Source organism: Pleuronectes platessa, chromosome 2, assembly GCF_947347685.1.
Source record: "Pleuronectes platessa chromosome 2, fPlePla1.1, whole genome shotgun sequence".
NCBI classification, from domain to species: Eukaryota; Metazoa; Chordata; class Actinopteri; order Pleuronectiformes; family Pleuronectidae; genus Pleuronectes; species Pleuronectes platessa.
Genome location: NC_070627.1, coordinates 4,875,545 through 4,938,044, shown reverse-complemented (window position 1 = coordinate 4,938,044; position 62,500 = coordinate 4,875,545). Strand labels below are relative to the sequence as shown.

Genomic DNA, 62,500 nt, shown 5'->3' with positions numbered 1-62,500 from the left:
TCACTGGAAACCATTCGTCCCACCAGCAGCTCCCACATCGGACTGGTATGAGTCACCGACTGTCTCCGACCTCACTCGACTTCTGGCCCCTGTCTGACACCGACCGTTGGGGAGTGATTGGAAGTGAATTACAGCAGCGACGGTTCCTCAGAGGGAGGGAGGGAAAGATGGAAACGAAAAGGAAGGGAGGAAGGAAGGAAGGGAGGAAGGGAGGAAGGGAGGGAGGAAAGAAAGACTGAAGAGAAACAAAGAAACAAAGAAAAGCAGCAGCATCACGATCTGGAGCAAAGTGAGGTGATGCGTGTGAGACAAGAGGAGAGGGAAGAAAGAGGAGAATACAGAGCACAGTGTGTGAGGGGGAGAAAGAGGAGGGTGTCAGAGGGAGTCCCCCTCCTCTTCCTCCACCTCCTTCTCCTCATCCTCAGCTCAGTGAGACCCAGAGCTCAGTGTTTACCACGAGCAGCCAAAGGGCCGGGTGGCACAGCCCGGCCAGCCAAGCTCCTCACAGCACTGCTGGCATCTCCACCCCGGCAGAGGGGAACATCCCGATGGCTGTGTCACTGACACTGTTACAGCCAGCACAGGTGGGAACCTGGCACTGGGAACCTGGTGGATTCCAAAACCATAGCTTCTGAGATCCAATTGGTTTTTCAGGACATTTTTAATTGTATGCATTGCAGGAAAAATAGCTGCACTGATCAATACAGAGCATCAACGATAGATCAGATGTTGAAGCCATTTCATCGCAGGTTTTATGGTCATAAAACTGATTTACAGAGATTTTAACCACTTGGAGGTCTCTGTTCTGTTTTCCCAGTGTTGCACCATATCACCCTGTTAGAATCCAGTCTTGAGAAGATATTTTGTTCTGGAGTGTTCCTCCCCTTTACCATGGACTCCCAAAAAAGACCATCAGGCCTAAATTAAGGGGATTTAGGGTGAAAACCCTTCATTGCAACAGTGAAACTCATCAACACAGTTCCATGGCACAGCAGGGGGTCCTTCCTGAACGATCAAAGGGAGCTACACGCACCACAAGAACAACAGACAAAGCAATTATCTGCTATTACCTTTACAATAACATGTTATGGTCCAGACCTGAGACCAACACAAATAAGGGAAGCAGACGCCAGTGATTAACTAAAAGACTTGATTTTATATGATAATTGTATACAACTTTAAACCAACACTTTAATAAATCTTTACCTTTATTCCTCTTACAGGTAAAAGGATGAATTCACTCAACTTCAATTCAACACCAACCTGCTGTATTCAACACTGGGTTTCTGCGCATATATAGCTTATGCGAGTTTATGGTAACTTATTTCATATAATTAAAGATATTTTCAATCAAATCTGTTCACCTTTGAGTTCAAGAAGATTTTTGTGTTAAATCTGTAGAAATTCCCTCGAGATGTTGCACTCAAGAGGGGGAGAGCTCTTTGACTTTAGGATGTATTACATAAACAATGTTTTTAAATATACTTGTTTTCGTTTGGCCAATGTTCCATCTGTTAACATGGATGAGGCGGGGTTTACGACCTATCCTCCCGGCCACCGCGAGGAGGTCCAAATGTTTCGGGAGTCGTCATATCGTCAGTTTTTATTTACAGTCCCTGGAGCGGATGGACGGACAGACCGAAAACACGGTGCCTCCGGCCGTGGCTGTCGCTGGCGTGGATTCATGACCAATCCAGTTAAATTGAGTCACTGGTGTAAATGCTGAGAGCAAATCAAACCTCTGCCCTGACCTGAGATCTGAGAGACTGAAGTCTGGGAAGCTACTATAAAAAACTACTCTGCCGTTAAAACCCGTTCTGCCTCCCGCTGTTCCCCTGGCACCGACTCAGAGGGCCCCCCCCCCTCTGACCCGCCGTCTCTGCCATCAGCACCACAGGCACAAATCAGCACTCTTTAAACGGGCACTTGGTGTCCACAGCTTACACTGGCACAGGTGGGGACACTGCTGCCAACCTCCCCTGAGCCCTGAAACAGTCCACTGCCCCTCATTTAGATTACAGAGGCAGTCCAGCCGCCAAAACACACCTCTGATCCAATTGCAGAGACATCAAAAGAGCGATGGGTTGAGAAATGGAGAATACACAGAGTGCAGCCTGAGCCAAAAACGCCTGCCAAGCTGCTGTGTCCAAGGTCATGACAGATGGAGGCTGAGGGAGAATTACACCTTACCTCCTTTTTCCTCTTCTTCACTTTGGGTATTTTTCCCTCTTTCATCTTTTTGGGCTTCTTCTTCTTCTGCTGTTTGAGGGAGTCTTCGTCGGGGGTGAAGAAGGTGTCGAGGGGCGCGAGGGGAACGGCGGTGCGCTCACCTTCGTCATCCTCATCTGGACACAGAGAGACAACGAGGTATCAGCTCAGGAACATAAAGTACACAGTGCACCGACCACTCAGGATAACACATTTAGGAGATTTGGCCGATCCCCCGAGTTTGTCGGCTTTACAGCCACTTGAGTTTGTGATTAGCCTGAATGTGAACTGATGAATGCAGTTTGGCTTGTAAACTGTGAGTGTGAATATCGATTAGCAGGAAAGAGATCGACAACAATTTACACAACAAATTAATAGTTTTATTTATTGAAGAAATCGGAGTGGGTCAGTTGAGTTGGTTACAAACAAGCAAGCAATGAGAAGACTGTGATTGAATTTAAGAGACGAAATCCATCCGTCCATCCGTCCATCCATCCATCAGTCCATCCATCCATCCATCCATCCATCCATCAGTCCATCCATCCATCCATCCATCAGTCCATCCATCCATCCATCCATCCGTCAATCTGTCCATCCATCCATCCGTCCATCCATCCATCAGTCCATCCATCCATCCATCCATCCATCCGTCCATCTGTCCATCCATCCATCCATCCATCCGTCCATCCATCCATCCATCCGTCCGTCCATCCATCTGTCCATCCATTCATCCGTCCATCCATCCATTCATCCATCCATCCATCCATCCATCCATCCGTCCATCCATCTGTCCATCCATTCATCCATCCATCCATCCATCCATCCGTCCATCCATCCATCCGTCCGTCCATCCATCTGTCCATCCATTCATCCATCCATCCATCCGTCCATCCATCCATCCATCCATCCATCCATCCATCCATCCATCCATCCATCCATCCAGTCATCCATCCATCCATCCATCCATCCATCCATCCATCCATCCATCCAGTCATCCATCCATCCAGTCATCTATTCATGGAAAACCAGAAAGGGCGATTGACTCCTTTCCCATTGGCAGTGCATCATGGTACATTTGCATCGGGCTGTTTCCATCAGAGCTAAAGAAATACCTTTGTCTCTTTTAACCAACAGGAAAGTTGCTCTTCAGAGACAAACAACCATTCACACCTACACAAACACTCCAGAGTCTCTAATCAACCTAACCTCATTTGATTAGAACCGTGGGCGGAATGTAGCTGGAGAAAACCACATGAACATGGGAAGGACATGCAAACTCCACGTAAAAGGCTCCAACTGAACCAGGATTCAAACCCTAAACCCATCGGTTGGAAGAAACAATGCTACCCACTGTACCACCATGCCGCTAATAGACAAAAAAAAAGGTTTATTAAAAAAGAGATTAATCAATGATGAAATTATTCATAGCTGTCAGCCTTGTGCACAGTGAGGATAAACAAGTGGGGAGTCAGTCAGACTTTTGAAAATAAAAATGATGAATCATTGCCGAGGCCAACGGGAGCACTTGGCAAAAATAAACCTCGGGAACACACATCATTGAGTGTGGATCAACTTTACCCGTCAGACGACAAGTAGACGGAGGGCCTGCCCCCCCCCGCCGCTAAATGGAAACTCCCCAGAGGAGCGCCGAGGTATACTGAGCATATCTCCTGCCTTTAATGCTTGCTGGGACTAAAGCGACCTGCTGCTGGCTGTCAGCTGCAGCGTCTCAGAGCCGCTGTGTACAAACGTACTGACTGCTGAGCACAGCAGCCGTCACTGATGCCACAGTGGGTCACAGAGGAGTAAGTAAGGCAGAGAGAGAGAGAGAGAGAGAGAGAGTCCCAAACAATACATCCCATTAAAAGAGACGCGAGGAGAAACACTCGCACAGGATGCAACCTCCCCTCCGCGCCTCCGACTGTCTTTTCGTCTCGTTCAGTCCGTCTTTCGAACACGTCTCCCTCGCGCAGACAGGCTGGAGGCCATGGAATATGCAGCACATGTATCAGAGTCAATCAGCCAACACTAGCCCTGCAGTCGACCGCTCCCCTGGGTAGCCTGAGTGAGAGATTGGGGAGGAGGGATTCCTAGTGTAGTAGACAGACACACACTCACAAACCTCACCAGGCACTTATCCTCAATTTAGCAAAGCTAGCAGGAGGTATCCGACACACACAAACAAACACACCTACAGGATACACACGTTAATGACTTCAAAGCTTTGTTTGGTTTCTTCCGTCCAACGAATGATGTGCGTCGCCCCTTCGTTAGCACTAATTGGGGCTTCATAAACAATGTTTTTAATGAGAAAGTTGTATCCATCCATCCATCCCTCATCCAAACTCAGAAGGTCTGACAATTTGTTAGATTGTTGATTGATTATTTTATTTTTTATATGTTAAAGGATTATGCAAAAACTACCGAGCATATTTCTACGAAAGTGGATGGAAGGTTGAGACGTGATCGCAGTAACTGAGCAGCTTTCTGTTGTTTAGTTTCTGTTTACGTCTCGGATGTGTGTTAGACTCCTGCCAAGAAAGTTTTGAAGACAATACACAAGATATGAAATGGCACAAATTGGCCTTGTACACATTTCTCGTTCTAAATAATTCAAACAATGATTGAAACGTCGTGACTGCAGAGAACATACGGGAGGTGATGTAAGAGCTAGCAAACATCCGAACTATCTCAGCTTCCCTTTGTTCACTCGAAGGTTTTTTTTCCTTAAAAGCAGATCAGCCGACAACAGTCAGTCAGTCAGTCAGATGGTTGACGGCTACGTGGACGGTGAGGACGTTCATTAACGAGACACAACGATCCGATCGTCTTTGCGTTGCCTTTCACAGGAATGAGGATTTGTTTAGAGTCAGTGTAACGGCTCCAGTCATAAACATGCACCCATGGCAACACTCAAACACAGAGCAGCAACACAACGAGCCTCTCCACTCTCTGACACACACACAGATGAGGACACGGATCAGATGCAGTTGGAGACAGCTCTGAATTACAGGAATCACAGTCCATCGCTCTGCACCCTTCACATGAACCACGACTGACAGCTTGACCACACGTCACTAATGAGACACGTGTGTGTCCTGCTAAATGAATCACTCAAAGTGACAGTGATGATACCGCGTCAATGATGAAGGGTTGGAAAGTTCAATTACATGCACCTGATTCTCTGGACTCTGGAGGATGTCGGTCTGTCCACCAGTTTGGGGCAGACGTCCATTGTCCTCAGATGTTGTATCCTACTGGTCCTCTGGTTTCTACTCTACTCTTTGTAGTTTGTAGGGAAATCTCTTTCGACAACCATTAAATTACCTAGAAATTTGAGACTCATTTGTTTCACCAAACACTTTAACCAAATCCTTTTCCTACAGTTTGTGTTTTGTGCTAATTAGCTAATGGTGGCATGCTAACGAGCTAAACTATGCTCCATCCCTCCATCTAGACTGCTCAACCCTTGAGGGTCACAGAGGGGGAGCTGGATCCAATCCCATCTTACACCACACCAGCGTATCACAGGGGGAACACACAGAGACAAACAGCCGGTCATGCCCACATTCGTAACTACAGTCGGTTTAGTGTCTCCACAGTCTTTGGCCTGTGTTCCTTCAAGATCATCTTTCCCAAGTCTGGCAGCAACGAGTGCAAGGTTCCATTCTAAAAGAACTGGTACGAGTACAAGAAGAAGGTTTTATCCGACTGTGGTGGAGGACTTGGAGAAAACCCACGCAAAACACAAAGAGCACATGCAAACAAAAAGATCTGAACCAGGATTCAAACTGGGAATCTTCTGTATGTAGAGAAGACAACACTGAACCATCATGAAACCACTAATAACTATTTGTGCTCATCTTCAGAACACAGTTGAAAACACAGTTCTGACTCTTAGAGCTGCTAGCATAGAGACTCTGGTAAGAAAAAGGTTTCAGCAAACCTAGAACAAATGATCTGTCACGAACTGACTTTATTTATAAAAGGGATTAAACAACCTCATAGTGATGTGATTCATCGAAAAAGCCAAAACAACAACTATCTGTTTAAACCTGCATCACCTTATTATCCTAACCCTGTGGCAAACGGCCTGTGAGGTCCCCTGAGGGAAAGCCATCAGGGGGAAAGATAATCTTTCTGCTCGGTGGGTGAACCAGGCGGTGCCAGGTGTTGGAAGAGGGGAGGTCGCCCAGTCATGTGGCACAGAGAGGTCTGGCACCAGTTAGGACCAGGACCAAAGCTGCACTTGGCAAACAGGCCTCCTCCGAAGTGTGGACGAACGGCACAGACACAGATCTGACCTTCCTGCGAGAGCTTGGCCACCGGACTGACCCATTAGAAAGGGAGATTCACGAGCGACTCCCCAGTGAGAAAGCTTGAGATTACTGGAAAGAACATTAGCCTTTTCTCTGTTGGCCCCTGTACGCCAATGTGCACTTAATGTTGCCCAGCATTGCCTCGCCACGAAGGAGGCAGACGGAGCCAGAGGGTTTCCTTTCCTCATTGATTAAGTGCTTATTGCTCAGGCCCTCAAATGCCTTCAGACAAAGACTATTATTAGAAAATGAAATCATCAAAGTGATGGAAGGATAAATCCCAAATGGTATCATTAAAATCATATCTACGTATGCACAAGATCACAACGTGTTCGATATAAAGCAGATATAAAACGGACCAGAACGCATTACCCCTCATCTGCTAATACACATTTTAAAAAGACGGCATCCTTGGTGCTTTGCCTACGTGCACGCGCGGCAGGGAAAAATGGTGTCAACCTTCGCAGTAAAGGATCCAAAAATAGACCCTGTTCCAATTGGGGATAACATATGTAGGCAAACAAAAGCCCCTGACAATCTTATAATTTTAGGGACGACACAAAACAATTAAAGCAGGAAAATCACAACGGAGCAATCTGTGGCAGTGTGAGAACCCGGAGTGAGACAAAGGGAATTAGGACACTTTTATGTGCCACAGCAAATAAAAGCCGTGATGGGACAGCGTTTAGGGTTCTTAGGGCTCCGCGGGGACGCAGCTTCTGCATTGTTGCCTTTTAATTGCACGGGAGCGTCTCGATTCCACGGGAAAAAGGAGAAAGCAGCTGTGCTCTGGATTCCTGACCTTGTCTGTCAATTTGACGTCTGTCGATGGAGGTCGTAAACCGCTCTGGAAAAACTGCTTCCTGTAGCGGCAGTATAAAAATAATGGCTCCGTGTCTCTTTATCCCCCCCGTGATGTGACGAGTTAGAATAAAAAGACAACAGAGACCCCGGATTGTATCGTGAGAACCGCACAGAGGACATCTTCATTTATCTACATCGTTTGGTCCATTTCTTTTTGCTCTTTATTATGAGGGATGACGGCGTTAACAGAGTTCCACTGGCACATTTACAGCCTCAAAGATTCTATCAGAGCACGTATGAAGCATATGGGACTGACACATGAGACTATTGTGTTATTAACACACCGGATTACAACTCACATGTCTTCACTCACCTGCCACATTCAATCGCACCTTTCCTTCCTCATACATGTTTAACCGGGCCCTGGGTTATTGGGGACACGCTTCGGTGCCCGTGTTCTCCCTCAGGCTACGGCTGGCAGTCATAGATGATGCCTCAACTTCTCTCTCTCCTTCTCCCCTTCCCTTCCCTCCCTCCGTCTGCCTGTCCTTTTCTCTCCCTGCTGAACACATTCACAAAGAAGCCTGCAAGTATTGATCTGGCTTATCAAAGATAGAATATATATTTATATATATATATATATGTGTTTAATAATCCGCAATGCAAATTCGTTTAACAGTAAAAATGCCGTTTTTGTGTGAGAGAAATATGAGATTTAAAGGCTCAAGACCTTGAAAACAAACCAGGAAATATGAGCCCAAAAAAAAATCAATGAATTCACAATCATGTGATAAAAACCGAGGCAGTGTGGTTCTGCAAAGGCTTATTGTTGCAATACTCCAGCCTGTGTGACTAGACTGTGTGTCTTCACTTCAGGACTGTATCTAAATGTGGAGTAGAACTGGAACATTTTGGACAAAACTCTCTTATTCAGCAGCACTTAAGCCCTTTGTTTGCATTGAGGTCCTGTGCTGCCTCAGTATTCAGTTTAACCACGAAACTTTCTTCACGCAGTGTAGTGAAAGTGAAATAGAGGGCAGAGCAGCATCTCTGAAGTCCTGCCCTTGACATCAGACCATCAAATAATGTGACGCTCAGAGCGAGCTGCAAGGGGGGTGGGGGTGGGGGTTGGCAGGGGTGGGGGGGGGGCTGAACTGGACCAACAGTGCAGAGTCATAACCTGGAGTCTCTGTCCAGTTCAGGGGCATCAGTGGGAAACCTCTGCTCCCACCACAAATGATCAGGAAACCAGTTTTGATATTTAGAGAGACTGATGGGGGGGGTGATGATGATGATGTCACTGATAGTTCTGATACCCGATATATTCCTGATAATTGTATATATAATTCCGAAGATATTATCAATCCCTGGAAGAAATGTGGGGCTTGATATTTGACTCTTTTGTATAAATAACCATGTATTAAAAGAAAACAAATACATATATCTAGAGCTTGAATTAACAAAATAAACATGAATTAAGATATTTTTCTGCATTGTTTATCCTGGGAAATAAACGTTGGTATCTGTAAACATAAACAACGATAGCAATATGTCTGTGAGGGGCTCATAACTCGAGCAATAACAGTCAAGCTCTTGATTTCGGTGAAGGTGACTGATGGGAGACAAACCAGTTCTCAGAAAGTACGTGTGAGCCCAGAGTTTATCCCACTGTGGGTTTATCTAATTACAAGCAGATATTTTATATTTATATATTCGGCACAACATAAAACTAGGACTCCCAGAACTAGTCTGGTGTTGTATCAGTTTCCCCAGGTACAGTCACATTTCAGGGACCATTAAGAACCACTGGGGACCAGGTCGCACTATCAACCTAAAGAAAACCAAATGGACACAACGTTGGAAGAAACCTTCATCAATGAAAGGAATCCACATCTCCTCCTGCGTGTTGATGTTTTCAGGAAAGCAGCAGATTAGTTTTCCAGGCGAGAGGAACCCCGGCTGTTGCCCAGATTCTGGTTTGTGTGCAGCCACCATGTGAACTCGATGAGCTGCGTCTCAAGAATGTGGGTTAGAGCTGAATGGATGTGTGGCGACCCGACCGAGGTCCTCAGCTGAGCTCGGGGGGCCGGAGACGTGATGAGCTGTGTTTACTGTGGTCTGTGCACGTGGCTTCCACACCTCCGAGGCCAGAGGATGTGTTTTTGTTTTTAAGTGGGAGCAGAAGAGGAGACAGAATGAACACGGATGTTGTCACTGGAGCCTGATTCCACACGCATGCATTAATGGAGAGGGACAAACAACATCATCACTGCATTGCACTGAATAAGCTGACGTGGTTACACACAGACAACTTGAGGTTTTCTGGTGGGGGGGTTTGAGGTGAACACATTCACTTCTACACACACACATTGATTGATGGATTGATTGATTGATTGATTGAGGAGGATAAAGCACCATCACTGCATTGCACTGAATTGACTGTCATGGTTCCCCCCACAGCTGTCTGACACACAACTTGTGTGTTTGTTGGGACTTGAGGTAAACACATTCACTTGTGCACAGCATGCAGGAGCGAGAAACAGGAGAACAGCCCAGAGTAGCCTTGCAGGAGGGGGGGGGGGGGGGGGGGTTCATCTCCAGCCTCCGGATCAGGCATGTGAGGACAGCCTGGGGCTAATCCAAATGTAACAGAGAGACAGAAAAAAAAAGAGAAAAGCCTGCTCCCACCTTAGAGACACTGGGTCGTGCAGGGAAACAACGGCATGACTCTGCTGGCTGCACCCCACCCCTCCTCCACCTCCTCCTCCTCCAGCACCGCTCTCAGGAGCAGGACAAGCCCTTTTCCCCGCATTCAGGGCGAAGCGGCGCAGAAACACAGTGAAGGACACCCCGCCTCCCCCCCACCCACCCCCCCACCCTCCCTCCCTCACCTGGCAAATCGTCTTCAAAATCCATGTCGTCCTGTCCCTCGTCTTCATTACTCAGCGACCCCGGCATCTTCAGCTCATAGCCCCCCAGTCCCCCGCGGTTTTTTCGGCTGAGGAGACTGAAAGTTAACCCTGCAGCCGCCGCCGCTTCTTTCTTCACCTCCAAAAAAAAAGAAAAAAAAAAAAACTGCAGGGTAGTCGTCGATGTTTTTTTTTTTGTTGTGTGCGTTTTTTTTTTAATTCCTCTGCAGGATTAAAAAAAAATAATTAATAATAAAAAAAAATCATGCATGTATATATATATAATTTTTTTTTTTTATATTCCACTGATCTCTATCCAGGTCCTCCAGTCTGAAAAATAAGAAAGACGAAAATGGAAGAACACACATGCCCAGATTGTGACGTCTGGTCTGTTGCCATGACGATGCATCCCATAATTTCACCCACAACTAGTTAGTCACGCTCGCCTCAGTTACCAGCTCTAACCAACTAGTCGCGCGCGGAGCAAAATAGAGAGAGGGAGGGAGAGAGAGAGGGGTACACGCACCGTGCAGCGACGCATGTTTTTTTTCCCGCGCCCGTCGCGTGCCCCTGCTTCCCCGTGGAGGAAGTCCAGAGGCACGAGACACGAACTTCTGCAGCTTCACTGTTCATTCACAGCCTCTGCTGCTCTCGGTAGGAGGGTGTGTGTGTGTGTGTGTGTATGTGTGTGTATGTGTGTGTTTAGGGAGGGGACACCCCCCCCCCCCCCCCCACACACCCCATTTAATATTTTATTGACCTTTTCCCCCCATTTTTATCAAATGCCTGAAACAAGACTCAAATATTTTCATCCTTTATTTTGCCAACTTTCTTCTTCTTTCCCCCCCAACACACACACACACAGACACACAAACTGCAGCCTAATGACTTCATGCTGAGGAGTCCTGTTTGCCAGTGGTCTAACTGTTGTCAAGGTTACCACAGCTGGATGCCCCACAGAGGGCGAAGACTTCCAGCTTCACTTTCTTTATCAAGATGATGCACAAATCCAACAGCTGCGTGTGCACGTCCATTTCCTTTGTGTTCATTGTTGTCCATTTCATTTATCGTAGCTTGTTTATTACGTCTATCCAGTACAACTGTTTTATCTCTTTTTGTCAATTTGTTGGTGCCAATTTCTGCTTATGAGTAACAAAAAAAAAAAAGTTAAATTGTTTAATTTGCTGTCCCAATTCAGATAAAAGTTCCTTATTAAAAAAGTAAACCAATAGTTTAATAGTCGGCTATGTTACTGACATGTGGCCACTTCAAGTAGATTGTTTATCATGGCTCTAAATAATGTTAAACTTATAACAAGCAAAGAATATTGTAAAATTACACCTAATGTAATGTAATATCTAAAAAGATAGTCATCTGGACATGAAACATCTACAAGAATCAGTGTTTGTGTGGAAACGGTCAACTTGTGTCATAAAAAGGAAACTAGTCAGGTGATAAACAGCGTTCAGGCTAATGGAAGATGATTTTTAATATCCACTGTCTACATCAGGAGAATATTGGACGCTGCCCCTAGAGGCCAGTTCATACCCGATGGGGTCTGAGATCATTTGTGTGTGTGTGTGTGTGTGTATCAGGGAGGAAATTAAATCAATTAAAATAAAATAAAGATTCGAGGAGACACTTTTTCCACCTTATTTTGAACTTTTATTAAAAGTGGGCTCAGGTTTAATCTTCCTCTTCCTCCTCCTCTTCATCCTGGTTGATCTGGAAGTAGCGCAGCTCATAGCTCTCCTTGGTGTTGGCCACGACTCTCAACCAGTCCCTGAGGTTGTTCTTTTTCAGATACTTCTTGGTCAGATATTTCAAGTACCTGAGAGACAACAGAGGAGTATAATAATGAACAGAGGGGTATAATAATGTATAGTATACAATTACTTTTCACAATCTACTCAAATGGGAATTGGCAAATTTTAACCTGGCACTAAAGTCAGGATTTTGTTTTTAAATATTTGACACAATAATTGAAGATAAGGTTAAGAAGCCGAGTAGAGAATCAACCTAGAAACAAAAAGTCATCTCTCAATCAGTTATTAGTTTCACATTGGACCTCTTGATCGTATAGTTTTTGATTTATACTACCCACATCAACAAAACCAAATACTACAAAAAAAAAAAGAATAAAAAACATCTTATTTGTAGTTTTAATACAGTACCAATATCTGATTCCCTGAGGACACCTACAACTATGTATCCTGCCAAAACATAAAGTTTACTATATACACATTACTAATAGAATCCCTAGTACCATGGTCCCACTGGTAAATATGAAGTGGTCCATGTAAGAATACAAATGGTAGCGTCACCCTCTGGTGGTGGTGTTCCCAACTTGTGCATCTGTGCTGTGTGGATTGAGAATAAAGCCCAACACAGCTTTTTCCATTATGTAACAAACTACAAATATTTCAGAGCCATATGTGAAGTGAAGGGTTTGTGTACTCAGCTGACATTTTGGGCAGCATCACAATTATTTGTACTACAAAAATAAAGCTGTCTTTGTTCTGTGTCTTTTTATTTTTGTCTGTTACATAACTGTTGTTGATACGTCAATGATGTTAAACTAAATGGACGTTTTAAATTACTTAAAATACAGATTTTTTCAGTGAAGCTTTGCCTTCTTCTCTCTTGTATACAAATCTGCACTTGTTACACCGAAGCACGTTTGCGGCCCAGTAGTGAGAATTACACAGAGCAGTGGTTGAGAATTTCTAGAATTTAAAATGTGACTGACAGAAAAAAGGACTACGTCAACTGTACCAACATAACTGACAGCCATGAATTGCAGTTTATTTTGTACCTCTTAGAGAAGGGAACCTCAGAGTTCACAGCAATTTTGCTCTTGCTCCTCTCGATGGAAACCACTCCACCTCCGAGGCTTCCAGCTTTGCCGTTCACCTTGATGCGCTCCTGCAGGTACTGCTCCTGTAATCGCAGAGAAAACAACCAGTCACACACTGACAGAAGAAACTGCCACGTGTCAGCGTATTCAGACACCTTGAACGGAATAAGATAGTACTGAGAATAAAGGTTGCTGCACACTAGAGGATAATCAGGCTGATTATCTGTGTCATTTTTTTTTTTAGACCCGATCCCATTTCCCCCCTTAGCCCTTCCACTTAGTTTTTGTGCCTTCACATGTAGGGGTAGGTCGTCTCTATACCTGTTGGTACGGGGGGCTAAGACTAGACGTAGGGCTTTGAACACCTCCAAATGGAGATTTTTCAGACCCTCACTTCCAACTGAGGGGTACCCAGAATGCCTTGCGAATCACCAGTAAAATGGGAGAGAGACCACATCGCATCCTGATTGAAGACGGGTGCTGTGTAAAACGAGTAGTTGAAACAGCAAACGCGACCAAAGCTGAGCCCAAACATCATCTAACATTTTTTGTCCTAACCCAGCTTGACGGGCCAAAGTTGTGTTTTCAGTTTTTACAGCATTTTGCAACATTGAAGTGCAGCAGGTACCAACTGCTTGACGACACGTGCCCTGGGTTTGAAGTGAGCAAGTAGTTAAGAGGTAATGTTGGCTTGAGAACTCGGACTTTACTCTGTGACATGTAAACAGATATATGAACGGAATATTCTAAGAGCAATGCAAGTTACCATAAATCAGGGTAATGTCTTGTTCAGGATAAAGTCAGAATATTGAGATATACAGTGCCTTGCATAAGTATTCACCCCCCTTGGACTTTTTCCCATTATGTACTGTTACTAACTGGAATTCAAATAGACTTAAATAAACTTTTTCCCGTTTGATCAACAAAACATGCATACTACTTTGGAGGTGCAAAATAAATTTTATTGTGACACAAACAATAATGAGAACAAAAAAGTTGACATCTGTTGGGTGCATAAGTATTCACCCCCCTGTGTCAATACTTGGTAGAACCCCCTTTCGCTGCAATTACAGCTGCAAGTCTTTTGGGGTATGTCTCTACCAGCTTTGCACATCTAGAGATGGAAAGGTTTGTCCATTCTTCTTGGCAAAAAAGATGAAGCTCAGTCAGATTGGATGGAGACCGTCTGTGAACCGCAATCTTCAAGTCTTGCCATAGATTCTCTATTGGATTGAGGTCTGGGCTTTGACTGGGCCATTTTAAGACATTAACATTCTTTAATCCAAACCATTCCTTTGTAGCTCTGGCTGTATGTTTAGGGTCATTGTCCTGCTGGAAGATGAACCTCCGCCCCAGTCTCAAGTCTTTTGCAGACTGCATCAGATTTTCTTCAAGGATTTCCCTGTATTTGGCTCCATCCATCTTTCCCTCTATTCTGACCAGTTTCCCTGTACCTGCTGAAGAGAAGCATCCCCACAGCATGATGCTACCACCACCATGTTTCACTGTTGGGATGGTGTGCTCAGGGTGATGGGCAGTGTTGGGTTTTCGCCACACATAGCGTTTTGCATTGAGGCCAAAAAGTTCAATTTTGGTCTCATCTGACCAGAGCACCTTCTTCCACATGTTTGCTGTGTCTCCCACATGGCTTCTGGCAAACTCCAAACGGGATTTTTTATGGATCCCTTTCAACAATGGCTTTCTTCTTGCCACTCTTCCATAAAGGCCAGATTTGTGGAGTAGACGACTAATAGTTGTCCTGTGGACAGATTCTCCCACCTCAGCTGTGGATCTCTGCAACTCCTCCAGAGTAACCATGGGCCTCCTGGTTGCTTCTCTGATAAATTTTCTCCTTGTCCGACTCTTCAGTTTGGGTGGACGGCCTCCTCTTGGTAGGTTTGCGGTTGTGCCATATTCTTTCCATTTTCTTATGATGGATTTTATGGTGCTCAGAGAGATGTTCAAAGCTCTGGATATTTTTTTATAACCTAACCCTGCTTCATATTTCTCCACAACTTTATCCCTGACCTGTTTGGTGAGCTCCTTGGTCTTCATGATGCTGTTTGTTCAGTAATGATCTCCAACAAACTCTGAGTCCGTCACAGAACAGGTGTATTTATACTGAGATTAAATTGCAGACAGGTGGACCCTATTTACTAATTATGTGACTTGCAAATGTGACTTGTGAATGCAATTGGTCGCACCACATCTTTGTTAGGGGTTTCACAGTAAAGGGGGTGAATACATATGCACTCAACACTTTTCAGATTTTTATTTGTAAATAATTGTGAAATCCATGTAATATTTCCCCCCACTTCCAAATGATGCACTATTTTGTGTTGGTCCATTACATAAACTCACGATGAAATAAATTTTAATCTGTGGTTATACGATGACAAAATGTAGAAAAGTCCAAAGGGGGTGAATACTTATGCAAGGCACTGTATATACACTAATTGATATTCATATCCATTTATAGAATTTGTACAGTGATGGATTTATGTTTATAAGGGTTGTTTTAGTTGACATCTTGCTAGTTGCCATTAAACTACACTGGGTTATAGTTTGATTGTGATGAACAGACTGACCATCACCTCCAGTGACTCTGGGATAATCCCACTGATGTGACAGCATTGTTTAACACTGTGGGCTTGTGACTGACAGCTGCTGTTTACTGATCAACAAGCCGTCACTCTCTGTGGGGCCTACAAGTCGGAGACCACTACCACATTTAGGTGAATGGGACAGTGGCCTCCTGCTGTTATGTCTGAACCGGTTTACTCACAAAGTTGGCAGCGTCCATGATGCCATCTTCCACCGGGTGAGTGCAGTCCAGGGTGAACTTCAGGATCTGCTTCTTCCTCTTTCCACCCGACTTCTTGACCACCTGTTTTTTCTGGTGCGAGTGAAACATGAAAAGTGATTTAAAAATCACGGAAACGACCATCACATCACATGTGACTCATAACTGTGAATCTTTATGCATATTTTCACTAATGACACTGTACGGATTGACAGAAGGATAAAGAGATATGGATATATAAGACAGAGAGAGATAAATGGACAAAGAGGTAGATATACAGATATAGATAGAAATACATACACAAGATTAAGAGATAGATGTATAGACATAGATATACATGTTATTTGTCATATGTACAGTCCTGACATATCTACTTTGCCTTCTGCTACAAACACCGTGCTTTAAGAGTTATAGGAAAAATATAAATATGCGCAATGAAACATCAGTAATGCAGTGGATGGATAGATAGAGATATATATAGAGATAAATAGACAGCTTTCCTCTTTCCACCCTGTTTCTTGACCACCTGTCTGCTCTGGTACGACTGGTTTTTTTCACAACCTGCATGTTGGTCATTAAAACTCACTCAAACGACCATCACAATCACACGTGACCTCAAAACGATAAGTTAACTTTACTCGTATGTAAGTTTAATACTAATAAGTGAACTCGTAGGTGTGCATGTGCTCGTTTAATCCCCCATAACACTTTGCGACATGCAGCACACGGCTAACCGCTGCTAGCTAGCGTTAGCACGGGGAGTTAGCCCCAACGTGGTGCTCGTGGACAGAGTCAACAAGCCGAAACTACGCGTTCGAACCGGCACCGACACGAACAGTAGAGACGGTAGATTGAACAGAACCGACTGGATGTGGAAGAGAAGCGGAGATTCACCGTGTGAGGCGGTTTATTGGACCGTGTGTCTACTCACCAACGGGGCCATGGCTGACACGTTCGGCTAAAAGGAAGGGGGAAGGTTGCGCAGGAGGTTTAATACCGCGCCGCCAAGTCGATCGAGCGAGCGCTCCCATCGAGTTATCTGGGATCGATTAGAAAGCGGGCCCAGTGACAGGTAGGTAGCTTAGTTTGACGCGGTTTCGAGGCTACATGCGTGAATTTAGACGCAATTTTTAGATTAAAAAACTTTACTGGTGTCTCAGAAAGTTTTAATAACAGGACAACAACTTTCTAAATGTTGTATTTTCTGGCTAACTGCTGCCAAAACAGTCATTAATCAACCTGAAGCTAATTAAGCTAATTTATTTAACAATGTAAATTAGCTTCTCTTTTAAGATTCAACAGATTGTTATTGTTTCTGTACAAATACAATAAAAGAATGTGGTGACTCTAGAAGCTTAATCATAAACACCCGCAAGTGAAGGCTTTAAAGTAAAAACTAATTGTAACTAACAAATACATTAAGTTAAATAGATATAAATATGAAAATACAAAATACACATTAATGATGTAAACAACAATGTTTAGATGTATATAATCTTTAATAAATGGAAACAATAAAAATCATGTACCACACTAATATGTGCCAAGTCATCTCCATGACAAAAAGATAGATAGATAGATAGATAGATAGATAGATAGATAGATAGATAGATAGATAGATAACAGCATGATAATAATACTACAGTAGCTTTTATGTAGTGATAAAATATGTCTTTATGACTCACATCACATTGTATATTATACACACTATGTCAGGAATGTTAAATTATTAGAAAGTAATCACTTTCAGCTCTTTGCTCTTGAGTTATTATTGACAACACATCTTTTGTTTTACAGCAGTGAAATTAACGTCAATGTTTTTATGCATCTCAACCAAACGTTTAATTTATGGAGCACTTTGCCAACACACTTTACAAAGTGCTTGAACACAATCCTTTATATGACAAGTTGAAAGCATTCCTGTTAAAGAATTACAGTAAGTACACTTTTGTTATGCCCACCCCCTGCCCTCCATTCACTCTGCTCTGATGTCCAAGACTTAATAAGAGACATTAGTGGCAGGACAACTGTATTCGCAGTGATACAAAAAGTATGGGACAGCAATATTAAATGTCCCTCCTGCTCTCTGGCAACACTTGGGGGCTGGCATTAGGTGGGTACTGTCAGCTGCCTGGCAGCGGGACCCCACCGTCCTACTATTGAAGGGTTTCTGCATTGCTGTCATTCCTGCTGGGGGTAGCTGATAGCACCACTGAAAGGTAAGACAGTGGCTCTCTGCTTTGTCCACACTGACATACGGCATTTACAGTAAGTTTTGTCAGAATTTGCAGTGTGGTTAGTGTTTGTGATGTTATTGTCTTGCCATCTGTGGACTATGTGTCGTCACCGAGGGTCTTGACCACGTATCAAACATCTGAGAAGGTAAAAGAAAAAGAAAAAAGTTCCTCTAGTTGTCTTCGGTTAACATAGGACTCTCTTGATCCAAGTGTTTCATGTCGTGTCGGCTTAGCCTCTTTTTCTATTTGGACTGTAATTCGACACCATGCTGAGGATTCATTGTTTAGTGATGGGATGATGTGGCCTTTTAAAGAAACGTCAATCACTTGAAACACGCTCGCAGTCTTTAAATATTCACCCACTGTGTTTACAGATGGCCGGAGGAATCTTCACCAGTTTGGATCATCAGTATAACGTGGACTGCACGAGCGTCCACCCCCTCATGTGTCACCTGTGTCACGAGCAGTACCAGTCCCCGTGTCTGCTGGACTGCTACCACATCTTCTGTGCCCGCTGCCTGCGAGGCCGGACCAGTGACAACCGTCTCAGCTGCCCCCTCTGTGGGTAAGAAATAGCACTGGGAGGTTGATGAGGAGCCACTTAGGCTGCATGTAAATTATCAATCATGAGAGCAATGGAAAAGTCTTGAATTCCGGACAATTTAAGCCTAAAAACATTCCCTTATATGTTCAAACTATAGACTACGTAAAGATGGCCGACTTGTTTCCACTTCTTTCCACTATGCAGAATTGAAGCCAAAATATCCCAGAAACCAACGCTGCACACTCGGAGCCAGACTCTCTCTCGAGCATTAGCAGAATCCGAGGTCGTGAGGTTCTGTTGATACACGTGCTCGACCAATCACGAGTCAGTCTCAGCTGTCAACCATGACGTCTCACCCCATTTTTATCTAACATCAAATAACTCATTAGAAAACATGAGATCTTGAACATACTGTACGTTATTATGATAAGAACAACCTAAAATGACAGAAACCAGATTTTAGAAATAAACTATTTAATATGTACATTCATTAACATTGAGGAGGCAGGATCTGCCACCAGGTGCTCTGGTTTTACATTTGGGAAGCTGTCATGTTGTCTGTTTTTAATGTTCAGTCTATGATTCTTAATAGTTTAAAGAAATCATTTTTTTGTGTGAGTGTTGATATCACACCTGAAATATGGAGGTCAGAGGTCAAGGATTGGCATCTCCCACAGATTGTACTGTATCATGATGACATTGGTGGTATCAAATTGCTCTAACGTGACTCAGCAGTTTAAATTCCTGGAGTAAAATGATGTTTTTCCCACAGAGAGGGTCAAACTCTTCATGTACATGGCCATATTCTTCCCACAGGCCCCAGTCTTGGGCAGCGTGGCTCAAAGGGATTTGTTCCGCTTAAGGTGATCAGTAGATAGATTCGGTTCATGCAGTAGATTTGGGGAGAATCCAATTGGTTTTCGAGAATGAGTCGAGTCACTGTGTTTGTGCTCAGTGACCCTCTGCTGGCCCGGCCTGGGCAGGGCAGCACTGAGTGGCTCTAACAGCTGCAGGGTCATCCCATGTCTCTGATTTAGCCCTTGGCCTCGAAACCACTAAGACCACAGCAAACAAAGCGTTCTGGCATTTGCCACCGGTGCCAGCAGCTTAGTCCAATCAAAAGCAGTCACATGATACCAATGTATTTCATCCCCTATTAAGGAGGGACTCGTGATTTTACAGTCACCTTCAGGTCTCTGGTAATAACTGTCACCCATCGAAACACATAGGGATGTAAATGACCTCTAATGCACAATGTTTAACCTGAAATATGTTCTGCTGCATCAGATGCGACTTGAACTCTTTTTGGGGGTTTCCCTTGTGTGTGTGACAAGAAAGTGAAAATGTTCTGTCTCTACATTTTTCTCAGTTGTTCAAATCAAGTTTCTTGGATATGGTGATGTCCTCTGAAGAGATTATGTTTTTCGTTCCTGTCAGTTTATCTGTTATCAAGATATAAAAACTGCTGAATGGATTTCAAGGAATTTTGGTGGAAGGATGAGACATGAGCAAAGACAACACAGATTTCATTCTGCCTCAGATCTAGACTAAGGGGCTGGATCCTGTAGTTTTCTTTCTTTATCACTGTGAAATCTGGTATTTTCACAGATTACTCATTGAATAATTCATGGAGCTTGATGATAAAAATCATTCACATTTAGGGGACTGATATCTATGAGGATTGGAAATTTCCTGCTTCAAACAAAAAATCTGAATATAAAAGATTTTAATGTAGTTTCTTAGGGTTGTTATTATTATTAACCTATCATCTTTCTGCAATGGAGATTATGATTTCATGATCTGCATTGTTTTGTTGGCTTAGCTTTAAGGCTCCATTGAATTTAGGGGGACTCTTCTGAATGTGTTAGTTGACGCAGACTTGAGACTGAGAACTGCTGAAACACTCCCTGAGCTTCTGGCTTCAGATTCTGCTAAAACACAGAGTTGTCTTCTCAAAATATTGTTTTTTCGTCTGAGGATATGTTTGATTCTTTTCCCACTTCCACAGGTTTAAGTATAAGCTACATTCTTAAACCAAATCATAAATTATTCAGACAAACTACGACTGGACCTCAGGCGACCTCCCCGTCTGCCTCACAGCTACTTCATGTTCACCCGTGTTGAGGTTTTTCTATATGGAAATAATCCAGTGGGCACGGAGCCGCTGAGCTCTGTAGTCCGGGGCTCAGGCTCCTGGGGCCCGTTGCCTGGCAGCTTCTATTTCTATCAGCAGCTCCAGCCCTGCTAACAGCTGCTCTCTGAAGAGCCGTGTAATCTAGGAATTCACTACTGTGCTATTACTAGAACACAATAGATCCACGTTGCAATGAAAACTAGATAAAACACACAGTGGGGGGAGGGGGGGGGTGCTTTAGTACAGCTGAAACACAGTTAGACAAACAGCTCATTTAAATGTCTTTGGAAACTGATACCTTTGGACGTGGTTCAATCAAATAAGGCCACCCTTGAAAACTTTTATTTTGGTCCACATGTTCAATCTCCAAAATAAATGTCGTACTTATCATTATAGCAAAAGATAAATAAAGCAAAACAAACATATGTAGACCAATAAAGTTTCAGCTGAAACAAAAGTTTATTACATCATACTCAGAATTTAATTTAAAAAATATATTTTTAAACATCTTTTGAACTTGCAAAGTGAGCTAAGGGTTTTTAGCACCTGATTATATTTACAGGTCCACCTCTTCTTTTAAATATTTGACCTCACCCTTGTTTCCTTAAACTTGCCTTTTCCCCGGAGCTCATAAAGGTTCTCTAGAAAGATTCAAACAACTTCTTGGAAACCTTTGATAGTTAAAGCAGTCTGAGTTTTTATTTACACCAACACGATAACACACTTTTTCAATAAATCCACACAAACACCCAATTTTTTTTTAGAAGCATTTGGTTTTTTGAAGTCTAATCACAGAGAAATGAAAATTCCGGCTTTTCTGACTAATTATACAGATTAGAGCAGAAAATGTGTCTTTTAAACCTAAAACGCAAAACTAATCTGGCGTCTTTCAACATCTGCCAAAATCAAAGAGCACAGCTAAAGTATCAATTACGATTTCGCTTTATTTAGACAATCTCATGCTCGCAGGTGAATAAGAAGATTACTTTGGTCACACAGCGTGTGGTCCTCTGAAAGAAAGGTGAGGGCAGTGCGCCATCTTCTGGGAGGAAACGAGAATGCAAATAAACACCTTTATCAACAGCTTGGCTGTGTTATTGTACAAATTAGGTTACTGATGTGTTTTTATTATTATTTTTACATACGATGCATTCGGGGTAACTCAGAATTCCCTTAACTGCTCGATAAACACAACCTCTCGGCCCAGTCATTAAATTCAACTTAAAGTGTCTGAAAATGACAGAAAATATGGAGTAAGATAAATACACAAGGTTTCTATCAAGACGTCATTTAACGACTTGGTCAGTCCATTCAGTCAGTGCTGGCTGTTGACTCCTCTTCCTGGTACCCCTCCGTCTTCATGCCGTCCAGACCGAGATCTGAATTCTGCTCAGCCGTGCGAGTGTACCGCTCGTAAGTCATCTCGGGGTCAGGATCAGGGGCGTACACGTTCTGCATGTAGCTGTTCCCTGCCGGGTCGTCCAGGATGAGGTGGACGTCCCTTCTCACCGCGATAACGTCCTCTATCTTCTCTCCGAACTCGACCAGCTTGGACGTCCGGTCGGAGGCCACGCTGTCGCCGCAAATGAAGGGGTTCTTGGAGACGATCAGGTCCTTGATGTCTTTCAGCAGCCCCTCCAGGGTGGTGAACTTCCCGCCGAGCGCCGCCATCCCCAGCTCAAAGTCCAGCTCCGGGATGAGGACGAAGCACGTCTCCGACTTGAGCAGGTCTCGGCTCATGTCCGAGGGGTCGGTGATGTGCAGGGTGATCTTGGAGCCCTGGTCCTCCGTGGCGCCCCCCGACTTCACCTCGTTGGTCCGGTGGCCGCAGCTGTCGCAGTTGGTGGCCATGATGATGACCTCCTTGAAGTGAGGGATCTGGACCAGCTTCATGTTGGTGGAGGCGGGCGCGTTGCATTCTGGGCAGTTGGTGTTGAAGACCAGCACCTCGTTCCTCATGGTGTCCAGGTCGTTGCCTGCTGGCTCCTCTTCCAGGTCGTCGTCGGCCCTGATGCCCAGCTGCATCTCCTGCTGCATCGTCCGCTTGAACCAGGACAAGGTGAGGGCCTCGTCCTTCTGAGGGGCCTGCGGGTTCTCCACAAAGCTGTTGCCGGACGGGTCCTCGATCACCAGAGTGAACTCGCTCTCGACATCCTTCAGCTTCTTCAGCTTCCGGATGAACTCCTCGATCTTCTCGGCCACCTCGGGGTGATCGGCCCGCCTGACAGCTTGGTCCTGCTCCAGCCCTGCGACCGCCCGGTCCAGCAGCCCCTCGATGGTGGAGAGCGAGCCCTTCTGGGTGAAGGGGGGGATCTCAAAATCCAGCTCGGGGATCCTGGTGGTGGCGGAGTCCGCCTTCACCACCTCCCGGTCCAGGTCGTTCTTGGTTCGGACCTTGAGGGTGTAGCACACGCCCTGGTCCTGGATCCGGCCCGCGGACTGGATCTCGGTGTTGGACCAGTTGCAGTGCTCGCAGCGGAAGGAGCTGACGATGACCTCCTTGAAGAAGGGGATCCGGGTGAGCAGCAGGCGGGTGGAGCCGTTCTCGTAGCAGTTCATACACAGGCTCTCGATCTCGGAGGGCTGCCAGTCCTCGTCGTCGGCGCTGAGGTCTTTGAAGACGCTGCCGCCTCGCACGCTCTCCTCGGAGATCACAGACATTGTCACGCGTCGAGTTTAATCCGTTTCGCTTCGGGCGGAGGAACTGTTCACCTGCGCTGTGGGGTCGTCGCTCGCGGTGTAAACGGTTGTTCGGGAACTTTCTAGATGTCGAAGCTTCAGCAGCTGCGCACGTTTGAGTAGATCGTGTTGTGTCACAACTTCCGCGTCTTCTTCTTCGAGGACAGTGGGGCGGCCAGGAAAGTCGCTGCTGCTGCCCCCTCTGTTTTGTCATGGTACTGCATACAAAATTAACAATATTTAAAATGATTAAATGATTAAAAAAAAAAAATCATATCTGACTTATTATACGATTACACAGAGTTGTAAATGTGACAATTTATAATATCCAACATGTGGAGTTTCTCCCTCAGAAAGAGATCACACAGGGTTTTAAATTATTAAAATAATTACAGTATCTCATGTTATATGATCACAAAGGGTTTTAAATAAAAATTACATTATCTAACATATTTCCGATCACACAGGGTTTGAAATTATTAAAATAATTACAATATCTATCATGTTATACGACCACAAAGGGTTTTAAATAATAAATGTATACACTATAAACTTTTTGTTTTTGTATTTAATGTATTGTGATAGATTTTAGGACAATTATTCCTCTCACCTAGATTGAGGGTGATTAGTTGAGCTGGTCTGGATATATATAATTTAATATATAATTAATTAATTATTTGAGACGTATAAATTGTGTGCTCCTTCGACGTGCATCACAGTTAATGGCTCTGTTGATTCCTTTTTGCTTTTTTAATTTGGACAATTTTGTGGCGCTGTAGATTGGTTCTCTTCTGGGGAGCTTGCAGAATTGTGAGACAGAGACGCATTATTGCACTTGGTTTTTTTTTAAATTCCGTTTGTGAAAATGTAATATTTAGATTTCAGGAAAAATTCCCTGAGTTTATATTCAGAAGCTTTGTAGCAATGTTGGTTAGAAGTTATGGAGACATCTTCTTGAGGTCTGTCACTGCCTTTAAAAACAACTATTGCACATTATTGTCTTGTTATTGAGTTTTTTTGTATATTTTTAATGCCACAAACATCATTAGTTTCTCTTATTGTCATCTTGACACAGATATCCATCCATAGTGAAAGGGAATAATGCCCTCCCACCTGAAGACCGTCTGCTCAGGTTTCTTGTTGACAACAATGCAGACACAGAGGAGCCAGTCCCATGTGCCAACTGTGACCAGGAAAGTAACAAAAAGGTACTAATACACTGTTGTGTGTAAATGAGTGACATAACTGCATCAAAGAACAAATAGACAAGATACAAACATAAGATACAACTTATATCATATGAAAGCTTAACCAAGGATTTTTAGCAACTCCCAGTAAGAGAAAGGACATGAAGAAAACTTCAGATATCATAGTAAGAGCACATGACTGCTGCATTGTTGTATGTCTTCAGATATCAAAGACACAGGGACACATGCACTTTGGAAACCTGCCGTTGTAATCCAGGACATTAAAACCTCTTGTCTTGATGGGATTACAGAATGTCTCAAATTATTTTGGTCGCTAGAAATAAAACAAACCTGAAAACAGACCTTTTTATTTTTCTGTACAGGAAGCCGGGCTGATGTTCTTCTGTAATACCTGCAGCCAGCCACTGTGCGGCGACTGCAAGGAGCTGACTCACAAGGCCAGAATGTTTTCCCATCATGAGATTGTCACCTTGGCCAAACGCACTAAAGCCAAACACAGGAAGTGCTGTGAGTGTCCTGTGTACTTTACTCCTGAAGAGTTACAGGCCACAGAGGTTTTATTACACCAGTGATAGAATGTTTTTCAGGAGAACTGTTGTCCCACCTTGAATCTCCTGGGCTACGTGTCTGTCATATTCAACTCCAGTGTCTTAGTTTTATATACGTTCAGTTACTTAACTCCTTTGGGCTGAAGTTAAAAAGGCATCTGTGTCTCCGCAGCTCTCCACGAGGAGCCGTACATCCTCTTCTCAACAGAGAACAAGTCAATGCTTTGCATCAAGTGCTTCAGAGACATGCAAGTGTGAGTGAATCCAAGACATACACCACTAATATATTCTGTCTCCTCTCCTCTCCTCTCCTCTCCTCTCTCCTCCTCCTCCTCCTCCTCCTCGACCGTCTGACAGTGACTTGTTGTTTGTTTACCACAGGGAGAGTCGGACTCACTGCATTGATATTGAAACAGCCTACATGCAGGGCTGTGAGATGTTGGACCAGGCTGTGCTGGTGAGAGAGTCCTGTCTGTTCATCTACTACACTGACAACCTGCAATGCAGCATAAGTCTATGCAATTTAAATATAGTTTTTCAAAATAATACTTCAAACGTTTTATAATTGAATAGAGATACATGCAAATTACTTTTGGGGAGATTCTATGTGTGGGTTAGGATTAGGGGTTTGAATAAAACAAATAATTTACTCCTAACCTAATGTGTCAGCTCAAGAAAAATAAACTGAACACATAATTATAGGGCAGAAAAAAACGACCCCCCCATAAAGATATTCAAATCTGCTAGATAAAGATATGTTTTGGGTGAGCGGCATCAAATTGCAATCACCAATAAATACAAGCCCTCTTAATATGCATGGTTTAATGAATTCAAGATCCGTTCATTAGGCTTTGACAAATTAATGAAAATATTAAAAATAACATGTGTTTCGATTCTAAAAAAGTGAAAATAAAATCCTGCATCTGTTCCTTTATCTCACCAAGATGTAATAACTTCTTCTCATACTCAGGCTCCGTTCCTCCACTAAGCAAATAGGTTTTGATAGTTTTTGCATAATCCTGCTGACAAATGAAGCAACAAACAGACACGTGGTGAAAACATAATCTCCTTGTTGGATGTGATTAAAGAGAATACACGAGAGAAACGTAGAAAAAGCCAATTAGCACAACAAGAAAACATTACAACCTAATTAAAAACATCATTGATTGAGTCCTAAGATGCAGGAGAAGCTGTAATGAAGTCAGAGCAGGTAGATTTTCAGTCTGATGACATTTGAATATGAGTTTAGTTTCCCACAGTGACTGACGCCTCCCTCCCTCTCTCGCTCTGTAGGTGGTGAAGGAGCTGCAGACTTCAGCCCGGGAGGCGATCGTCCTGCTGAGATCAATGATAGGAGAAGTGTGTCTAAATGTGGAGGAAGAGGAGAACGCGATCTGCAGCCTCTTCAACAGTCTGCAGGTTGTACAACGATCCTCATCTGAGAGAAACTGAATATATGTCCCTCAAATATTCATCGACTCCAAACCACCACGTTTAGTTAAATCGACAGCTGGATTCCAGATTGAGAAACATCTATAAATACATGTATTTCACCAGAGAATCTTATACATACATCATATCCTTCTGTGAACATATGCTAATGCATCAAAAGTGTGTTTTCATTGAGACGATAGGCAGCTATGAACAGCAGGCTACATTAAAAATATCGAAATATCGAAATTCTCTCTATCTCCATTTATCTCCGTTGAATTCTGACCTCTTGATTGTAAAGAGGTAAAACGTCTCCCTGTGGAGAAACAGGCTTTTCCACTTCTCCTCCTCTTCCTGCAGCTACACGTGTTCGATGCCGACATGTTCGGTCGGTTTGGATTCAGTGCAGGCATTTCTCTTTCTTTTAAATCAATGCTGGTTTCCAATGGCCTTGAATGCTACATGAGATGTGTGTGTGTAAATACACTGCTTCTCACACTCCTGACCAGTACAGGAGCTGACATTAGCATTTCAAACAGTGTGTGATGTTGCTTTTACAAAATACATTTCAACTGCGCTTTGGTGTTCCAGGCGGAATACCTGCTGTTTTGAGGTTCTTTGAGGATTCTGGTGGTCATTATATATAACATACAAATCCATAAGCACATATTCCTCACCACAGAAACTTTAATTTGTTAAACAGCACAGAAATACATCAAATGAACAAACAAACAAATAAAATCCCCGGTAGCAGCCGTCATAAATATCATCACAGTTAAAGCAGACAGTGAGTTGCTCCTCTGATTCCATTCTATTTTGCTTTATGGGAGTATGCATATATAATTATTTTTAATTTGATTGTCTATTGTAAATACAAACAACGCACTAAAACACTCACTAGAATCTGTCTGTAGTGTTTATTAGTCACCTGGTTCAGTCTGACTGTAGTGGCCCGTTAAGTTGCTCCTTTCTCCAGCATTAGCACAGTTTGGCCACTGGGTGTCTCTGTTAACCTTCCTCTGAGGGACAATCCAAGAGAGCAAACCCCACACTGTGGAACTCACACCTACCTTCTTTTCCACTCTCTTGAAAATTCTTCAGGCGTTAAGAACTCAAGGCCGTTTTCACAGCATGAATAAAAGAGGCTGTTTTCTCTGTTTCTCTCCTGACAGGAAAAACTAGCAGAGAGGAAGAAGATTCTGCTGAAAGCAGCTCAGAGGTAAAATGAAATATACAAAGAAAAAATTAGCTTTTTAGTTGCCACAAATCTCACTGTTTACTAAATTGAATGCTTTACTGCTGCTGTCACTGGGACACTTCAAACGTTTTCCTGTTTTATGATGGTGCTGCATTGTACTCAGGGTGATGAATAGCTGCTGCCGGCTTCCCCTGAAATAATCTTGCTCTCAAACAAACATGTTTTCTTGGGGGATTTTCATTTGGACAAAGAGGCTGAATTAGAAACACTTGAGCGGGATCTCAGTTTTTCAAGGACACGGCAGCAGCTTGTACCTGGGTCCTGTCAGTGAACAATGAAGTCAGGTGAAAACAACTGGTGATTATAGACTTACACTGTCAACAGCAGCAACATGGATGCAATATGTAGATTTCAGCTTTGTGTTACATCAAAACAGCAGATTCTCAACAAACTGTAGGACCTGCAGTGGCCTCTACTGTCATGTCAAACCTTCTACACTTTCTCATGTAGCTGTTTACGTTTGCAGCCACAAGACTGTAAAGTGATAAATAATGAAGAAATTACTTTTTATTGACAGCCTCACAAAACCATTAATTTAATGCTAAAATAATTAAATAATTAAATGTTCAACATCCCTTGAGGGATCATTAAAGTTTGATTTAATGTCATCCACCATTGGCAACTAATTAGTCGTTAAGAACAAATTATTGCACATCGGTTTCATTTCATGGAAGATTAATGAGGAGCCAGTTTGAGATAGATACGCTGTTTTAAAATAAACACATGTAGATGTGTTATCACTGCGGTGAAGGATATTCACTTAGGGACCGTCAATAAGTTCCTGTTTCAATCGTGTGATTCTTTTTTTTTATATTACTGTTCATGTAAAATATCAGAAGCACTAACTTCTAAAGAAACTAACTTGGTCCTGTTTGTCTATGACAGAGTCCTGCACCAGGTTGCAGGTAATATATAGATTCATTTAGATTCACAGGTGCTGGTACGAGTATAAATGTAAATAAATATGAGCAGGTTTACTGGTTGAAATCAGATTAGATAGATAGATAGATAGATGGATACTTTATTAATCCCGTGGGAAATTCAGATTATATGAAACCTAATCAGCGGATTTAGAGTCTAACATGGAGCCTATAGGAATTTTTTGACGGTCCCTAAGTGAAAGCCCAGTGATCCAGAGTGAGAGTTTTTCAAATAACCAGCTTAAATCTAACTTCACTGTGGTTGGTTGGTTTCTCCAGTTTATACGAGGCTCCCATTTCCAGATAACAACCATCTCACATGCAAGAAATAAACGAGAACCATTTAGGAGCACTTTATTTTGTTCACTGTGCGTTCCATGTGTACGTGTGCACGAATGAATCAGAATAATTTAGTGCGTGTGAGTGAGTGAGTGTATCGAGTTGCACTCTGTGGGGATCTTTAATGAGATTTCTTTTGTGCCCATGGTCCTCCATCTCTCACTCGTTGCCTGGAAGCCGTCCAGTGGCCGGGTTCCCGGAAGAGCTTTAAAGGCTATTTATGTCGGGCCCTGTGTGTCCGGCCCTGTGTCTCTCTGCTTATGTGTTCGTTACGCGAGAAGACGGATAGATTAGCTTCTGGAAAATATGGAGTGGTTGGGTTGTTCTGCAGCTGCACCTCCCGAGCTGAATCCCCTGTGTAGTTGGACACGCGTGGAACTGAAGGTGTAGCGTTACATGTTCATGTGTGTTGTGTTTGTGTGTTTGCAGTCAACACGAGGAGAAGGAGAAAGCACTGAAGGAGCAGCTGTCACATCTTACTGCGCTTTTACCGACCCTCCAGGTAGAGTCACACTTATAATAAACTAGAATGGCATCAGAGTGCACACCTGCCCCAAGGCCCAACAATCCTCCTGAATTCAATCAAGCTGCACGAATATCACACTCTGATATCAAAGATAACAGTTGCAGAAATATGGTGGATTTTATTTTAAAGGGAGAACATTTTTAAAAACAGCCTCCTGCTATGAAATGACATATTCCTGGATACACACATAAATTTAATGGGTTTATATTGCATTTTATAATCTCATCGTATTTTTTAATACGTAAAATCTTAATCTGACCAGAGAAAAGTTGTGGTGTCTTATTGGTAAATGTTCTTTTTTATAAAGCGCTTTACAGTACAGTGTTTAATCATTCAACCTTTTCACACACACACATTCATACAGCACGTCTATGGGCAGTACTTTTTCTATAAGGGGAATTTTGAGGTTCAGTATCTTGTCCTCCGACACTATGGCAAAGTGGGAAAGACCGGGATCGAACTGCCGATTGTCGAGAATACAGCTGATTATATTCATCCACAACAATGATGATAGTGTTGGGGCCCCCCAGGTCCCTTTCAACTGGGGCCCTTAAAGTCCTTTGAAGTGCCCCTGAGTTTAACGTAGCACGTTTAGTATAACATTTAAATGCTAAAGTAAAGTGATGTTAAGCAGTAAAGTATCTCAAAACTGTAGTAGAGTAAGTGTATTTAGTTACTTTCCACTACTTCTTCACTTTGTGTAGTTTACTGTGGGATGAACTTAATCCGATTTGATATCAGATTTAATCCATCATGGTCTAACTGAGGTCTCACTGTTAATCTGTGATGTGTTCAGGTTCATCTCGTCACGTGCTCGGCCTTCCTCAGCTCGGCCAACAGGTTTGAGTTTCTGGACATGGGCTACGTGAGTATACATCGGGAAGTGGAGGAACATAAACCAAGAACTACGTCTATTATAATAATTACATAATGTAAATAAAGTGTTTTATGAATTCTAACAGAATCACTGCACAATAGATAAGGAGAAAAAGAGAATTCAAATAACAAAACCCATCATTAAGACTGAATATTGAAACCAAAAACAAATGAATTTAGGGGTTGAAGAATATGTAGTTTGTAGTTTGTCCTGAAGACGTTGGTAGAGAGGGACATCACATATCAGCTGGACTGAACTGGTCTTGAAGTGGAGTCTGTCTGTCACGCCTCAGTGAGGTGCAGCGGGTCACTGACTCAAATCCCCGTGTTCTTGCTCACACAGCAGCTAATGGAGCGGCTGAAGAGGATCGTGAAGCTCCCTCATCGCCTGAGGCCGGTTCAGAGCAGCAAAGTGAGTGTTCACGTGGAGCTGGAGGAGGTTTCGCTCAGATTGGGATCGAACACAAGACGCCTGATTAGTTGTGTCACTGGTTCCCAACTGTTTTCATCTCTGAGACTCGAAAGCCAAGAACCATGTTTTTCTGTATTTTGTCTTTTCTTTTCCTCATTTCTTGAGTTTAATAGGTGTTTGTTTTGGAAAGCATAACACATTATATGAGAGGGGTGCTGTACTGGAAGAGAATTCCACTGACTTCACTGTATAGCTGTCAAACCCTTGATAAATGACTGTGAGATGTACAGTAAGTGCACATTTTCAACCTGTTTTCACAGAAGACTAAATGACTGTCTCTCTGTCCGTCTCCCTCCAGATCAACACAGACTACCGGAGCGAGTTCGCCCGCTGCCTGGAGCCCTTGCTGCTGCTGGGGCCGCGCTGCCCCCCCTCTGTGGCCGGATCTCTAAGTGTTGCAGCAAGGTGAGATGAGTTTATCATTAGTGTGGTGACTAATTGATCCTTTCCTTCTGCGATGTGCCCCGGATATCACCACAACATCCTCTGGACTGCTCCAAGGAATTAGAAACGTCCTGGACAGAACATTTCACACTTGTTTGGCATCCTAACGCTAGACCCCCCCCCCAAAATGGTTTACAACTACAGATGGTAGACAGCGATGAGTAGAGTGAGAGGAGAGGCGGCGCCACGCTGAGTCCCACTATGGCAGTTATCCTGTCTGTCAGTCTGTCGGTACTCTGGTATGTTTACGAAAGTCACCTTGTGGCAGAGCGACTGGCAAGGAGGCCGTTGATCCTGTTTTAGAAAGGACGGACAAGTCGTGGATAGACATGTTTTCTGTTTGCCGCCTTGAAGAGAAGTTATATCGAATTTGCTTGTAATCTGAGGTAAATAAAAACCTTTAAACATCACAGAAAACGTCTTTTAACTCACTTAAGTCCTTTAACAGTTGAGGGAAATCACGAGGAAACACAATATTAATTTGACGACCTGTCACATTCAAGGTTTTACATTCCTTTACCTCACATCCCTCCACGTACACCCCCCACGTCCCTGGACCAGTATTTTTTTCCACATCACCCACCGGTGTCAGCATACTGACAACTCTCCTCTCCAACTTGTTTAGTGCTCGGCCAGTGCCAGTGCAAGACGCAGAGAGAGGGCAGGAATTGGTGGCCGGGGGGCTGGCACTATTTTTATCGTAATTTCACAGAACTCTCTGGGAATGCGTCTGGAGCGGTTGTGGGCCGCTGTGTTCCAGGCCGCTGATGTCACGGCTTCAGCGCGGGCAAAGACTTTAATTGGCGTCACTGGTGGGAGGACAGGGGCTGGGTGGCAGAGGGTGACGTGTGTGAAGCAGCAGAACGAGAGGAATACTTGTTATAGACAGGTTGCATCAACACTGGAGAGGGAAGGAGCAAGAGGCTGCCACAGGTGAGTGGATGTGGATCTTATTATTTTTTAGATCTTTGCGGTCTATTATCTTATTTGGTGCAATTTTCACATTCAATAAATTAAGCTTGAGACATTTGTCATTGGGATAAAGGCTTGAAGAAATGTGTTTTATCAGATGTGCTATCACAGGCTGGTTTTCCACTGTTTTTAGGCAAATTTCTGTTTAATCCTGCGGCAACATAAGAGGAAAACATGTGTGTAGCTACATGAGATGCCTGACTCCACAGTTTGTCTGCTTCAGGAGGAGGAAACAGGCTTTTCCTCACCGTATGGTTGTTCAGAAAACCGCCCACAGGGTGTGTAGTCTATTATTGGGCCCCACCACTTATCAGCCATTAATGCAGGATGCAAAGCGGCCAGCTGGCTGACTGCACCTTTATCACAATTTCACAGAATAGAAGTTGTGCCGGGTTCTTTCATGCAGCCGATGCTGCTGCTGCTTAAATTGGCTGTGCGGGGACACAGAGGACAAAATTCACAAATTATATGGAGAGGGATGTTTTCACAACTCGACTGTCGGGAAAAATAGATTCAGGGCCGTTTGGGACAGGTTCTGTTAGAACCCAGATGGATGCATGTTTATCTAAAAGACTGGTTTTGTGCTAGATACATTTTAACACGGTTCTTGAAGGTGACTCGGGAGATGTGAGTGATCAGAGTGACACTCATGGCACATGACACATGGAGTAAGAGTTGAATATTTTATATTTACTTTTATTTTCAAATCTGAATTTTAAACGTATTGGACAGAAAATGATCAGATCCCTCACTTGGATTTAAAGTCAAATAGAAACTTGGAGAATTTGGAAATACTTTTTCGTGTTGAGGCAATATTCACTTAATTATGTAGAGATAATAAATCTACCATCAAGGTTGAGCTTGACAGAAGCACTTAGCTGGAGCTTAGCAGCTCAGGATCAAGGAGTAGAGAAGTTGCATCAACATTATTTTTGTTGACTGAGAAAAAGTCTTTGAGGCCCTGATACAAAATCTGATAAAGATCAAGCAGAAAACACATTTAATTGGATTTGATTTGATATAGAGAAAGTTAACAAAGTTATACAAATCTTCGATGTAGTCAAAGGTAATATGTGACATTCAATAATAGAAACCCAGGATCTGTTTTTTTTGCAGGCAGTGAACACACAATTCCCCACTGACAGCAGCAGAAAGCTCAGGAAGCCAGACTCAAAACAATCTGAATATTGCACTGTAGGATCTCAGTGGTTTGATCTGTGCATGGAGCAGAGCTGTTCATATACAACCCATGCAGCCTGAGCAGAGCTGAGTGTCGAATTTATTTAACATGAAGCTTTAATCCTCCCGTGGTTTTAACAGACAGAGCTCAGCTACAGGTCATATAAAGCTGACGGCAAAACAAAGGTCGTAAAATGTTCAGAGCACAGTTACAAATGTGGGAAGTAAAGGCAGCTGTGATTCTTTGACTTCCTCCTCACCTCAGGCTCCAGTCGCCTCTCTCCATGTCCTGCCGCTCCCCGTCTCTCAGTGAGATGCCTCTGGGCTCGGTGCTGGGGCGAAGGCCGACGTCTCATCGCAACATCTGCACCAAGGTCCTGCTGGCCGAGGGAAGGGAGACGCCCTTCACCGAGCACTGCCGCAACTATGAGAACACCTACAGGGTCAGAGCTCTGAGTGTGCACTTCACCTGGCATCTGTACACGGATCAAGTCTCTTTAATATCATATCTAATATAAACGTGTGGATGTTTACAGACCCTCCAGACGGAGATCCAGAATCTAAAGGACCAGGTCCAGGAGCTGCACCGAGACCTGACCAAGCACCACTCCATCATAAACACAGAGATAATGGGCGAGGTCCTGGACAGGTCGCTGCACATCGACAGCCAGATCACTGCCCAGTACTCCACTGTGGAAACTGTGAGGGTCGTGTTTGAAGAGGTGCCTCCACCAGACTAAAACAAAGTTTCTACAGATCTCCAAGCTTCACACTAACTAGTTTTACTTACCGCTGTAAATGCAGTTTGCTGACGATGCAGAGAGAAACGAGGACAAAGTAGTAAAATGTCAAAGTCTCCCACGAGTCGACTGCAGTTCATCTGTTTTACTTTATGAGCTTCTTCGTGTTTTCTTCTCAGATCTGGGAGGAAACTTTCCAGCGGGTCACGAACGAGCAGGAGATCTATGAAGGTTCGTCTCCAGCAGCGACAACGAGGAGAACAACCAATTGTTGGTCATTTTGTTTGACTGTTATTAAACATAATTTTCTTTGTGCGCTGACTCCAGCTCAGCTTCTGGACCTGATGCAGCTGAAGCAGGAGAACTTCTCCTTAACCACCATCGCCAAACAGATCAGCCCTTACATCTTATCCATCGCCAAGGTCAAGGAGAGACTGGAGCCCAGGTGCTGAGTTCACAGGGAGTTTGTCCATCTGCTGCCAAACCAGTTGATCACTGACACTTGACTGAAATCCCTCTTGAACTCCACCGTTTGATATGAAGCACCACTGTATGAATCATTAGTATGTATAATAATGGAAAGGAAAACAACAACAGAAATGTGTAGCTTCGTCATTATCACAAACACGGGCCATGCAGATTAATCAGTTTAGCAGCGTGTAACTATTACTCTAAGGAAATTGTCTCCAAATACCTTTTTAAGATGAAAATACATAATTATGACCTGTCTTCTAAAGATGTTCATCCTCAGTAGGAGCCAAATACTGAGAGAGAGACTCAAACATTGCTCTTTTTGTATCAGCTCCGACAACTTCAGAAATAGACATATTTTTTAAATATGTTTTCCAGTTTTCAGGAGCCGAAGGAGCAACGTGACGACCGAACAGAAACGATGCTGAAAATCTACGAAGACGGCTCGATAACCAAGGACGGTCAGGACAGGTATCAATACAACTGTAGTTTCTCTACGTGTAAACCAAAACCTGGTCTTAGACAAAATTATAACTATAAAGAAATAGAGTTATGAGGATTTTGATTGTAATGTGATCGGGGCCAGACTGAAAACTCTTTTAATGAGAAGGAGGGAGAAGTAGTTAGAAAACAGCTGGAACTAGAAATACCAAGGAAGATGTGGGTATACTGACAACACCCCCCCCCCCCAGATGTTACCAGTTGACCTCTGTGTTGACCCTGCTCCTCGTTTGTTCTCGCCGACAGTGACAACCAGACGTGTGTCACCGACCAAGACAGAGACAAGAACCACCGTCCACTGGTCCTGGAATCAGGGGACAGCTCCGTCAAGGCCGATCATCCAGGCAGGCCGAGGGGGGGGGGGCCCACGGAGACGTCCAGCCACAATGAGATGTCTTCATAAACACTGTGTCATTAGATTTCTCACCCCTCCCCTCTCCCCGGCCCTGTGGAGCAATGGACCTGACTTCAGCTGCAACGAGCCCAGGATGGTTTGTGACTTCTTCTTCTTCTGTCGCGTTTCTTCAGCAGCTGTCACCGGCTCCAAAGGCGGAGGTCAAGGAGTCGTGGAGCTGTCACACGGAGAAAAGCCTCCTCCATCCGAGCGGGCGGAGATAACGATATCGGAAACAACGCGTTGACATTGTTTAAAAAAAGAAAAAACCCGGACGGCTGTAACGAGAGAATAATCTCACTTCTCCAGACTGTTTGTTTTTGCACTGTTAAAATGATGAAGTGTGCCGAGGGTGTGACCGATCGCTCCCTTTTGTCTTTTTATCTACAGTGGGTGTAGAATTGCTTTTTTTTGCCGTATCTGTTCTTTGCATATAAAACATTTCTTTTCGGTGACTGAAGCCTGGTGATGAATGAGCGATTCCCTGCAGGTGGGGGCCGGTGTGTTGATGTGTTTGTCATTCCGGGTGTGGGTGGGGCAGAGGGTCACGTATTGATTTGTTTCATGGGTATCATGTCGTGCATTTAGTCTCCTGCCAAATGAGGCAGGATGGTGTTGTGTGTGTGTGTGGGGGGGGGGGGGTGTTCTTTTTCACTGCAGTTTCTACATCGTCATTCAAGGGATATAAAAAAAAAAAATTGATTTACAGACGTGTCCAGATGTTGGCCTTCACCTCAAAACTCCAATTTTTTATTTTTTAGACCCGAGCTCAATAACCCCGGGCGAGCGAGGAGCTGCTGCAGGAGAGATATTCCTCCTGGTTCTCCTCTTAAATCGACTGCAGCTTGCTTTGAGGCGTTTGCCCTGCAGGACATCAGCAGGTAGCTCTCCTACTTCCCCCCCTTCTCTCCTCTCTCCCCTTCAGCCTTAATTAATCTTGTTAGTAATAAAATAGAATCTGTGTAAATTACCAACAAGAGGGAAGGAACGTAAAGATGTTTACGGCCCCACTGCAAAGGGGAAGGGTGATCTCCAAAGTAAATCAATTCTCTCTTCTCTTTTTTCTGTAATAGGGCTTTTTTATTAAGACAAAAAAATAAAAACATCTTGGAGAAACATACACAGGAGTGTTTCAAGGTGAACACACACACACACACACACACACACACACAGACACACACAGACACACACACATGCTACAGAGGCAGGGACGGCCCCTGTTCTCAGCGCAGGTAAGGATAATAACGAGGAGGCAGACTGATGGCTTCACAGAACACAAGGGGGGGGGGGGGGGGGGGGGGTGGTATTTGCATCACAGTGCCGGAGTTGAAGTGGGCTGGTTTCAGATCTGCTGCTTCACGGGAACATATCGGGGTCACGTTGGCCTCAAGGAACACTGGAGGAGTCCGAGCTGCGGATTCATTAAAAATACATTTGTGACAGCGGAGTAACGAATGGCTGTGCCTGTGCTTTGCTCCTGAACACCGTCCCCATGGTCATTCATCATCTGCACTCATCCAACCACCGGGTCCATGCTCACTGTTGATTATTCTCTCTCTCTCGCTCTCTCTCTCTCTCTCTCTCTCTGCCGGGCTCCCTCACCTGCTGCTGGAGGCAGAATTCAACTCCGAGGAAGAAAATAACTGGTATTTTATTTTTGGAGAAGACAGTCCTTGGCACATTTAGTTCATCAACTGATTTCTCCTCATTTGTTTTTTATGCCCGGGCCACACTCATACTCAAAGATATTTCGCAAAGTGAATTTGCTTTTCAAACATTCTGTGTTTCCGTGTTTCTGTGTTAAACTGAGCATTTGGGAAACGATATCACAGTTTACTCCGCACATGTTGGTTTGTGTAATGAGCAGAGACACCAGACACAACAGCAACAGCAACGATGGCGGCTCTATACCAGTTCCTCTATGTCTGGTTATCACTAATACTAGATCACAGCTAAATTAATTTGGAGTCATTTTGTCGTGTGTGCGTCTGGACGGAGACATATTTTAAAAACCAAGGTTTTGCTGATGGAGATTTCTTAAAAATCCTCAGGGGTTGATCTAGGGGTGGGACTATGGGGGGCACTGGCCCCAGCTTAAATCCAATTGGCCTTGAAGTGCCCCTGTAGATCATTAGACTTAAAAAAAAAAAACTAGTCACTTTGTAACAATAAACATGATATTTCATTCTCTAAGCTTTTTTGAAGTACACAATTACTGTAATACCTAAATATAATTGATACTTCATTTAGAAATATCCTATAGAGTAGTTGATGCTTAAGAGCGGACAAACCTTAACTCCATCCACTTCACATTACCACAGAGGATACACCAGAAGAAGAAGTCTGCCTCTGAGGAACCATTATTCAAATGTAAAGTCATCATCATCATGTAATTGAAGAAAAAAAACATTAAAGACAAAAGAGAAAGATAAAGATCAGATGAATGTTTAATGGTCTCCATGGAAAAACTGGGTCACCGAAGAAACGAATTAGACCAAATAGAACAGATTGAGATAAAACCACAAATGGTTAAATAATGAGAATGAAAACACATGGACGTCTTAATCGTGCTACACAAAACTGCGGCGATGAGCCTCGAGAACTGCAGCGCTGCAGTTTTACAGATTAATACATTTCTGTAGACTTTGATATAGATGGGAGCTTTAAAAGACGATTACAGAACAGGGGATTTTTTTATTTAATAAAAAATGATATTAGTTCTCTCTGGTTTGTTGCCAGTAGCAGGTGATGGTCGTTTGCCGAGAGCTTCTGCCATCGTTGTGTTGACAAGACGAGAGGTTGTGACTCGTCCACTGACTCACTATCAGAAAGTGACAGGACAGACTGTAACTTTAAATTCAGTCAGAGCACAGAGGACGATATGGTACGACCCCCGAAAGTGAAGCCAAGATATCTTGATCGCCCCCTGTTGGCGGGCTACAGTATAGGTCATAAACCCCACCTCCTTATCATTATATTTCCAAACATGGTTTCTGTGATTGCCTAAACTTATCTATAGGCCCTTTAATAAGTGGAGTAGATATGTGGAACTGAAGATCAGGGGAGAACCTCGATTTTCACGTTGAGGTTTGAGTGAAGGTCTCAAATCACTGCTTTCATTGGAGGATCCAGTGTTTTAGGAAATCAATGCTCACTGAGAAGTAGAATTCAGGATTTCTCAGCCTCTTCTTCTTTCATGATGGTTCTTTTGTCATGAATTTATAAGGACCCCCCCCCCAGGAGACAGTGTTAACAACTGCAGCCAATCAGTCCTTTGCCTAATGTCGAGGGGGTTTGTCCCCCCCCCCCCTTCTCTGTGGGCCGCCGTGCGATTGGAGGGGAAATGGAATCAATGCCGATGGCGTTATCACCGGTGGCAGATGGACGAGGCTACAGTGTGAAAAGGTCAGGGGGTTGAGAGAGCGCCCCCCGGGGGACTGGAGATGCTCCAGGCATCAAAATGTCATCCCGGAATCAATATCACCTGCGAACACTGGTTTTCATCTCTGAGGGTTTTTGATGTGTCTGCTCCTTTTCTCTCTGTTACTGATCCAGATGTTCAACAATCCTCCTTCACTTCCTTTTCCTCCACAAATATCTGCCCACCCGGAGGAGACGGATTATTTCTCCTGTGCATCTAAACTCAAACACAGACCTGTAGGTCACGGCATGTCAATATATTTCATCACTCAGTGCCCCCCCCCCGCTGTATGATTGACCCAGAAGTCACAGCCAGAGGTTTCAGTTTGATCCCAGCTGCTCTCAGGTTCATGTTTGTATTCCCCGCCCCCCCCCCCCCCCCCCCCCCCCCCCGCTCTGCCTGCATCGGGAAGTGCGAATGAAAACGTGCTAATTATCGTTTTCGTTGTGTTCATTTATTTAGAAATAATTGGGAGTCTGCACTCAGTGGGAAAGTCTGGTTTATATTGAGTTCATGTTTTCTGCAGATAGAAAACACAGCGGTGCACTGGAATACTGGAGCCAAATAAAAAATATTGTTAGTTAAAATAAAGTGAAGTAAAATGAGTTAGATAAAAATGCAGTCGAATAAAAGTAAAGTGAAAAGTACAGATTTATGTTATAAAATAACGATAAATTATGAAACTATTGAATTCAAAGGCCACTTTCGAGCAGCAGGAAAAGATGGAGATGTATAAACAACATTAACTTTGGCCACAGGAAACACAAGCAGCTTGTTATCGATGCTCCTCTTTAACACTCGTCTCAAGTCGCCACTGAGAAGAGTTTTGTTTTGTTTATCAACGTGATTCGAGTGAGTTCTTGTGACAAACAGATAAACAGCGCCCATCGCAGGAAGCAGCTGTGGAGAATGTGTCCCTGAAAATGGAAAAGTCTAAATCTTAGATTATGTTGCTGATGAACAAACATGTCGGCAAAAGTATTTCAGCATTTAGCGTTAAGCCAGACGCAGCTTGAGCCTGATGGTGACTCCACATGTGTTTTGTTTTGGGACAGTTTCTGTGGTGGTGCATTAATTCAGGTCTTTTCACTTGTTGCCTTCTCAAACCGTTATATACCATATATACTTATATATAGAAAAAGATAAATAACTTGTAACCTTGAAACTGGTGAGTTTCTCTCCTGGGAAAATAGAAAAATCCTGCGAAATAACTGAAATGAACAAAGCAACATAAGGAAAAAAAAAAGAAGCAATATCAAGGTATTGAATCAATAGTTCATATGAAACCCTATGAGTGTTATTGCCTGTGTTGAATCAACACTGTGCAGTATTGATTCTGATCAGTTTAAAGTTTGATAAAGAGGCCGAATGTTACTTATTTGATATTTAACTCAGACACCAGATCAGTTGTGCAGTGGATTTTCTTTAAAAAAAAATATGAATTAAGCACTAAAAGTAGTTTCTTCACCAAATATGTTTTTCTGGATTCAACATAAATCAGATTTCAGAAATATTAGTCTCATCTCGACGCTGTTAATAAGACGTCTGCAGCTCTGACGCCCGCAAACTCATTCTTTCATAACCCCCCCTCGCTAACGCAATAACAGAGCTGACAAATTGAGTTCCCTTCTTATTGCGTCCAACAACAATGGCGGCAGCGGGTGAGCGTGTCCTTGAACGGGAGGAATCACAGGTGTGAGCCCGAGGACGTGTCAGGACTCCGGAGAGCGAACCCGGCGGCTCCGTGTTAATCAGCAGCTCGTTGGTTTCTCCACCATCGACCTCCCCACCAGTTTGTTTTTCCATTCCACAGTCCCGGCCTCCCAGTGTGGTCAGAAGCTCTGAGCAAATTAATCATTAACACAGGTTGCCTGCTGCTTAAGACCCTCCCCCAGACCCTCAAAGAGAAATCCAGCTACAAAATACAGATTATTGGGATTATTTTATTTAATTGATTTTAGGTGTTACCCTGCTTTTGGGCAAATTTGGCCTCGTCGCCGATGTGATTTAACTTTATTAAAACCAATGATGTCAACTCAGAGCTGCAGGCAGAAAGCTGGACTGACACTCGGGCAGGTCACAGGAAACTAAGACAGGTAACGAGGTGACAGGCTGGAGAGTTGACCACAGCACAGAGGGAGTCCCAGTGAGACACGCAGGAGGACGGAGGGAACATCACAGGAGGTGAACTCTCAGGTAGAAATACAGCAAAGACAATAAGGAACAGATGTGTAGGTGGGCGGGGACGTCTCAGTGGCTGCTGGGAGAACGAGGACATCTGGAGCATTTACGGGAATAAACAAACTCAGTTAAAATCCAATTAGAAACCAGTTTAAGAGTCCAGGCCTTTCAAGGGCGCCATTTTTGGTTTACTCTCCAGATACCATGTGATGTACGTTTTGATCACATGTCTAATGTGCTGTGTGAATTACGATTCTCGAGGTCGAGCTAGAAGTTAGTTAGAATTGATAAATTTAGAAATGTACCAGTGTGGCTTTATATTTGGCTTCAAATTACATCCGGATGTTTGGAGCAAATTTAGAGCATTGTGTAAGTAAATCAAATTACAGACCAATTGAATGAAGCTTGATTTAACTGAAAGAATTCAGAGTCGGTGTGAGACACAAACTCTTGCCTCAACTTCTCTCATCTACGTCCTCATTATCAGAGGAAACTTTTGATCCTCACGTTGCCTCAGTCTCTCCACTAAAACTTACTGGAGTTGGACTCAGACCCTGAACATGCTTCATATTGTTCAATCAGTGGAATGTTAGCACACGTTCCTGCGTCTGGATGTGAACAGGATCGTTTCTGTCGCTGCTGCGCTGACACAGTTTCCATCCATGTCTTCTCCAGAGGCCCAGGAGGCTCCACCAGATATAAAGAGTTAACAAGGCTGCAGCCTCAAGGGCTCAGAGCTCCGCAGCCCACACACTCGAGGGACAATGGAGCATTCAGCCGGACCAGAGACGACAAAGAAAGTCATCAGGGACATAAACCTTGACTCAAAGTTCACATTCTCTGTTTACTACTGTTCTGAAATGTATTAAGGAACAGTGACCCTCACCTGCAGGGACATGCATGGGTGAAATATGAAAATCTGGTGTTTTATATTGCAGGTACAGGTATTATGATTCTACTTATGCTTGTTGTATATTTTCAGAAAGAGAAAAGGAGAAGAATACTTAATTTTCAAGAGGCTTGTTTCCTTTTGGGACGAGCACACAGATGACGGTGTGGTTTGTGCCGAGTGGGGCAGCGTGAGGTGAGTTTTGACAAGCTCTCGCTGAAAATGGTTTACAGCTCAGGGCTGGAGTGTCTGTGGGAAAGTGCACAGCGGAGTAAGAGAAGAAGAGGAGGAGGCCAGAGGACGAGAGGACGAGAGGACGAGAGGACGGGAGGAGCAGGAAGATGAATGTGTGTTCTGGCTGGATAAATAAAAGCAGGCAGACAGAGGGATGTTCGAGAGGAGCAGGGTGAGAGCAAACACAGAGAAGAAGACAAGAATTACACGAAGACACGGGAATAATTTAAATGATTCAAATATAGAAATCCACTTAACCTGCACATAACAGATATTGGTCTATTTTTTATTTCCAAAGAAATAAAGAAGAAAAAACAAGGTGCAAACAAAACATTTAAATTCAGTACCGACCTTGAAATGAAAAAGAATTAAAGCACAGAAGCAGCATTTTCATGAAAGAACCAGAACTTAGTGAAGGTTTGATCACAGCAGCAGGCGAAACTGTCTTTGTACCTTTGAAGCAGTTTTTTTATTTTATCTTGTTCAAACCCAGTCTTATTCAGAATGAGTGTCATGAAGCTGAAGCTGTGACAACGTCTGTTTTAATTGAGGATACTTTCACATTTTCATGAGGATCCAGAAGAAACAGCACGAGAAACAATAAGTATTTAACAGGGATCAAGTATTTGAACTACCGTACTTTCCGGACTATTAGCCGCACCTGAATATAAGCCGCAGAAGCTAAATTGCATGATTTGTACATATACAAGCCGCACCGGACTATAAGCCGCAGGTTTTTTATGTTTACCGTAATTACCATATGGTTCGTGCACAGAGGGGATTGTCGGGAAAGATGTAACTGTTTGGGGAAGCTCCCATTTATTAAAATTTCAACAAAAGTTGCATATATGCATAACGTTTTCAACCATTTAGTGCAATAGTAGCTACAGAACATATAAAGCTACAACAACAAATAAATTGCCTGTAACACGACAGTAAGTCTAAATTGCAGTAACACAACTGCTTAAAATATACGGTTATCAGCCTACCAGAAAAGTTATTACCATAATCCTCCTCTTCATCTTCATCAACAAACAAAGTGCCTGTTACACGACAGTAAACCTAAAATTGCAGTAGCACGGTTGCTTAAAATACGTCATTACCGTAACCCTCCTCTTCATATTTGGTGAAGTACATGGCTGTAACCAGAAAAGTCAAGTCATTAATCCTCATCTTCGTCTTCTTCCTCCGTACTAAAACCACAAAAGTCCTCATCTTCAGTGTCTGAAACAAACAGGTTCAGGGCTTCGTCAGCCACTCTCCCCTCTCTTTCGATGTCGCTCTCAAAACCAACGAACTCCTCTTCGTCACTGTCGGAATCGAACAGCCTCTGAAAAGCCTCAGGTGTGGCGGCGTCCTCCTCTCCATCACGCAGCAGTCCAGCCTTTCTGAACCCGTTGGTGATTGTGGATTTTTTCACACTCCTCCACGCCATCAGGATCCACTCGCAAACTTGTGCGAAAGTGGCTTTTCTCATGCGACCCGTTTTGGTAAACGATTTATCGCCGCTCGTCATCCACGCCTCCCACTGAACGCGTAGTGCCACTTTGAACGCACGATTAACACTGATGTCGAGTGGCTGCAAATGCTTTGTTGTGCCCCCAGGAATCACAGCCGGAACGGAGTTTGTGCTCTTGATGGCTGCTTTAACCGAATCTGTTATATGCGCCCTCATACTGTCCAAAACGAGCAAAGCTTTTTTTTGCCGAAAGTATCCTCCAGGGCGTTTAACATAGCACTCATTCAGCCACTCCTTCATTACGCTTTCCATCATCCACCCTTTCTTGTTGACTTTAAAAGAGATGCCGTTTGGGATCTTTTCTTTTGGCATTGTAGACCTCTTAAAAATCACCATTGGCGGAAGCTTCACTCCAGATGCTGTGCAGCCAAGAACACAAGTGAAATTTGTTCGCTCGTGTCCGGTGGTTCTCAACGTGACGGACGATTCACCTTTCTTGTTAACAGTCCTAGTGAGAGGCAGGTCAAATGTTAATGGCACTTCATCCATATTTATGATCTGGTCCGGTCCAATGGAATATTCCTCTATCTTTCTTTGTGGGAATTCGCCGAAGTTTGTTATTCTTTCCTGGTAGTCGGGAGGGAGTTGCTGGCACACAGTCGTCCGCGCCCTGATAGACAGTCCCTTTCGCTTCATAAATCTGAAACACCAGGATGGTCCACCTCTAAAATGTTCAATTTTCATTTCGGTGGCGACTGTTTTGGCCTTCAGTCGGATCTGCACGGTGGAAACACCTCGGCCGTCTGTTCTTTGTGTGTTCACCCAATCTTCGAGAACGTCTTCAAGTTCGGGCCATTTGCTTTTGTGACCTCTGAAAGCTTTTTTTGACTTTTTGCACTGAGACAATTCTTCCTGTTGGCGTCTCCAACGTCTCACCATTGACTCGTTGATTCCAAGGTTACGTGCAGCGGTTCTATTTCCTTCGTTTACTGCCAAATTGACTGCCTTTAACTTAAAAGCTGCATCATATGCATTTCTACGTTTGTTTTCCATAATGAGGGTGTCTCACAAACTGTCTTGCGCTCGCAATGTCCGTCTTTCTCGCTGTCGTTCTGTCTCGTACCACTGTCGCGTGTTGAAGCAAATGTGACGTCAACATGGTGGATGGTAAAATCCATGGATTTAGGTATCCCCCCAGTGGCCGTTAGCTGTAAAAATCCATAGACAAGCCGCACTGTTATATAAGCCGCAGGGTCGAAAAATGGGGAAAAAGTCGCGGCTTATAGTCCGAAAAGTACGGTAAATAATATAAAATAAAAGCTTAATTAAAGATCAGTCTGAGTAACTTTCTCCTGGTGTAAAGATGGGACTTTTTAATTGGGTTTAATTACAAATAAAATGACAAAGACAAGGTTTCTCAACTAAAGACTTTATGAAGATGGACGACATGACGGCTACACAAAAGTGAAGCCACAGTATCCCAGTTGCCCCCTGGTGGATGGCTGCAGTATAGCTCATAAATCCCGCCCCTTGTAACAGATGGGACATGGACCAAACAAAAAAGGTCACGTTAAATAAATCGTCTCCGTTTTCTTCGTTAAAAACCGGGTGAAACATCATGATTGACAGCTGAGTGTGAGTCGCCATTGGTCGGGCATGTCTATGGGCGGGACCTTGATACCCTCAACTCCCTCCCCCGATTGCTAGTGCGCAGCCCAAGATGGCAGAATTCGTACCTGGGTTATTCCAGCTTTAAAACTCAAAAACAACGAGCGGAGGTGGAGATGTGTTGTGCATCTTTATTTACAGTCTATGTTCTCAATCCACAGTCATACAAGAAGTAGAAATGAACATTAGTGTTGATTGTGTAACTTCAAAAAAATACAATTGCAACAAACTGAAGTTTAAAGTTCTGACCTTACGTCCGGTTCTCACAGCGCTGAGCAATGATTGCTTCACACATCCACAGTTACCACATCTCTGCTCTGTCACTTACACTAATTGGGATCTAAAAACAGGAACTTTGAGCTCGACACACTTTCAAAAGAGAACCGAGTGTTAAAAATACAAAAAATACAAATTGGGGAAATCGCTCAGGGAAGTCGGCAGCCACAGCTCTGACCTCAGTGTTTAACAGAGAGAGTACACACTGAAGAGTACACACTTCATGTTCTCTTCAGGGAATGACGTGCACAGAGCTGCTGGGGAAATATAAAGATTCAAAGTCACGTATCATTGGTGATGTTAAATCAATGTCTCATATCTGCTGCTTGTACATCACAGGAACATCTTCTGATAAGCAGTTTGTCAGGATCAGGACTGAGAGGTTATGTTTTCACCCCCTGTCGGTTGTTTCTTGATGGTCAATTTGATCGTCAGCAGGATTTACACAAAAACAACCACACAACTCAAAAAAGAGTCAAAAAAGATCCCAATAAGTGTAGATGTGGATCTGGATGAAGGGGACGGACGCAGGACTTTCAAAAATGTCACAATTTTACCGTCCGGCACATTTAGGCAATAGATTTCGATGAGTGTGTGCAATCTAATGCAGGGGAATTCTGTTATTTTTCAACCTAACTCTAAAGGTTCTTACAAAACTTACAAGCCAGACTCTTAGGAAAGACCTGATACATCAATTTGAGCCTTTTAGGGGACATTTCATGGACGGTCGCAGTTGCCCCATAGGATTACATTGTACTGCAGCTTCTGATGGAGACGTTCTACTGGACTGATTCTGAAGTTGTTGTTTTTGTGAAGCACCATTCATTCCCACATCGATAAACACAGGGCCCAGGTTGAAAATGAGCAGACCTTCCCTTTAAGGGGACTGTCTTCACATCCTCGAAAAAAGAGATTTACATTATATTAAGGACAATCTAGGGAATGATACATTTGAACTGGTTGAACATGTTGTTATATATAAACAGGGAAGATTCTTCCTCTATCATTTAAAAAACGTATATTTCACACAGTGCTGTTTTCATCAGGATTTTGTATAGATCAACACAAACAAACCAATCAGACTCCAGCTTTGGTCGTTTCTCAGGCTTGACAAACTCCGGTGTTAAAAAGTGTTACTGCGTCGTAAAGAAAACACAAACAGGAAAAGAACAATATCCTATAGCAGAGCACGAGTCTTTAAACATTTACAGAAACACAATTGACTCGTAATGTCTGTAAACGCCACATTTGTAAAAAAATAACAAGACACTTGGGAAAAGTAAACCAGTGAAACTCCTACAAAATAACAGTTCCACTAAAAATAGTAGCCACACAGCCCAGGACTGCTGGAGCCAGTATTTATTCAGCAGTGATGAATGAGCTCACCAGAAAAAAGAAAAACTTTCCCACCTTCCAACACACAAAGTTACGATGGGTTTAATTACGCCACTTTTCATTTTAAAACCCAGACCGGGCCGGTTTACCATAATAAAGGAATTCAATTTGTTTTTCAGCGCTGCAGCCGAGCGACTTGTACGGGAAACAAACGGACTGAATCGATTTGTGAGAGTTGCCCCTGAGCACTGCTGCATAGAGTGTCAGAGGAGAAACAGTGTGTGGTTCACTCAGTATGTGCGCACTGCTGGTTTGCTCTCCTCGGCCTGGTTGAAGGGGTTGGCCGGGGCGGAGGACTCTTCCTGCTGGTCGATGGACTGGTAGGCGTCTCTGGTCCGTGATACAGAGGGGAAACCTGCGGAGATAAACCAGAAGTCTTCAAACACACACACACACACACACACTCAATGTTTCCCTCATCTAATCTCATGTGATCAACGCTCTTGATTTGAAGAACGGTTTTGTAAAGATATTAAAGCTTCTACAAAAACTTCTTCTGATGTTTTATAATAGTGACAAAGTTATGCAGATTTCCTATCCTGAGCCTGTGGTCCCATCTGGATTAATGTGGATTACGCTGCTGGAACCAGTAAATCTCACTCCCGCTGATGAACGCTAAACGTCTCCTCCTCTCCTGTTCACACTGGAAACCAGCGCTCACACGGATTTCTGTGGAGGCCGTTTGGTGATTTAATCCATCTGTTACGTCTTACAGGACATCGTGTGACGCTCTGCCAACAGCTGAGACTCTGACATGGTCCCAATCCACCACGACCTCTGACTCACAAGTTACTTAACCTCAGTGGAGAGATTTGATAATCCTTTTATTTTATTAAAGGAGACATATGATGCTCTTTCAGTTTTTCTCCTCTTGTGTGATAGGTTTTTTGGGTCTTTTTAAAAAAATGTAAAAAAGCCAAAAACAAGTCCCGTGTTTTGTGCAATGTACGCTGAGCTGATACTCTGACACGCCCCCTAACAAAGCCAGGTAAACAATTCCTGCCAATGCCAGAAGCTGTTGACCAATCAGAGCAGACTCAGGAGGAGGGGGGGCGTGGCTAAAAGAGACGGGAGCTAAAGCAGGGTTTCAGACAGAGGCTGAAAAGAGGAGCTGCAGCGCTGTATGTAAGTGATTTCTGAACATTACAGCCTTTAAACATTTTCATGCAAACGCCCACATTAAAAAAGACGAACCTGAATACGAGCAGAATGTGTCTCCTTTCATGTGTCAACTTTATTGATAGTGTTACTATTTTAAAGTGCACATGAAACCATGTTGCCTTCATTGTCTATTATGAGTCAACAATATGTGGTCTTTAATTAGGCTGATTTGAGAATGTGCCCCATCATGCAGCGCTGCTTTAAATAAATGCAAACACAATCACTAATGAGGCGTCTGGAGAGTGAATCAAATGAATAAAACATTGATTTCAGAAACACATCAACATATAATGGAATAGACATGAATACAAACACATTGAGACACAGCTATGAAGACAGGTAGTGGAAGGTGGTGAAGACAGAGGAAGGTGGGAACAGACAAAGAGAAAGAAGAGAGTCTTTTTTCTTTTTGGTCCAGCAGCTTTGTGATCTTACTTCCTGTGTGGAAGGGGACGGAAGAGGATGATTGGAGGAGAGAAACGGTAAAAAGGGAACCGGGGAATCAATAGCGGCGGCCAATAAAGAAACTGTCAGCACTGTCCGTAGTGCAGCGGCTGTCCACTGAGGTCTCTAAGTCTGAGAGGTCGAAGGTCAGCAGCGGAGGAGAGGAGAGAGAGGAGAAAACAAAAAGGTCAAATCACAACAGGAAGAGCACAAGACAACAGGAGAGGAGACATGACAGTGCAGCGTGACAAACAGAGAGAGGGACTGGGAGGGTGACGGATCAGAACATGCAAGAAAACAAGATTACACACGGGAATCGAATGTGTGACCGCGAACCAGCTGTAAACATGTAACCCCCCCCCTCCATGGCGCTGAATGTGACCACTGAGACTGTGACGTGATTGGTTGGGCACGTGTGTCAGTGGGCGGCTCCCTTCCACTATGACTGTGCAGGCTCAAATGACATCACCAGCGCAAGATGGCCGCTCCGGTGTTTGGGATATTTTGGCTTCGTGTTTGTGAGAGGAAGTGGAGACCTGTCGTCCATCTTTATTTACAGTTTCTATTACAGCAGAGAAACACACTGTTGTATCCACTTCTTCAAATGTAGATCAAGATAATAGATCAAATCAATATTAAATGTGAGATCGCTGTGTTTTGCAGCCTTTATCATATCAAGCAATGATTTAACCAGCGTAAAAAGGGCTGTTAGTCAAATCTCAGGGAGCGCTGGAGCCTTGAATCCACATTTCACCTGATTACCTGTGTCCCCCAGTGAGCCCAGTGCCGGTTAAACTGGTTAACACCAGCGACGCAATCAGACAGCGATTAAAACACACATCGTGTGTCACTAACTTCACAGTCTGATGGATCAACCTGCTGAGTCTGTGTAAAACCACAGAGAACAGATTCAACAGCATTCAGATATCTGAATCCGGAGATGAAGGTTTTTCAGGTGCAGAGTTGAAGTTCTATGAAACTTCCAAATATCTAGTGTAATAGATTACATCATAGAAATCAGGGTCCCTGGGCTTTGGAGCGACCGACCTGAGGATCACAAATCCATTTTTATAGGCGTCTCTTCATGTCATGGCATGAAGAGATAATAATAATTTTCCTATCACATTTTATTTTATTTATTTATTCTTATTTATTTATTCTCATTGTCCTTCTACAGCTTTTATGTGATCGAGTTTTAATGTGAAACCAGTTGTTTCGACTTCCTCAACGTTATTATCTATATATAGAGAGATATTCACATTTTCTTTGGTTTATCAGAGAATAACTCTTGGATCCTAATGAACATCAGAAGCATGTTTAAGAGATTGATATTCACGAGTGTGTGCAGATCACAATTAAATCTGGATTGAGTGAGTTTTAATGTGTTTTCATGATTTTCTTCTTGTTCTGATTGAAAACAAGCGATGAAGAAAACAAGCTCACTGGCCCCTGCATGGCACCGCTCTGAATCTACCATCAATACAATGAATGACTATAAACACACACTGTTAATCCATGTAGCTGAATCCACGAGTATGAGGATTTCAGAGTCAGGCTGGAGCTGCAGCTCTGTGGGAGTTCTGATAGAAAAACTCTCATTGGTCCACAAATCGATGGCCACACACGGTTAATCAAAGAACATCATCTTCAGAGTCTCCGGGCGTCTCGATGGAGGACGAGCTCCTCTCGTGTGTTTGCTCACCAGGAGAGAGACCGGCCCAGTGGTCAATAGAAACCTCTCCATGTCTCTGTTTCTCCTCACATCTGTGCCGAGCTACTTTTTTCCCATCATGCTTTTCAGATCAGTGTTTTTCGGGCCTCCGTTGGTTTAATGTGCTCCTTCATGCAGCGTGACCAGGACGACACAGATATTATAAACAGCTCACGCAGAATTGATTTCCTCACCCGGCCCGGACATTTAAAGTCTTGTGACTGGAACTAATGAGTTTGACTGAGGGATCATCTGCTGGTGAGTCTCTCCCAGTCGGCTGCTGCACTTGGCAGGAGCGCGTTCACGACAAACAGCATAACACAACACAGCGAGGACCTCACAGCGCCCCCTGGACTCCAGCGTCTCATCGCACCTCAAAGTCGCACTCGGGCTGTGGACGTTTTTTTGAGGGACGTGGAAAAAACCTCACATCTCAGATAATTTACCGGAATCGGAACTTGGATGAAACCTTGTCTCGTTATGTAATGTGTCGTTTCCTTTTCAAAATAAAAGGAGATCATGCTCCAGCTTCCTGTTGACATATGTGGAGGTCACACTAGAAAGTCTTGAAGCAGATTTGAGAAACATTGGAGACCAGGGACATAACAACAGGTGAAACCGATATTCATCTTTTTATCGTGAGAACTTGGGAACTTTCACAAACTGTTGTGATCAAACTTCACTTCAGAAAAATAGAGCGACACTTGCGATCATGTGACCTGCCTCACTCTCGACAACCGTCTATCACACACCTCCTCCCAGTATGGTGGACTCTTTAACCTGCACATATTTCCCATATATCCCATTGCCTGTAAATGCCTCTGCTGCCCCGCCTCAATGTCGATTCAGCTCCTCCAGCCTCCACCTGTCGGCTCTCACACAGGAGGTCAAAGATATTTGCTCATCACTTGAGCAAATATCATCCAGACGTCTAGACGCCAAACTCCCAGTTCGTTCTGCTGCTGCTATAAACCTTCCAAACGTGAGATGTCTGAACGAAACCACAAAAATGGAGGTGGACTGCCGAGGCTGTCAGCTAGCGGCACGGTGTTTGGTAACAATTTGCAGTGAAAGTGTTTTACAGATTTTCTTATTTGGCCCAGGAGACCAAAATGTTTCTGCTCCAAACACAGATACACAACATCTGGTGGGTGACGCTTCCTGGTCAGCTCGCTCTCATTGGCTAAAGCAGGTTAATGCTCACTCGTCCAATCACTGTTCCTTTCATAATACTTTCATAATACTTTCATAATACTTTTGCAATACTTGAATCATGTTTGGAATCTGAGAGACTCCGATTCAAAATCTGGATCAGAATCAGGTTTTATTGCCGAGCAGGTTTTCCGCATACAAAGAATTTGCTATAGTGAATTAGTATAAATATAGAAACATATAAAAATGAAATAAATACTATTAAATATAAATACTATCCTATAAATACTATAAATAATGAAATAAATACTATAAAAATTAAGTAAATTAGGATTATGTCACACAACAGGATCTCTGGATCCGCCTCAAATCTGACTTTATCCTCTGGTGTGCAGCAGCCTCAGTGACACATCACAACCTTCTTCAAAAGCCACAAACTTCCAACACTGCACTCTGACTGTGTGTCCGAGCGGCTGATGTCACTCACCGAAGTTGACGTTGTAGTCTCCTCCTCGCTCGCGGTACATTTGGTAAACGAAGAAGCAGGTCACGGGTTTGAGCAGCAGGTTGAGAATGGCCATCCCTGCGCTGAAGTGGAACAAGTCCTTCGCCCGAAGCGGCAGCGACTCGTTCAGGTCGTAGTAAATCCCAAAGTGGATGATGTCGGTCAGTATCGTCAGACTCATCCCGACCAGGAACTACAGAGATAAGACACCAGAGACAGAGGCTTGAGACAGAACATGTGGAAAACACCACGGGGAGAAGTAACTTTGTTCTATACTCAAGAAAACTGCTTTCATAGAGGAAATTAGATAAAAGTCTAACTGCAAGTCACAATGCAAGAGAACATAATAAATCTCAATTTTGAAATCCCTCTATGGCCGTTATTATCTCACATCCTGGGAACAGTAATTATTCACCTAAAGGAACCAATCACTGCCTCGTGGTTTAGGGTCATCAACGACCAATCAAAATGCAGGAAATATATAACCAGTCTCTCTTTTGATCCTGAGCTCTGGTGCTTTAACAATGTTGAGAGAAAAAACAACAGGTCTCCATGAAGGTGACCTTTGACCTTTTGGATATAAAATCACTTCATTCATTTAAACTCTTGTGAATTCGATAGAAATTTGTGGAAAGTTTGTGCAAAATTTCCTCAATTGACGACAAGATAAATGGAAATCATTCTAGAAAAGGTCCCAAAGTGAAACCTGGAGTTAATTGAGTTAATTGAGTTAATTGAGATGTGTCTTCTTTAGTTTCTCTCATCTGGCACCAGTGGTCAGGTGTCACTGGGAAGTAGCTCTGAGGTCGGAGTTTGCATTTCTCATTTTCTGGCCTTTAAATAAAACCCCATCAAATGGAAATGAAAGTCTGAAACACTTTTGTAAAACCCGCCTCACTGAACTAAAGCAGAAACCACGACTGTTGAGCTGAGTTAAAGGGGTAGGGGGGGGGGGGGGCATCTTTCTCTGCGGGACGCTCGCAGGTTGCCCTAGATTCCTCAGACAAATAGGTTAGCACGGAGACGCAGTGCGGTGCCTATAGTTAGACTCCGGCTCCGGGTCACATGACGTTGCGACGGCAGGCCGACTCTCACCATGAGCACGGCGTCGATGGAGTCCCTCTGTGCGACGGCCCACACGCCCACCGCCAGCACGCTGAAGTTCCCCCAGGCGAAGGAGGTGGGCAGCCACGCCATGCAGCCCCTGCAGGACAGACAGGGTTCAGACCAGGTTCTCACACAGGGGCTAGTGCCAGACGTGGAGGTTACAGAGGGGTGTGTGTGAGTGTGTGTGTGTGTGTGTGTGTGTGTGTGTGTGAGTGTGTGTGTGTGTGTGTGCGTGTGTGTGTGAGTGTGTGTGTGTGTGTGTGTGTGTGTGCGTGTGTGTGTGCGTGTCAGACGAGGAGTGAAATTCCCCAGGTCTGTGAAAGAAGAAAAAAACTCACACTCACCATACTGTAAGCAGCCAGTGCACCAGCACTATGGCCTGAGACAGAGAACAGGAGACAGGAGTTAAATATACGATTGTTAAATATCTATTCAACACTTTATGAAGGAAATGAACTATAACCTTTAACTGATGATCAATCATGTTTACAGCTGAAAGAGTTTCGAAGTGGGAGGAACAATAAGAAACATTTTTGACTTTACTGTAACTTTTTTTTACTATCTTTATATTAGAAATACTAATGAATACTTTATACTTCATTAACTATTTTATGACTATTCATAGCCCAAATAATTAGTTGCTTAATCCAAAATATTAGTATAAAGGAAAAGTAATTTCTTGATAATAAAAATAAGATAATTAAATATATAATATGTAATGAAAAATACTATAGATAATCCTAGCAATGGACAAATTGTTATTTTGTTGTTTTGTTTAGTTAAAATATTAATACACGTAGACATAATCATTTATTTTAATTTCAAATTGGATTTTATTTATCATTATGAGGGTTAATTACAATTGTGCAGCCTTTGTTTAATCTATGTGAACTCACAAAGTTCAAGGTGAAGAAGCTGAAGAGTTAAAGTCAAACGGAATTGAACTGGATTCATGAAAATTGTTCTTTTCTCTTTTGATGTAAAGTAAAAGTTTCCAAGTTTTGAATGAGTTTTGTTCAAACTGCTTTTAAACTATGAGGCCTTTAGAAACAGCACAAGGACGTAATTCAATTTAAAGGCTCTGGCTGAAAAAAAGTTTCTCTAATAGAAGGTAAGTGGAGAAACCAGAAATAACTGATACGATTTTGTATATAAACACATCTATGATATCCACAGATTGTTTTATAGTTAAAGTGATGAACTGGTTTGTGGCCACATCCACCAGCAGATTCCCTTCAGATGAGTTTTCCAGTTTGATCTTAATGAAATCACAGATGTCTGCTGCACAATGAGTCGATTCATCAGCACGTCTGCATGTCTCACCTCCCACAGTGGAACTCACCACATGTCAGCTCCTCACCACTGAAAACCCAGCTCTGTAGACTTTTAACTACTTTTAAAAATATAATGTTTGATTATCTTCAGAGGCTAAATCCAGTAAATAACTTTATCAGCTCAACGAAAGCCGTCCCAGAGAAACACAGAGAGCCTGTGTTCAGCCTGTGTTCACTGGGCTGTGTGTCCCCTTGTTTTCCACACAGAGGAATTAGACATTGAGCAACAGACTTGACTTCATCACATAATTTGAACGTCAGCCTTTTAAAAACCAGTGACACGATGCAGAGCAGGAGTCTCACCTTGAGATTGATGGCAGGGATTTCCATGATGAGTTCAGAGCCGCGTCTCTGCTGCCACTTGTTGAGGAGGCTGCATGAAAGAGTTCAGATTTCCTCTTTACACAAACTTCCTCCTCCCCTCACATCAGCCTGCAAACACGAACCATGTGACTCCAACCTGACTGCCGCCCATGTGACTCAAACCCCCCCTCCCCCCCCCCTCTCTCTCTCTGTTCCTGCTGCTGTGGTCAGAGAGAGAGAAATAAACCACATGAGCATTGGCATCAGTCACAGCAGGTTTTATATTTAAAGTTTGTTTTAATGCCCGGCTCTCAGCTTCCCTCCAGTGGTTCAGTGAGAACGATCAGTGACTGAGGCAGGGAGCGTCTGCAAAGTAAACATCTAACTTTCATCTCTTTTTAACTGAAAGATTAAAGATATTAAAAAGAGCAATTGATTAAACGTTAAACAATATGAATGATTATTATGTTTTTCTATTTTAATTTCTCATCTGAACAAAGACAAACAGCAGCAGGTGGATGATTTTGTGACTTTGTGGTTTTTATAGAAGCATTTTGCTGCCAGGCCAGAAAGAGAAAAGCATATTTAGATGTTTCTAGCATTAATAATGTTATAAATATATATTTGTCACTTGGTAAACTGATGCTTTCATGTTATAACATGATGGTTTCATGTTGTTACGACATCATTCTGTAAAATATATATTATTATAACACAAAACTCATGTTTGACTGATGTAAAACCTGCTGATAACCCTGATGAATATGTCTCATTAACCAGATATAGCTTCACCTTTGGGAAACACATACATCTAAATAAGAATGTAATAAACTGGAATTTCCCTGAGAGAAAACTCCTCCGTGCAGGTGCATGTGGAGAATTGCTCTTTTTTCCTTTCCCCATATTTCTGGTGTATTTCTTATCGTTCATTCTCCGGCCGGTTGTAATTACATAAAGGTCACATGACCAGATCCAGCTGATGAAGACCATGACGTGCAGCTGAAAGCTCCACAGAGAGCCGGTGGAGCCTGTGTGGACTTTATTTGATCAGATTTGCAGAGTTGTCCCTTCACCTCTCGTTCTTCTAACAGAATCATGAAGAACTTCTCAGTCCCGGAGGTTTTACAGACACTTGCCCTCGTCATGTTGCTCTCTGCTCGAGGTCTCAGGCTGTGAGCACATCTCAGTCCTGAGCTCAGTGAGAGTCGCTCTGGACCAGAGCAGCAGCGACATCTTTAAAATGCTAATGTCATTTCCTCTCTGTGTGGGTTTTTTTCTCTTCTCTTCTACAAACTACAGCTTCTGTCCTCTGGTGTTTGAAAGGAGCTGTGACCCGTGTGGTGAATCAGACATGGCAGATGGCCGCGGCTCTTCAGTCTCCAGCCTGACCTCTGACCTCCGGGTGACTTCTCACTCTGATTAAAGCTTTTATGCTTCCGAACACGTCTGACTCAGCTGAACGTGCTGGGTGGAAGGTGTTTGTGTGTAGTGTGTGTGTGTGTGTGTGTGTGTGTGTGTGTGTGTGTGTGTGTGTGTGTGTGTGTGTGTGTGTGTGCTGTGACAGACATGTTATATAATTTGAGGTGTAATGACTTTAAGCAGCGAATGGGAAACTGCTGCTCGAAGCAGTAAATGTAATTAGGAACAAATGATCCGTTTCACGTGCTGACCTGCGCTGACGGACATCACAGGTGATTTACAGAGATTAGAAATGTTGTTATTTAGATCGTGTGAAAGATTTGTCTTCCATTATTTATAATATTAACTGTCCATCTCTATTATTACAATTATCATCGCTGCTCCTTTTATCTCTGTGATAAAACTGTCTTTTAATGTTATTTTATTTCTCTCTCTCTGAAGTTTCTTCATGTTTTCCTAGTTAAACTGTGTTTTTTTTATCTTGGTGATGATTGATTGAATACTGCTCGTGAAATTATTTAAATTAAGGAAGATACGGTTTCACCGCTGCCCTCTGTGGTGGGTTGTTTGTTTGTTTCTCATATTGTTAGCATGATTATACAAAGAATGTTTGTTTTAACTTGAAGGAGAGATTGGACGTGAGCCAAGAAAAGTCCCAATTAAAATCCGGTGCGGATCAGAACATATGGACGGATCCAGGAACTTTTTTTTTAACATTCTGAGACGAGGCTATTTTCTGTTTTTTTTTTACCTTCTCACAAATGTGTTGATTACAAAAAGCAATTTGCTGCAGCTTGATTACATTTAAGGAGACTCCCGGGACTCAGAGGCGCTACCAGCTCTCCTGAGGGACTCGAGAGGATTTTGGAAAAAGCTTTTTTGTCATTATAGCCAACTCCCCAAAGAATAATAAATTAGGATTGATTTTCTTTTTTTTTAAATCCTGTATAATTAGAGGACTGATCACTGGGGTGGATGCTGCAACATGTCCTGCACCTGTGTTTCCTCTGATTCCAACTCCTCTCCCTGCTCTGCCTGTGTTCTGGAGAACTGGGCTAAGACTCAAACTTTGGTCGTTAATAACTTGGGGGGACAGCTCGAGGTGCCTGTGTGGTGCCGGCGATGAGGAGCTGCAGTCTGGGTGTAATCTATCACCGGGCTGTAGGCCACGTTCCAACAGGCCTACTCCACCAGGGCCCCCCCCCGTCAGAGGTGAGCACTGAAAACAAACCAGGGAGGCTTTTATTCTGGGGCCCGTAAATCAGGATCGGTCCAATCAGAGTCCTGCTGAGCTGCTACCTGGGAAAGAAAATAATGCTTCCCTGTCTCTCCAGCTAATCAAATATTGATAGGGATGGATTTTTAGACGCCTGATCGGAGACACACTGGATGTTATCACTTGGACTCTAATCGCTAACGAGCTTCAGAGATGGCACTGTCGGTTCTATCACATGGAGAAACATCCGCCTCATTACCGACTCTACACTCTGTGATTGGAGAAGCTCTATCGTGAGAAAAAATCTGTTTTAAGAAAAGGTCACAGCTTTTATCCTCTTTAGATTCCCCTCTTCATCAGGTGAGATCACGAGGGAGGAAGAGTTTTACAATGAGACGAGACATCGAAGCTTCTTCAGATTCCAGTATTTCACAAATAAAAGCCAATATTCAAGTTTTAAAATTTAAATATCATCTTCTTCTTTCCCATCCCATTGATCATTTCATTACCAGATTCACGCTGTGACCCTCTTATTGGGATCCACTGGAATATACTATAGAACCATAAATCATTATATTTGCCTCAGTAAAACTCTAAAATGCTGCTTTGACATTTTATTACTGAAATAAAATAACATAATAATATGGAAATTCAATCCCAAATAAAACCTGTTTTCATGGTCTACTCTTTTTCGTATTCTCAGTTTAAGGATGTTTATTATATTCTTTTATTGTCTTATGACTCGTGAAGCAGATACAGACTTGTTTTTGTCATCATAACAGAGACAAGATATTAACATGTGGAAATCACTGTTTCAATTAGTTTATAGATAACATATAGTTTATAGATAAATAAAAACCACATCACGTATTGTTTATCGTAGTAAGTGTTTAATCATGAAAACAAAACAAAAGGCAGAAAAACACAATATAGACAAAGGTCTTGAAGAACCTCATAAATAAAACATATATTAAAACACATTTATAAGGAAGGTGGAACGAGCATCTTTGTTTATCTTTCTACTGTTTAGTAAATTTGAAGGGTTTTCAAAATCAAAAACTTTTGGCAATTCAAACACATTCATATTTACAACACTGTTCAAACAGCATTTACAGAAGAAGTGTTGGTTTGTTTGGAGAAGCAGGTGAGAGAGAAGAGTATTTTCATTTCTGTGAGTGATGGTCCTGAAGCAAGAGACTAACCTGCCAGTCCTCAGGTCAGTTAGCTCAGCACTAAATGAGTGACTTGTAAACACTGTTCCACTCGGATCGGGACAAAACATCAAGGATATCAAATGTGAATCAAATGCATGAGAAAAGTCAAACTTGAACTCTGACAATGAAACTTTTCCTTCAATTAAACACTAATTTATAATTTATTTTCAAAAAACCTGGAGTTTTAAAAAGTCTGTTTTGTCATTTTCACCGAACACATCAATGGCTCGATGATGGCGATTTGCTGGGTGAGGATTCTCCCACAATGCAACACTCATAACACAGGACCAGTTAAACTACGTCTACTCAAGATTTAACTGCTGGTTTTGGTATTCAGATTCATGGTAAGAAAAAAAGAAAAGAAGCATCAGCCTGAAGTCAGCAGAGTCATGTGATGTCTTGGGGGTCACGGGGTCGTCGTTCCTCCTCTCTCTCCTTCCTCTCGTGTGCCTCCTCTTCATCAGATGGTGATGAAGCCTCCCTGGTCGCTGCTGACCGACTCCGGCACCACGCAGCGGCCCCGCCTCCTGGTGACGCGCCGCTTCCGGTGGAACTTGGCGTAGCAACGAAACCCTTTAGATCCGAGAGATGTGGAAACATTAAAAACCAGTAGAGCTGCTTTAATATAGATTAATATAATAATATAGATTTGGGCTGCACATTAAACGAGTGCATCCCGATCCGACTCACCGTCCTCACACATGCAGTCGTCGTAGCACTTGTTGTTGAGACCTCGGTTGTGAGCTTGACACTCGTGTTGTCTCAGGTCACAACAGGAACCTGCAGCAGAACCAGAACATTGAGACACGACTCGATCCCACAGAGAGAAACAGAAAACTAATGAAGTCGTTAGTCATCGTTTCCCATTGAGAGGAGGAGCAGACACTGGTGAGGAGCTCAAATCGGATGATTTCAGGACTTCAGGACTCGACCAAGCGGCTTTGAGGGATTTGTGGTTCTGTTTTTTAATCAGCACACGGATCAACCCATGTTTATTAACCATTATGTGACAAATGGTTAAAGCCTGAGGAGGTAGAAGCTCAGGAAGTCACAAAATGAGAAGCAAAGTTACAAATCCCAGTTACAAAGTGATGAGCAAGACGACAAATCCGTTAAATGAACCACATAGATTAGATTAACTAAGTTTTCAGAAAAGATGAGTTTCAAGGCCCAGGTGGCAAAAGCTCTTTCCCTTAAGTTTTCAACCTGGTCTCTAGAAAAGTGTGAAGACAAATGTCTGAGGATCTGAGGATATGCAAAGGTTTAAACTGGATTTAAAGATGTAAACCAGATCAATATGAATGTGTTTTTCCTGGCTCCCCTCAGACTAGGAGGTCAGAAGGTGAAGTCAAGGCACAAGATCTTTTCAACATCACAGTGTTTGTCTAGGTTCCTGATGGAGACTGACCGGGGAGACAGTCCAGGTGGTGGTCGCACGGCTCGGTGGCGTCAGCGTCCTCCGTCACGTTCCCGCTGCTCAGGTTCTTACTCCGCCTCTTGTCTGCAGCAGGAAAACAAAATTACACTTTTAGGTCCGTTATGATCCGGTGGAGCTATTTTATTTGTACGATTGCAGAGTCAAACACGTTTTCACTCCTCGCTAAGTTGTGGAGAGCAGATATAAATAAAGCATCATGAAAAATAAGATTATTTCCTGATCCAGAAAAACTGGATTAGTCTAATCATCAAGTTAAGCCAAAGTGTATCGATCGCCCCCTGGTGGCTGGGCGCTGTTAAGGTCATAAACCCCGTCTGCTCCATTGTAGTAGACCAATCAAAAAAGTAAAAGTGCACGTCAAATACATTTTTCTCAGAGATGAGGTCAGCTGTTCATTTTTCCAGTTTTTAGTTTGGTTTTGATTGACAGCTGAGACCGACTCGTGATTGGTCAAACACATACAGGAGGAGACATGTCGTCCAGTGACCAAACAGTTGATTATTAACCTTTCTTCCTGGAGGCCGGCCAAGCGTCCACAGGTTTCATGTCCTCGTAGTCCGTCCAGTCGAAGAGCGCCATGTCCAACGTGGGCATCACCTCACCTTGTCCTTTCCCCCGACCAGTCCTCTGAGGGACGGAGACAAACTGTTATTAAAAATCAATTGAAACACTTTGCCATCACCACTGTGAGACGTTATGAATCCTCTGTTCTTCAACGACTGTTTTAAAGGACGATCCACAAGCAGTCGATGTCTATCCACAGTCACACATCAGCCTCTGTATTCTTAATACATTTACGATATACAGGCATATCAAGTTCTGATTGGACGGTCGAGGTACTGACCAGTTCAACTTTACGTCCCCTCCAACAGACGAAGACACAACAGAGAAGTTAACCAGTGTCATTAAGACGACAAGGCTTAGCGGTGTCTCCCGAGGAAAATGTAATCAATCAAAAAATAAAATAAGATCTTCATGTAAACAGATCCATACTGGTTTCCCATTACCCTCAGGAAATGAGCCTATATGGAAATACCAGTGAGATTAATTGCAGGCGGCCGGCCGCGGCTGCTCATTAAACCATCAACAGAAGATCGAACTTTAATTAAGAAGCTGGTGGCACGGAACCCGGGTTCGGGGGGGGGGCAGCTCCAATAAGATTTGACGGCCCTCACATTAAAGACGTGCACGGTCTCCCAGGGTCTGAGACACCTCGGAAACAGAATAACAAGTAGAGCGTCAGGCTGCAGACTTCAGACATGGAGGCTGAAGGGAGTTCTGAAATGACTTCTTTAAATATCTCAGCCGTGTGTTCTGAATCCAAACATCTGTTTTCATAACAGACGACCATTCAGAGAGGTTTAACCAGATAAACATATTAAAACCTGTTGTTAACTGACTCAGTGATGACATCAAACCAGAAGCTAAACTCCATGGTCTTTATACAAGCTGTGCTTTATATGAAATTACACGAAACTAGAAATACTATGTTGTTAATTACACAGGAAACACAGCTGGACTTCAGTTTCTCAAACACGTCCTGTGGAGGATCTCCGGAGTTCAAAACAAGACATTTTTTATTCTGCTCTAATTACAAACCACATTATGCCACTTTACACCTAAAATATAATAATCTGAGACACTATTATACCAAGATTTACTCTAATTGAAAACCTCATACAAGATAAGTCTTGTTACGTCCTATTCCAGCAAAACTGCGTTTGTTTCTGATGAACATTCTATTTCTATTTTTGTCTATATGTGACATAAAGCATGTGTTCCATCTTATTAGAGTATAACTGTGTTTCTGCCCTTTGAGGAGGAGGTGGTTCTGATGATGGATTTTCTTGAGTGGAGCTCGTCAATAATAAAACTGTCAATCAAACCGTGTCCTTGATCCTGTCACCGGGGCCACAGACAAGCTGCTGGATGTCAGGCGGCTGTAAACACACTTCTTCAATATCTGTGGACTTCAGGAGCCATTTTGTCTCATTTGTAACGTTCCGTGATTTAAAAGAGACTTTTCTTCCTCCCTGTAAAACACTGGTGTGCACGGTGTTGCCTCCTCGTGCTGGAGGGGGGGGGGGGGGGTTGACAGGTGGTGAGTGGAGCCCCACGCACTCGCCTGCCGGTTTTTTATGAGCCGACAGTCGGACACCAAAGTAAAAAGAAGAAGCCCCTCTTCACGGTCACATCCATT

The 62,500-nt window shown here is 43.3% G+C and overlaps 6 protein-coding genes across 9 annotated transcripts in view; 1 reads left to right on the top strand and 5 right to left on the bottom strand.

The window, feature by feature from the left end:
- chd5 (chromodomain helicase DNA binding protein 5) overlaps positions 1 to 10,289 on the bottom strand; it is a 35,518-nt gene extending 25,229 nt beyond the window's left edge. Inside the window, exons 1-2 of the mRNA XM_053444586.1 lie at positions 10,223 to 10,289; positions 2,191 to 2,345 (exon numbers count right to left, since the gene is read on the bottom strand). Of these exons, the coding sequence (XP_053300561.1) occupies positions 2,191 to 2,345; positions 10,223 to 10,289 (222 nt within the window). The remainder of the gene's footprint in view (positions 1 to 2,190; positions 2,346 to 10,222) is intronic.
- A 1,593-nt stretch (positions 10,290 to 11,882) lies between these two features.
- Positions 11,883 to 16,881, bottom strand: rpl22 (ribosomal protein L22). The gene is made up of 4 exons (XM_053447490.1): positions 16,832 to 16,881; positions 15,883 to 15,993; positions 13,056 to 13,180; positions 11,883 to 12,071 (listed from the first exon to the last, which is right to left on the bottom strand). Exons 1-4 carry the CDS (start codon positions 16,841 to 16,843, stop codon positions 11,927 to 11,929), a joined length of 393 nt encoding a protein of 130 aa, XP_053303465.1. The 5' UTR covers positions 16,844 to 16,881; the 3' UTR covers positions 11,883 to 11,926.
- A 1,630-nt stretch (positions 16,882 to 18,511) lies between these two features.
- Positions 18,512 to 36,228, top strand: rnf207a (ring finger protein 207a). Its single transcript, XM_053446193.1, has 17 exons — positions 18,512 to 18,702; positions 24,570 to 24,702; positions 25,065 to 25,209; positions 25,423 to 25,504; positions 25,632 to 25,707; positions 26,544 to 26,669; positions 27,854 to 27,900; positions 29,628 to 29,700; positions 30,521 to 30,589; positions 30,944 to 31,012; positions 31,371 to 31,477; positions 33,933 to 34,110; positions 34,204 to 34,389; positions 34,587 to 34,638; positions 34,735 to 34,852; positions 35,257 to 35,349; positions 35,626 to 36,228. The coding sequence occupies exons 1-17, from the start codon at positions 18,512 to 18,514 to the stop codon at positions 35,780 to 35,782; spliced, it is 1,902 nt and encodes a 633-aa protein (XP_053302168.1). The 3' UTR covers positions 35,783 to 36,228.
- Positions 21,488 to 23,645, bottom strand: zpr1 (ZPR1 zinc finger). The gene has a single exon (XM_053446180.1). It carries the CDS (start codon positions 23,474 to 23,476, stop codon positions 22,127 to 22,129), a length of 1,350 nt encoding a protein of 449 aa, XP_053302155.1. The 5' UTR covers positions 23,477 to 23,645; the 3' UTR covers positions 21,488 to 22,126.
- Positions 36,229 to 45,736: 9,508 nt separating the features above from the next.
- On the bottom strand, positions 45,737 to 55,158 carry agtrap (angiotensin II receptor-associated protein). 4 transcript variants are annotated; one of them, XM_053443076.1, is made up of 5 exons: positions 55,014 to 55,158; positions 53,721 to 53,755; positions 53,365 to 53,473; positions 52,252 to 52,462; positions 45,737 to 47,651 (listed from the first exon to the last, which is right to left on the bottom strand). In XM_053443076.1, exons 1-5 carry the CDS (start codon positions 55,038 to 55,040, stop codon positions 47,527 to 47,529), a joined length of 507 nt encoding a protein of 168 aa, XP_053299051.1. In that variant the 5' UTR covers positions 55,041 to 55,158; the 3' UTR covers positions 45,737 to 47,526. The 4 variants fall into 4 exon arrangements, with proteins under 4 accessions (XP_053299051.1, XP_053299072.1, XP_053299065.1 ...); XM_053443097.1 differs by having other exon boundaries at positions 53,715 to 53,755; positions 55,014 to 55,078; XM_053443090.1 differs by lacking the exon at positions 55,014 to 55,158 and adding an exon at positions 54,700 to 54,991.
- Positions 55,159 to 58,533: 3,375 nt separating this feature from the next.
- On the bottom strand, positions 58,534 to 60,908 carry draxina (dorsal inhibitory axon guidance protein a; the record flags this gene model as incomplete). The annotated part of the gene is given in 4 exon segments (XM_053443252.1): positions 58,534 to 59,435; positions 59,553 to 59,642; positions 60,271 to 60,363; positions 60,807 to 60,908. Coding segments are annotated over 4 exon segments (398 nt in total), but the record flags the coding sequence as incomplete, so codon positions are not given.
- Positions 60,909 to 62,500: the final 1,592 nt, after the last annotated feature.

Excerpts from the sequence above, each read along its gene's own strand:
- rpl22 (XM_053447490.1), bottom strand. Across the intron at positions 13,181-15,882 it reads TCATGGACGCTGCCAACTTT|GAGCAGTACCTGCAGGAGCG; the intron begins GTGAGTAAACCG and ends CTGCGATTACAG. Across the intron at positions 12,072-13,055 it reads GAGGTTCCCTTCTCTAAGAG|GTACTTGAAATATCTGACCA; the intron begins GTACAAAATAAA and ends GTTGTCTCTCAG.
- rnf207a (XM_053446193.1), top strand. The coding sequence starts at position 18,512 with ATGGCCGGAGGAATCTTCACCAGTTTGGATCATCAGTATAACGTGGAC. Across the intron at positions 25,708-26,543 it reads TGTTGGACCAGGCTGTGCTG|GTGGTGAAGGAGCTGCAGAC; the intron begins GTGAGAGAGTCC and ends CTCGCTCTGTAG. Across the intron at positions 31,013-31,370 it reads GGCCGGTTCAGAGCAGCAAA|ATCAACACAGACTACCGGAG; the intron begins GTGAGTGTTCAC and ends GTCTCCCTCCAG.
- zpr1 (XM_053446180.1), bottom strand. The coding sequence starts at position 23,476 with ATGTCTGTGATCTCCGAGGAGAGCGTGCGAGGCGGCAGCGTCTTCAAA.
- agtrap (XM_053443076.1), bottom strand. The coding sequence starts at position 55,040 with ATGGAAATCCCTGCCATCAATCTCAAG. Across the intron at positions 53,474-53,720 it reads CACTGGCTGCTTACAGTATG|GGGCTGCATGGCGTGGCTGC; the intron begins GTGAGTGTGAGT and ends TCTGTCCTGCAG. Across the intron at positions 47,652-52,251 it reads AGACTACAACGTCAACTTCG|GTTTCCCCTCTGTATCACGG; the intron begins GTGAGTGACATC and ends TTATCTCCGCAG.